Source organism: Danio rerio, chromosome 25 (assembly GCF_049306965.1).
Source record: "Danio rerio strain Tuebingen ecotype United States chromosome 25, GRCz12tu, whole genome shotgun sequence".
Taxonomy (NCBI): domain Eukaryota; kingdom Metazoa; phylum Chordata; class Actinopteri; order Cypriniformes; family Danionidae; genus Danio; species Danio rerio.
In genome coordinates this window covers 12,532,920-12,605,008 of record NC_133200.1, presented here as the reverse complement: position 1 = coordinate 12,605,008, position 72,089 = coordinate 12,532,920, and the positions used below count along the sequence as shown (strand labels likewise).

Sequence of the window (72,089 nt, the reverse complement as noted above, 5' to 3'; positions counted from 1 at the left end):
ACTGCCACTTACTCACTGCTGTTGTGTTGTTAGGCTTTCTTGTGTTTCACATGTGAGAGCATCTTCCCCTTATCAGAAGTGACGAGAAAGAGAGATGCTGGAGTCCCCCAGGGGGAGGCAGCAGGCTCGTCTGAGTGCCGTGATCAATATGGGCCCTCCTCGCTTTTATATCAGGAAAATAATACAGCAGCACCATAATGCATTTGGTTATGGCCCCCTGGCATACGCTTAGGGAGGCTGCTGTTTCTCATCTACTATAAAGCAGTCCCTTTTCAGAATGTCCCTAGAGGCCCGTGGCACATGGTATCAACGGGAAAACAAAGCACTTTTCACTGTTGGCGATGGCGCAGTCAAACCTTCCCACAATGGATTTACACCACCTAGAATATGAGACGATGCTTATAGTAAACTTGTGTAATGCCAAACTGTGTTTGTTTACACTTAATTTACAGCTCATACAAAGAAAAAAATAATGACCTGATTTGTTAATTACTGTACATATACACCCCATGACCCCTTTATTAAGAACACATTACTAATATTAAGGTTGGACCCACTTTTGCCTGTATCCTTTGTGCATAGATTCAACAAGGTACTGGAAATATACCTCAGAGTTTTTGGTCCATGTTGACATGATAGCATCACTCAGTTGCTGCAGATTTGTTGGCAGCACATCTACTGTATGATGTGAATCTCCTGTTCCACCACATCTCAAAATGATCTATTGGATTGACATCTGGTGATTGTGGAGGCCATTTGAGTACAGTGAACTCATGTTCAAGAATCCAGTCTCAGATGAATCTCGCTCTATAACATGGCACATTATCCTGCTGGAAGAAGCCATAAGAAGATGGGTACACTGTGGTCATAAAGAGATGAACACAAAAGATGGGCAACAATACTCAGGTAGGCTGTGGCATTGACACGGTGCTCAATTTGTACAAATGGGCCCAATGTGTGCCAAGAAAATATCCCCCACATCATTACACCACCAAGACCAGCCTAAACTGTTGATACAAGGCAGGATGGATCCATGCTTTCATGTTGTTGACACCAAACCCTGAATGTACCATCCGAATGTCACAGAAGAAATCGTAACTCATTATACCAGGCAATGCTTTTCCAATCTTCTATAGTACACCTTTAGTGAGCCTATGTGAATAGTTGCCTCAGTTTCCTACCTACTTTTGCTGCTGTAGCCCATCTGCCTCAAAGCTTGGCTTTTTGTGCATTCAGAGATTACTGTTGCCCTTCTATCAGCTCGAACCAGTCTGGCCATTCTCAACTGACCTCTGGCCTCAACAAGGCAATTGCGCCCACAGAACTGCTGCTCACTGGATATTTTCTCTTTTTATGACCATTCTCTCTCTCCTATAGATGGTTGTGCGTAAAAGTCCCAGTAGATAAGCAGTTTCTGAAATACTCAGACCAGTCCATCTGGCACCAACAACCATGCCACGTTCAAAGTTTCTTAAATCACCCTTTTTTCCCCATTCTGATGTTCGGTTTGAACTGCAGCAGATTGTCTTGATCATGTCTACATGCCTCGAGTTGCTGCCATGTGATTGGCTGATTAGAAACTTGCGTTAACAAGCAGTTGGACAAGTGTACCTAATAAAGTGGCCAGTGAGTGAACATTTCTTTAACCAGGTAAAAACCACATTGAGATCAAGATCTCATTTACAAGGGTGATCTGGCCAAGAGGTCTGCAGCACACAACTTACAGTATAAAAAAGGAAAATAAAAGTAAAATAAAATATATATATTATATATTTTTTTTTCCAACCATATCACATTACAATATGTTTAAAACACATGCATTGAGAAATTGAGAATTTTTATAAAGGACAAAGCGAAATTATTTAATCAGAATAAGCTCATTTTCAATTCAGACTGAAGAGTATTCCAGGATCAGAGGGTGGCATGACTAAAAGCTTGCTTCTCTATTTCAGTTCGAATCCAGGGAACAGACAAATGATAAATATCACTTGAATGTAGGACATAATGGATTTTTGGTCTATGAAGAAAGGAGCATGGGTATAAAGGCGCCAGACCGAGAAGAGCCTTGTAGACCAGAGGTATCCAGTGGGTGTACCTTCTTGCACTCAAAGAAGGCCACTCAGCTTTGGCATACAATGGTGAGTTAGTCTATGACAGGCCCGTAACAAGCCTTAAAGGGCTATGATAAACAGAGTTTAAAGGCTGAAGACATTTGGTTCAGGTTTTCATTTATAAAACATCCTCATAGTCAAGATTATAATTGGGTTTCCATTGAAAATATCTAAACATCCTTAGAGCAATTCCGCAAATATTGAAAATGCTCCCATCATTTATTTAACCGGGGAGACTGAGAATGTTCTTTATCATATGCAACACAACAGAAAATATTTAAGACTGTCAGTGGGGCCCTAAACTGCAATGACCCGCTTGACATTCATTGTTCATTATTCCTTATTATATTTCTTAACAAGAGCTTTCCTCTTCAAGGATTGCTGTGTATACTGAATATAACTCATTTAAAATCTCCCGACAAAAAAGACAAATACACTTACGTTAAAGATGCCTAAAGCGGGTATTATTTAGACAAGAATGGATTGTGCTTTCAGCCACAAAAAGTTTCTTAGAGAAACAGGGCTGCATCTTAGGAATGCAAGTGCGATCTTTGAATATCAAGGAGGTACTGAGGAAAAAATATGATATAAGACGCAAACCACCCTTCACTCTATTAATTTAAATTCCCAGAGGCCACTTCAAACAGCATAAATCTAATAACAGGGTTCTAGTGATGTGCATCATGGGTAATATATAAACTCCACTTTATGGCCCAGAAGGGCAGGAGGGGGATCTGATGAAATATAGATAGAGAAAGGAAACTCAAACCTCGGCTGTGTAATGCAGCAGGAAAACGTGGATGATAGCAGATTTGAATAGTGATTAAAATGTGCATACAACGATAAACTCCCACCCTCAGAATGTGTTTACTTTTTCGTTTCTCATCAGCAAGGCTGGTTACACTTGTCTATACAGAGCACGTCTGCAAAACTGTAAGACGCTACCCTCACACCTACAGTATAAAACAAAAAGAATGGAAAATGACTGTTCTTGAGGTCCCGCAACATCTATATGCCATAGTCGCTTTGCACTAGCAGCTTGCCTGAAACAACCCTGAAGATTGCAGACTAGTGACTTCAGAGCAGACCTCTCATCTCGGATCTCTGCTTTTGATCTGGATGTCTCTTGATATGACACAAGTGTATGTCGGCTTCACTCCAACGTGACCTCATCAGACGGCAGAGCCCCTCTGTTCTCCTCCAGCCCCATTAGAGAAGATGGTTGGAGAGGTTTCTCGGTAGTTATTTTTCAAGGAGCTCTCAGAAATCTTGAGCTGTCACTGTGTCTGGTTTCATCGCCGGAATGGACGGGCGAACCTGGCGAGTGCAAGATGATGTAAGGACAGCTCATAAGAGGTCAGCGTGGGTGGCCTCAATACCTCCTGTATCGACAACCCAATGGAAGGACGGCGCCAGCTTGTTAAACTCATGTCTGTTGGCTAAGGGAACTTTTCTTTTTATCCCCGAGAGGGTGCTTGATGCTTCAACCTCTCTACATTGGTAATCTATATTGATTTTTTCTTAAAGAAATTTACACTGCACTGTTAAAATGGACGTAATTTGAACAGTAATAAGGAAAGAGCAAAAATATTTTACCAGGTTAATAGTATGTTTCCTAAAAATATATGGTGAATATCTGTAAATTGTTTATCCTGGAATTCCCTGCATGACACTTCACTTTTTATTGGCATTATTATGGTTCTGTTTCTCTCTTTGTATCTCATCAGTGATGTACATTATGATATTTCTAAAAAAAAATAATAAAAAATAATGTTTATTCCATTATTTAATCGGATCTGTTACCATGATGTTTACTAGTAGTTTGAATGACACCGATCACTTTCTATATGTTAGTATAATTCAATGCTCATGGGAAACGTTTGTGATGAGTATTGTATTGGTTAGGGCTGGGCTACAAAACGGTAACAGTATTTATTGACAGAACACTATTGCCAATAACGATAAAAAAAAAAAGTTCTGTATGAAGTTTAGTATGAAGCACTATAGCTTCATTAAAATTTGGCTGCTGAGCACCTTGGAAGGATTGTTAATAAGCTAACGGGTTATTTCCAATCGAGGCGCATGTGACATGATCACGTGTTTCTAGTTGAAAACATCTCAACTTTCCAGAATTATCCATGCGCACTGCAATTCATAAAACAACACTTTATATGGAATATACACATTTTGGTAATAATTGCAGGTTCGGATTACCCAGATCACCCAAACACTGCAATGCTTTTTCATCCTCTTCATCAATACAAACAAGTATCGGAACCACAGCAATGGTTTGTCTGTTTGTCATCCTCTAAAAAAATGGTTGATAGTCGCTTATATGAGACACACCAAAGGAGTGTGAGTGCAAATCGCATTGAAAATGGTAAAGGAAACCAATTCCACATACTCACACTTTTTAGTTTTAGACGCAACATGTGGATGGACTCTGGCTGAGTTTCGCCACCTCAGGTCAGAATAACAAGACACGCCTTTTTGGTTTCTTTTCTTGTGCATCCTAGCCACTAGCAACCCATCTATCATAGGGGTAATGCAGTCATTCAGCTTCACAATTTGTAATGTTGCATTATGTATTTGAATAATGATGATTGGCTCCTTTACTTGAAAGCTCAGATATGTTTATCATAATTTTTTTTTGTTAATAAAGTTTGTGGTTTACTGTGTTTATTATAGACACCTTAAAGATGTTGATCAACCATAAAGTTAGCTTAGCTTGTTCAGCATTTACGCTTATTGCACACACTTCGTAACATTTTATTGATTTAGTTTGAGTCTTTAGCACTTCTTCTTATAATATTACAAGACATGAGACAAGATATTTGTTTATTTTTTTGTTTGTTTTTGTTTTGACTATTAAAATTATTTGCCTTAGTAATGTTGCCCTAGTATTTATTTATTTTTTTCTCATCTCCTGCTCATGGATGTGTTTTGTGGTAGGATGTGTAGATGTTAGTACTTCAAGACACAAGTGTATAATATTATAAATTAATGAAAAACAGTAGTTTACGGTACATTTTTCAAATCTTTTACAGATTCTATTGTAGTTAGTATTCTATTGTATTAACTGTAAGATTCTGGCAACCTCACTGAAGTTTGTTTTAACATTAATGTTATGCCATTTTTCTTTCTACAATGTATATACAAAGTAGATTCATATTAATTTAATTCTAGTTGTATATTTGAGGAGCAAACAGGTGCACAGCTTGTTTGCTACGATAGCAATACAAATGCCTTCCAGCAGAAACAAGAGCTGATGACACAAAACAGCAAATATCTGACATTTTCCCATAAAGAAACTGATCTTCTTAATCCTTGCTTGTATTAGCTTGCTGTTTACTCTCCTTGAGCTGTTGATGCCTCACACCTGAGTTCACCGATCTTTAATTAAGACTCCCAGCAAGACCTCCATGCTGCTCTCCCAAGACTCTGATTCCCATGAACTCTCCTAATGTTCATTTAACTTTACGCTGCCCTGGAGGTCCCTTTAATATCAGGCAGTGGAGGAACTTGCAATATTTAGAAGGAAATTCAATACTTGTATTATTAATCCCAAAATGAATAAATCAACTTGCCTTTAGAATCTTTGGCCATGTTATTAGGTATGCCTTATTAGAACTGGATTAGACCCCCTTTTGGCTGTCAAAATGCATTCATTTTTTTTTTCTTTTTTTTTAGATTTAAAAAGATGCTGGAAACATTCCTAAGAGATTTTGTCAATTTGCACATCCCAAAGATTTCCAAAAGACCATATCTCACCAGCTGTTATTAATAAAAATAGTTCTGTTAATGTAAAAAAAAAAAACATCTAGGTCATTAATGGGTGTATAATTAAATAACAAGAATAAATAATGCTTTGCTACTATATGTTTTGCTGATTTTGTTTATTTGCTGATTGGTTTGAAGTACATGGTCAAAAATCACAATGTTTATTTTGTTTGGTCACATTGTCATTATTAAAGTGAATAATTAATTCATGCTAGTTAATCCAGTGTAAAAAAAAAAAAAATAGTTTTTAGTCATTTTCAAACGAAGTCTAACCATTTGGAGTGGCGGTTCGTCTGTTGACATCAACTTTAGGGCTTCCATAGCAACTGTGTTACGGCCCAAAACCCAAAACTGGCTCAATTTGTAAAATAAAAGTTTGAGCCGAACATATGAAAGACACAGACTCTTGAGAATGACAAATTGACGTCCCATCAATAATTTTTTTTATCTGATTAAATCCACTTGCAAAACTAGGCCAGATTGGCACAAAATGGAAAGGTTAACCAAACAAAATCATTCGGTCTGATAGTCGAAATCGGCTTTATCCATACATTCAACTCATCCAACCTTGAATCAGGAGAGTTACAGCCGCAGGAAAAAAGTGTGCCAGTGTCATTCCTGTAAGCTAACAACGAAATGTAGCACCGAAAACTTGCTTCACAGACATAAAAAAATGTCCAAATAAAGCCTGAAATCAATACTATTTAAAAAACCAACTACACTTGAAAACAAAAGTTTTTTAATTTTGTAATCTGTATAAAACAAACGCTAGGTACAGTCCGCCCTGTCAAATGCACATCACATGACAGGAACTACTAAAAACCCCCACAAACTTGTAAACAAAGAGTCGCTGTCATTTCTGCAGAAGATTTGCCATCAAGACCAAGTTGTGGATTACTTCAGAAGACCAGCATGATCCAACGAAGCATTATTTAATAAATGATAATGTGTAGAACTGCCATAAATGAGGTTGGTGTCGTGATCTTGTTGCTTTCCATTGTGCATGCACATTAGCTGAGGCAAACTGAAAAAAAATGCTGATTTTGTTTGATTTGAACATTTAAAAAACAAAACTTGTGAGACAGTTGTTTAATTTTGTTGATGATTTCAAATTTGTAAGGTAATCGTAAGCTTGGTAAAATTTGATGTTGTTCCCATTTATACAAAACGCCCAAGCATACTGCCCAAGAGGCATATTAAAGATGGCTGCCTAGTGAAATGACTTGTCTTAAAGGGACTTTGAATATACCTGGTATAATCAGACTACATTAAGTTAAATACAGGGTTTTTGCAGGTTTCATCATTAAATTTAAGAATTTTTAGAGCTTTTAAACAAGTATGAATGAAATTTTTGACTTAAACAGACCTAAACAATGCCCAATGGAAAAAAAAAAAAAAAAAAAAAATATATATATATATATATATATATATATATATATATATATATATATATATATATATATATATTTGTATGAAATACAAAAAGTGTATATCAAAAAAAGTTGTTTGTTAGCAACTTATTTTAAACATTGTGTCAAAACAAGCAAACCCATTTGTATACATATATATTTTTCTCAACATAACGTTCCTTTTTTTTAAAAAATTGATAAGCTTTAAAAACTATAATAAACTAAACGTCTGTCAAAGTCATTGTCCTCAACATATATACTCCATCAATACACTGAGGTTTTTTTTATTATACTTTAAACAGGTTAATTAAGTAATATTGGAAAATTGAGTTTTGTTAAATGTTTTGTACATTTTTTTAAAGGTTTTATCGAGAAGTACTGTTGATGATTGAATGAGTGTTTGTCCAATTGTACAGCTTTAAATGGACAAGGAAAAGACCTGTTTAAAAAGATTTAAAACTTACAACACAAGGAGTTTAAGTGAATCATTGAATTTAAGAATTTAGGGCCTAAAAATTTGTTTTTGAAATTTAAGATCTTATAACAGGTGTCACCAACCTCGGTCCTGGAAGGCCGGTGTCCCTGCAGGGTTTAGCTCCAACTTGCCTCAACAAACCTGCCTGGATATTTCAAGTATACCTAATAAGACCTTGATTAGCATGTTCAGCTGTGTTTGATTAGCGTTGGAGCTAAAATCTGCAAGACACCGGCCCTCCAGGAAAAGTTTGGTGACCCCTGCCTTATAAGATAAGATGTTTATAGTTGCAGAGACCCTGTAAATAATTTATTTAACAATAAAACACGATGAAAAGACATTTAAATTGACGTGTCGTGAGGGAACTGCAGTTAAGCACTGAGCAAAGTCATTGAGTAAGATGGTTGTGAGTGAAAATCCCACTAGATCGCCACGTTCTGAAATACTTAGACCAGCCTGTCTGGCACCAGCAACCACCCCACATCCAAAGCCATATAAATCATCTTTCTTCTCCATTCTGTCACTCAGTTTGAACTATAGCAGACTGTCTTGACATAAACATGTCTGCCTAAATGCAGAAGGCAGCTGTTATAGTGTGATTGACTGATTAGATATCTCTGTTAATGGGAAGTGAGCAAATTTAGAGCATAAATTAAGAAAAAAAAAAACATTTCCGCAATAGTTCATGAAACCGTAAAAAAAAAAATAGATATAGCACCTCTAAAGGTCTTTTGATGTGGTAAAGTATGAAGAAAAAAAAAACGGATCATACTATCTTCAACAAATCCTCAACTCACCTCAGCACGCTAACACATGAGAAATCTTTTATGAGATTCAGTGTTTTTTGTTTTGTTTTTTTTTTACTGAAGATTTTAGCCAAGGACATGAAATGAATGTAAACCTCCCTGTTCCTCAGCAGCAAGGTCTCTGAGTGAGACAGTAAAAGAAGGTTATTCACCGCAACATACAGGGCGGAGCTTTTACATCACTCATTTATGATAAGTGACTTTGAATAATGAGAAAAAAATGCCTGAGTAAAAACTGATTGATTTAGCTTGCTTCAAATTCAGATCAGGTAATTTCATTTATTTGTCCATTCTTCCATTTGGAAGATAACAGAGAACTGATTTCTCAAAGTGACCATTCCCATTTTCTATTCAATACATCGTTTTTTTTTCACCCTTTCTTTTCTTTGCGTCCCTTCCCTCCTTTGTTATTTTCTTCCTTCATTAATTCATCCATCTTACATTGTGTTCTTTCTAACTTTTTCTTTCCCTTCTTACACCATGAGTTCTGCCTGTTTTTCTTTAAATTGTCTTCCTTGTATTTGCATTATTTCCTTCTGCTTCTTGCCTACGTCTGACTTCCTTCCATTATTCTTTCTTCCTTCACTGTAAAAATGCTGGGTTGTAAACAATTCCTTCATGTTGTCCCAACACATATCGATTAAGTTAACTTAATAGTTTTTAAAAATTAAAGTGGATATAACATTAAAAATTAAGTTGTCCCAAAGAAAACGTGAGAATTGTTTTGTTTCAACTCATTTTAAATAAGTAGTTTAAACAAGCAGACAAACTTTCCCATTTTAAAGTTAACAGAGAACTGATTTCTCAGTGACCATTCCCATTTTCAATTCAATTTGTTTGTTTCCTCTCTTTTATTTGTGTCCTTCCTTCCTTGCTTGTTATTCTCTTCCTTCATTAATTCATCTATCTTCCATTGTGTTCTTTCTAACTTTTTCTTTCCCTTCCTCCACAAGTTCTCCCCGTTTTTTCTTCAAATTGTCTTCCTTGTATTTGTATTCTTTCCTTTATTTCTACTTCTTTCCCTTGTGTTTCCATCCATTATTATTTCATCCTCCACTGTAAAAGTGCTGAGTTGTACACAATTCCTTTATGTTGTCCCAACACAAATCAATTAAGTCAACTTAATAGTTTTATAAATAAAATAAGTTGTCCTTAAGAAAATGTAAAAGGTGTGTTGTTTCAACTCGTTTCGAATAAGTAGCTTGAACAAGCAGCCAAATTCTTCAATTTGGAAGATATCAGAGAACTGATTTCTCAAAGTGACTATTCCTATTTTCTATTCAAAACATCATTTTTTCCTCCCTTTCTTTTCTTTGTGTCCCTCCATCCTTTGTTATTCTCCCTTCATTCATTTATCCATCTTACATTGTGTTCTTTCAACCTTTTCTTTCCCTTCCTCCACCATGAGTATTTTTTTATCCCCAACCGTAAAAATGCTGAGTTGCACACAATTCCTTCATGTTGTCCCAACACAAATCGGTTAAGTCAACTTTTTTTTACAAATTTGAGTGGATTGAGTATAAAAAAGAAGAAAGAAAACATAAGAATGATGTTGTTTCAGCTCATTTTTAAAAAGTAGTGTTATCAACTAGACAAATTAATTTTTGGAATGTTCCCTCCCCCGTTCAATTCTGTGTTTGACCTTTATTTCCTCATTCCTTCCTGCTATCTCTCTTCTTTTTTGCATTTTATTCTGGTTTTATTATTCCCACTATGTGTTTTCATTCTTTTCATGTTTCCTTCCACCTTCTTTTTCCCTGAGTTCCCCATTATTTTATTTCCTACCTTCTATTTGCTCTCACAAACACACAATACTTTCACTTGAGAGCATTTTAGCTGCAGTTCTGTTGTGCTTAAGATGACTTGACAAACCACTAGTAAAGAACACTTATATGTCAAAGCTCAACAAAAGTGCTGCTTTCTTTTCATATGAAGTGGTAAATGCTCTAAACATACCAGAGATCAATAAAAATACCCACAATGAAGAATGCAGTAAAAAAGGACACTATGAAGCAACTGAACAGCACTTTTATATCATAGTCCACGATTAGAGTGGCAATGCTACTTAATAGAGGAGCAAAATTAATAGATATTTGTGTAATTAAAACACAAGTACCTTCCCTTGCCATTATCTTACACTATACATACAAAAACACTATCATTATTAAAGCCTGCGTGTGTTTTTTAAAGCTGTAATATTATGATAACAGTTCACCCGTAATTTCTCCATGAGATATAGTCAATATTGAACCAATATGCTTTCTAAAAAAGATGTGTTCATATTAGCACAATGTACTAATAATAAAGTTAGGGTTACATGAACGCTATTAAAGGATGCGAGAACGGACACCCACACTATGTTCTTAGGAAAGAAACAAACCTCTTTCACGCTTGCAAGGGCATCTCTAGCATTCAAAAGACTGGATACAAATCAATTTCTTGAGGACTTACTTGAATTTCTGTAAAAAAAATAAATAAATAAAAAAGACCTTACTACTAGCATAGTACAGTTAAATATATATAGTTTGTATTTAAACAATATATACATGTGTACTGTGTATAGGTATGTATGCAAGTATAAAATTAAGAGACATACTGTACATAAAATGTGTGTTTTCTGTACATAAATGACATTTGGAATTACATAGGAAAAATATATGTTTAATGAGGCTTTCCTTGACACTAAGCACAGCTTGAATTGTTTTAATCTAATTGTCCTGACATTTTATGAAATAATGTGCTGTGTAAAACCAGGCTTCTTTTAGCACTTTCCAGAGTTTTTCTTTAGGTTTAGAGTGTTTGATCTCATAGTCTCTATAATAATCTGGTCTGGACCGCGTGGAGGCCATTTCATGTCTGTCCGTGTTACATCTGCAGTTTTCTTTCTCCAAATAGGATTATACTGCAATTAGCAGATCATTCTCATGCTGAAAATGAAACCTACTACCTCTTAAGTCCTTTCCTGACAGAATAACATAATGGGATAATATCTATCTGTGCTTTTCAACATTCACAATTCCATTTGTGGTATTTGTACAAATTCAGAATTTGTAGTAATTGCAGTAAAATGTTAAACCTGTTTTAATTGTTGTTCAAATTGAGCTTGCTTTATTATCCACTATTTTAAATGTTTGTTTTTTCCTCCCCCGAGGGTGCACAGATTGTGGAAGAGAATGTACCTTTCTCCATGTCTGACCTTTTCCATAGCCTCAAATTTCTGTTGTAATTGTTTTCTTTCTTTTTTCCCATCAGACCGTGTAGCCTTTTGGCCCATGTTTTGAGTTTGCTTCAAAACTGTAAAGACAAACTCAAAACATGGGCCAAATGACTACACAGTCTGATGGGGAAAATGAAAGAAAACAATTACATAATGTTAAGGTAATAGACTGCAACCCCCTCTAAAAAAAAAAAAAAAAAAAAAAAAATTAAATAAATAAAAAAGACCCTGATGTGTCACATTAGAAATATCTGAATTAATATAATACTTTAAGGACAGAAACTTTGTAGATCCCTTTAGGCTGTGCTGTCAATTTAAAAAGAACATCTGCCACAATTTATTTATTTATTTTGTATAAAAAAGTATTATTGTTACTTGTCAAGTTAAAATCCTCTGATCATTTAGAAAGGTAAAAATGTAAAAAGGTCCAAGATTTTAGAAATCAACTAATGTGCAAAAATGGTTCTGGATGAGTTATGTAATAATAATAATAATAATAATAATAATAATAATAATAATAATAATAATAATAATAATATCATTATTATTACTATAAAACTATCTATAAATAACTAACAATTACTGAATAAAGTTAAATTAAAAGTAATATATCCATAATTGTTTTGGGATAAAGGATTATATATTAAGCTTAAATAATAATAAAAACACAAAAATAATTAAAGCTGCAAGCAGCGATGAAAGGGACCTCGCACACAGGCTCGCTGCCACCCAGTGGCCTAATGCTGCGTTTACACCAGACGTTGATCAAGCGTCAAGCGTGGGTGATTTACAGTACATTTAGTCAATCCAAAGACAAAAATAGACATCCTGTGGTGCGAATGATGCGGTTTGCGTAAATGACATGTTTCGTGCGATTGAAATGGCATAATTGACGCGCTTAACGTGTGTATCGCACGTTTCGTGCAAATCAGCGTTACCAATCAGGAGCTGTCTCTTGTGTCTGTTGTTGGTGTCCCGGGGGTAAAATCTTCCTGCCAACACCGGACAACAACTCATCAAACTGAGCTCGGTTCAGTCAGCACCGCTAAAAGCCTCGATCATCCAGGTATAGTTTCTGGAGAAGTTTATGAACTCACAGAGCTGGGTACACTCTGAATGGATCTAGTGGACTCAGACATGGTTCAAAGTGAAGCAACGCTGTTTTTCTTTTCTGAGAAATCCTGAGAACTCACATTTATGCCAAATTTTCTTCTGTCTTAAAGTGGCACAATGATTGTAATTGTGTATTGCCATGCAGATCTCTTCAGGAGAGGAATCTCGAACTTGAAGAAGAAATTTAAAACCTGTAACTAAGAAACTTAAAATTTAAATAGCCATAAATAACCTGTTTAAAACACTCACATCTGTGTTCTAACCTGCTGACATTAACACAATGTTATCCACCACAGCAAGGTCAATAAAGTGCGTTATATCTGATGAGAATTCTCTTGCAAAAAGGCTTCAAACGATCACTTGTGCCAATTAACTAGATACCTGAACCCGTTGTATCTGTTATTCCTGCTGTTATTTCCTTCTCCTAATTCAAAGAAGACAAAGCCGCGGCCTTATCAACTTTACGTCTGAACAATCATTATTGCTTTGTTTTTCTGCAGCTAATGTTTCGTGAAACCACTGAGAAATGACTTTGTGTCTTTTATGCGTGCGGAAGCAGCAAAACAGAGGCTCGCCAATCAAAGTGAATCAAGTCAGCAGACCTCATCTAATTCTGCTTCATTGCATCTGAAGCTGTCCAGACAAATGCAATTCACAGCTGAACTAAGTCAAGCACTGGCTTTTCACACACACACACACATATGTGATGACAGTACCGGTGTGGTAATCGGAGTGCAATGTCGACCATTTGATCCGTCTCAGGTCTGGCCGAGCAGCTGGCGTGAGGCTATGGGCACATCTAAGCTGTCAGGCTTATCAGAAATGGTGGTACATTGGGGACGAAGACACTGATAAGGCATCAATTATGCATGAAAATAGGTACTCTACATTGCTCTCAGGGTTGTCATCGCCTTTCTTTTCCAACCATTTTTATCCAGAGGCATTCCGAATGCATGACCGCTGGACGCGTAATTCATCCTGCAACCCGTTTCGTCCAACAGACACACTCAATTTTCCCATTCGTGACCATCCCGTCTTGGTCTTAATTTTCTAGTTGGAAGGCCAGATAAGGCCTTGAAAGTTTTATGAGGACAAATAAGATCCCATCTCTCGTCTAAAGACCGGTGTCATGATGTCACCGCCGACTGCATACGAGCAGACCTCCGATGAAAAACCCGATACCTCAAAAGTGAGACTTTTCGAGCAGGGAAGGAGAAGAGAGAGAGAGGGAGAGAAAGAAGGATTACTTTGAGCCCTTAATCTTATATATCAGATGTTCTCTTATTTCTATATTTTTTCAATAGCTCTCTCCAGGGTTTCAAAGTGGTCTGATATTGCTGGAACGAAAGGAGCTGAAAGAGTAGGGCGTAGTAATTCCCAGCTGCAATACGATCCCTATTTATTACGTCTGTTTGGTACACTGAATGGCAAAGCTTAACAGCGCTCTTCAGCCCCATATAACTTATTTAGAGGTAAGTTTTAAAAGTCTGACTCATAAGATAAACCAAGCTTTTCTTTTTGTACACTAAAAGAAATTATTGCTCTAATTGAGAGTTTAGGCAGTGATGCCATAGATGAAACATTTTTCTTGTTGTTGTTATTGTATGTTTCCCTTAAAGAAGTTTTAGAAAAAAAAAACTGCTATTAAGTGTGAAAAATCTAAAGAAACGTTTTCACTTTCACCTGTGGCCAAGATTCCCTGGAAGGTGAGATGTCTGTCAATATCGATGGGACCATTTTTGTATAAAAAGGATTTATAGTTGTTAAAGAAAAAAATTACTTTTACTGTCAGAAAAGTGGCTAATTAGTACAAATTCATTCTTATGAAAATGTATGATTTTTAATGGGAAAAGTGCCCCCAAATCCTAATCCCTTTGCCTTATTGGGGGATGGATTGGAAATGTACAGTTCTACAATGTACAATTGAGATTAGACAAATATGAATAATCATCTAAATCAAAAAGTTACTAACTACTGTGAGCTTGCGTTAGTTTTTTCACAAAAACAAACAACAACTTGGTTCTTTTAAGAACACTTTGCTGAAAGTTGCATAATTGAAATGAAAACACAGTTTAAGATGATTTTAGGCTGCCCAAAGATCCTTAAAAAAATAATAATAATTTCTAGCCATATAAAAATAAATCGTCTTGGTATGACATTTTTAAAAATCTAAAAAGGAGTCCATTTAATATTCCAGAAATCTAAAGAGCCTATACGTCATAGATAATATCTGGAAAGGTTATGTGGATTTTAAAAATCTAAGGGTGTTTTCACACCTGTACACCTTCACACCAACCTTGCTTTGGTCCAAACCATAGTTAAAATTCTTCCAGCCTTTTCAGTCGTTTTGGTTCTACTTCACATGAGACAAACTGCTCTGAATCAAATTAGTTAAAACAAACCAAAAAAGCAATCCCGTTATAACATCCACACCAGTCATTGGTTACACAAACTTCCTAAACTGCATTTTAATTGGTCAGAATTACACAGAAGTAAAAAAAGAGTGCATAAAAGTTCAGCAAGCAGTACAGACCTCCACACAACTGTAAATGTCCGAGACTTGCCATAATTGTGAAAAAATAAAAAGTAACAAAAAATAAGTAAAAATTACTCATCCCAGAATGCACATCACAATTGACTACAGCAGCTGGTTTAGTCCAAAAAAAGAGAAGTGCTTTTACCATTTGCCTCAGTGGGTTCACATTGTAAGTGTGTATTCAATTCAATTCAGCTTTATTTGTATAGCGCTTTTACAATGTAGATTGTGTCAAAGCAGCTTCACATAAATGGTCATAGTAACTGGAACAGTGTGGTTCAGTAACTGGAACAGTGTGGTTCAGGTTTTAGTGTTTAAGTTCAGTTCAGTTCAGTTTAGCTCAGTTCAGTGTGATTTAATCATTACTGAGAGTTCTAACACTGAAGAGCAAATTCATCGATGCGTAGCTCTACCAATCCTGAACCATGCGAGGCAGTGGCGACAGCGGAGAGGGAAAAAAAACTTCACCTGATGGGAGTGAAGAAAAAAAACCTTGAGAGAACCAGACTCAGTTGGGCACGACCATTTTAATTTCTCCGCTGGCCAAAGTCTTGTGCAGAACTTCATTCGTCGTGGTTTAGGCTGGAAGATGGCCTCAGAATCTGTGTAGAAATATTTCTCACATGGGCACCAGGAAAGCAGAAAGTACGTACTTTATTACCTTTTGAGGAGGCGGCACGGACGTGACGAACGATCGAGTCACCGATGATGGCCACATCGGGACCCGACTCGCGGAGAGGGGAGAAGCAGTTCTCCGTGGAGATCTCGAACACAGGAGGAGACGTTCTGCCCCAGGATCTGGGAAGCACCTTGCGCGGCTGCACCCAGGCGCCGTGGTAGCCGGGTGTCGGCGTGAACGACGCCTGGCTGAGCCGCGCCCCGGGTGCGCTGGGCCTGGACAGAGAAGGACGCGGGATTGAGGTAGAGGGAATGATGTGGTTGTAATTTCCACGTACCTTAGGTGATGAGACAGCCTTAGCATTAGGTACAACACAAAGTTGTTCCCGTAGCCGCGACCTTCTCACCACCAGCGCTCGGATCTGGGACTCCACTTCTTCCAGCTCCAGCTCCAATGCCTCCATCGATGCTTCTCCTGCACACAAGGACAGAGACGGAAGCGACATTTTACGGGGTAAAGAGCAAAGCCAGTAAGTCAAAAGTGTATGAGAAAAGAGGTCGGTAGCTTTAGCTGACCAGCGGCGCTAGCAGGCTAAAGCTACAAACAACAGGCGGATGCTCGAGGGACAGACCGTTTTTAAAGCAGTTTTGTTTGTATAAATGTATTAAGGGTTTGGTCACCCTAAGTAGGAGAGACAAATACTTAGCGAATGAGGTATATACACACACATGTTCCACGTCATCTGATTTACATAACCACATTACCTTAAGCAATGATAACCCAAATAATGACAGAACGCTTTAATTTTATTACTTTCAAACTAAATTAGCACGAACAAAAATAAAGCAACGTTTAAATATTGCAGTCATTAATTGCCAGACTCCAGTGCAATCTGTCTGACAGTACAATGGGTACGTGGTGAGTCTTCTTGCCTCAGTAACATGTCTTTGTCAGGGTGATATTTTCAACAGTACGAGCAGTGCGTGGACGACCACTCCCCACCACACGACACTGATCCAATGCGATCAATTTTCACCAACAAGTAATCCAATCTACCTTTTGTCCAGTTTTTAGCTGTAAATTCATGTAAAAAATGAAGCACTGTAGCCTTTTAGTTCTCATAAACCTTTCATCAAACTCTTATCTTCATTTAAAAACACAATTTTCATTTAAGCCTGACGCAGCTAAAAATAGGTCATCATTACATCACCAAGGAAAGTAAATAAAAGGATTATTCTAATACACAGATTGTTTTTTTGAGACACGTTATAATATATTTATAAATATAAAATTATTATTATTAAACCTACACACTATAATCAATTACTATGACATATTTAAAAAATGAAAAATAAATGCATAAAGTTAAGTCTATTTTTAAATTTTCTACTTAGCTTTGGGTTCTTTATTTTTCTTGTAGCCACAGATACAAATAATGAAACCATTATTTTTAAGAACACGTCTCGCAAAACTGTAGATGTGAAAAACTGGGCCACTGAAATTGGATGAAAAAAATTAAGCTGACAGGTAATCAGAGTGACAGTCAAAAAAAATAAATCTCCCCGAGGTGCCGAACCCACGTGGGAAGAAACCCACAGGTGCAGCGTCTATCATCTCGCTTTTCGCCGTCTGCCACTGCAGGAAATCCACCAATAGGCAGCACTGAGAGCTTTGAAGAGGCCTAAGAAATCCTGCGCTTTTCTGGAGGGCTTACTGGCACACGTGGAATGTCAATTTAAGAGCATTTGTGCCCATTTCCGCTTGGATTAGTAGAACCCAGGGCAGCGAGTGACTGTGGGAAGAGATATTGTATTTTTGTCCTGTTTCCATTCATCTCTCTCTTGGGCTCTTTTGAAATCAGAACTCAGAGTTTTCTTGCTATTTAGTTCTGGTAATGAATGTTACAGCCACGCAGGTAGAAAATTGTGAATTTAACTTTATCTGCATGTTGCTTTGCGCTGCTGGTGCTCAGTTTTGGAGAGTCACATAGTAAAATCGACAATGCTAATAATGTGCAGTAACTTTTTAGGTAACAGGGTGTTTTTTAATAATAAAAAGATTTCCTGAGCGTTTTTTCTAGGAAAACATTACTTCATCACTGTAAGTTAATGTCCTGAATACAGTTCCTTTTTTAATATTTGTGAAATGCATTACTCATTCCTTATTTTAAAAAACGAAAAAGAAAGGTAAATGTTTGTGTTTTATTCAATGCATTTATTTTAAAAATATTTTTTCTATCCAAAGTTAAATAATGAAAAAAAAAATTTCAAAGAAAAGATATTCCCTATTAAACATATTCAATTTAGTCAAGGCAGCTACTTTTTATAATTTTATAAGTTTACACTGTAAAAATCATGTATATAAAAAGTCATGACAACATATATTTTTATATTTTTAAGTTAATTTACAAAGTTAATCAGGTTAACTTTTTTTTAGTTAAACTAATTTTAACTTAATATTTTAGGTCAGCCTCATTGATGCAAGACAAAATGATTTGTAAATTTAAATTGGTTCAACTTAAAAATTTAAGTGTGCGTCATATTTTTTTTAGTGTACACTACATGACAAAAGTATTGTCATATATCCCAGTTGTAAGAGCAACAAATAATAACTTGACTTCTAGTTGATCATTTGGAAAAGTGGCAGAAGGTAGATTTTTCCCATTAATCATCTGTTGAACTGCATCCCAATCATCACAAATACTGCAGAAGACCTTTTGGAACCCGCATGGACCCACAATTCTTACAGAAATCAGTCAGTCTTGAAGGAAAAAACATGATTTGGGTTACATTCAGTATGGTGGCGTGTAAGAGATCTGCAAAGTGGATAGCAACTTCAACAGCCTGAGGTATCAAGGCATTTGTGCTGCACATTACATTACAAACCACAAGAGAGGGCAAAATCTTTAGCAAGATAGTGTTCCTTCTCATACTTCAGCCTCCATATCAAAGTTCCTGAAAGCAAAGAAGGTCAAGGTGCTCCAGGATTGGCCAGCCCAGTCACCAGGAATGAACATTATTGAGCATGCCTAGGGTAAGATAAATGAGGCATTGAAAATGAATCCAAAGAATCTTGATGAACTCAGGGAGTCCTGCAAGGCTTTCTTTTCCATTCCAGATGACTTTATTAATACATTATTTGAATCATTGCAGAGATGTATGGATGCAGTCCTCCAAGCTCATGGGAGTCATACACAATATTAATTATTTTTCCACTGCACCATGACTTTATATTCTATACTGTACATTATTCGTCTAAAGTGACAAAGTCAAACCTTACTGTCCTAATTAAATTATTAAAAATCAAGACATAATCATGTTTTATTTTGGTAAAATAAGTGTAATATAGAGGCCTTAGCCTTTCATATAAGCCACATCTGACGCCAAATGATCACCTAGAAGTAACTTTATTATTTGTTGTACCTAAAATACATAGGTGACAAGACTTTTCTCCGATAGTGTATATTCTTATAATCGCAATAGTCACTATTTTCTTTTAATAACAATAACACAAAGTACTGTACAAGGTACTGTTTTTCCCCATGATTAGATCCTGCAAATAATTTACATAAATGAGCTATAGAACAATGACAAATAACCGTATTTAACTAAATACTTCAGTAGGACAATTATGCACAATTCTGTTCATGAGAGCCAAATACATTATATTCAAAGATTTTTATTACTTTTTATTTTTTACATTTAAAACATTTAACATGAATCAGCTTCCCAAGGCTACATACAAAACACTGGGATGTTGATGACTCAATTATTTAAAACACTGTACTTTGTATTTATGAACAACATCCCTGTGTAACATGTTTATCATGTATTTATGCATTGTGCAACTTCATTGTAGCTTGCATTTATTTCTGAAACGTTTTGAGCATAGGTGACTAGTCAAGACCGCTACTTTTATTATGAAAATTCCAAGGTTACTGCATGGTATATATATCAAGCATGCGAAATAAATGCAGGCCATAAGGTTGCAATCCTCAATCTTACCTCCTTAAAGAACTGTAATTGAAAATGAAAAAACCAAAGACATTTGTTTTCCATCAATCATGTCGCCATAAAAAAGGCTTCAGGGGCCAATTTGTCAATTCAAAGAGATTCAACATCAGCAAACAGTGCTTAAAGCCAGGAAAAATGAATACGCTGCTTGCCACCTCTGACAAATCTCTGCCGGAAAATCTGCGCTGGCAACCGCAGGAATGGTATATATCAAGATACCATCTCAGCGATCTGAGTGAGTTATCTATATAATACATCACATTCCTTATTTTAACGGTGTGTCTTTATCCAAATCATATTTGCTGAGAAACAGGAGAAGGCTCTGGGCTATTCAATTATTTGAAAAGGGATTTTATCAGCGTCACAGAGTTGCTGTCAGAAGACACTGCAGTCTGCTGTACTCAGCAGTTCAATCATCTGTGAATAAAGCGATCACTCCCGCAGCACAGGTTACAAATGTGATGAAATCCAATGTGATGTCATAAAGAGAGCAACACTGAATCACTTAATAGTAACTTGGTAGGGATGGGAATCGTAATGATTCAATTATCATTCCAGTTCAGGTTTAGGTTCAACTTAGGCCCTCTTCAAAGAAACGTAGGTATTTTTAGTTTGGCCGTTTATATACACAAAACTACGAAAACAAAATGAAAAAAATTGGCAGAAATTAAGATTACAGTCTGAAACTGCAATTATAGTGTAAATTTTTGCCACATGAAATCAAAGTACACTCTTAGGGCTGGGCAATTCAGCCTAAAATCTAAATCTTTAATTGAATTTTTTTATTTGATCATAATTAATAAACTGTTGTTTTATTTATTTATTTAATTTTTATTTGCCTTCATAATTCACTGACAAGTTTTACATGCCATTTAAAAGCATCTCTGGCGTAGCTTCCAAATAGTCAATGTAGTACAAAGTAAAGCTCCGGTCATACTAGAGCTTGAGCTTGCTAACTTCTGTAGTACGGCGCTGCGAAAAGAGGCAGGGATAAAAAAGATTATTAGTCATTTTAAAAAGCCAGAGATTGGTTAATAATTTAAATTTCTGTCCAAGAGGTCATATTTTGATCTTTGATTGGTCTCACGTAGTCACCTGATGGGATTTCGCAGGTCAGAGTTCAGCAAGCTTGAACTTTGCAATGCAGTGAACTGTGAAACTTGTCGCACAAGCTTGCATTTCCAGTCTGATGTGTCCACGTGCATATGAATGGAAGTCTATGGGGAGAAAAGTCCAGTGTGACCGCAGCTTTAGGCTCAAGAATGACTCCATCATCCTACTTGACCAGAGATCAGATGTGGCTGCAAAGTGGGCACAGAAGTAAAAATCAGCCACAGTCTTTAACAGAGAAGGGTCACGTGACACGTAAGGAAAGTATTTTAAAAAATCGTCCTTGAAAAATTCAATCGATTATAGGTTCTGAATTGCCAATTCTGATTACTTTTCGATTAATCGCCCAGCCCTATGCACTCTGTTTTCTCCTTTCGGATTGGCCAACATGGTTGGTGTAACGTTCGCTTGCAGAACGTATTTTGGATAAATGTGTGCGTTCGTTTGTATGTGGGTGTGTCGTTTCATGCATGTGTTACAGGTACGAACGGCATTGGAGGATCCGCATTTCGTGCTGATGACGTTGGCCGCTGACGCTGGGTTTGCGCCACCAATCGCTGGTTGGCGTAGCGTTTAAAAGCCGAGCCCAAACTGCAATGGCGATCTCTCTCTCTCTCTCTCTCTCTCTCTCTGTCTCTTTCTTTCTCGCCACTTCTCGCTCTTAATCTTTCTGTGGGTCTCTGTGAGGACAGTCTCTCTTGCGAGGGCTAGTCTGAGAGAATGTGTTTTGCTTGTTTAATGCTCTTGTCTAAAGTTTGCAATTTAACAATGCTTGTGAAATTGTCCAGTTAACTGACATGTTTGAGTGATACCTCGGAGAGGTGTAGGAGTGAGTAAGTCGCGCGATATACATATACAACACTCAGATTGATATTTTGTATTAGTTCATTAGGTTCAGGAGAATGTGCTGTTTTCTGTATGTTTTGTTTTTAGTTAGAGCAGTTTAGTTAAGACGTTTGGTACGTTGAAGATGTTTCTTTTCATGCTTTTCTTTTCATATTTAGTTTAGTTTGGTGAAAACAGTTACTGAGTTTTGTTATATTTATTTCTTTGATTTAAGCACATTTAACTACTTCCTCTCCCCCCAGGTAATTCATTATTTAATCATTGTAAATATTTTTCTTTCACTGTATAATATATTTTCACTGGTTTTCATTGGATATATGGGCAATAAATAATTGCAGTGATTATTTGATTCAGTTTATTTCTTTCTCCATCCGCTTGTCACACACATTAAACTAATGTATGTTACGTCATCTACTCCTAGTTTAATATTAACATCTAAAAGGACGTAACAGTTGGGTTTAAACCAAACATGACAGATGAGATACAAACGAATTATGCGTGTACGCACATTCCGAGTCATTTGCACCACATTATCTGCCTTTGCTCTCACGTTTGCAATGACTTACATGCAATTTACTCGCACAAATACCTAATTACGAATGTTTTTGCATTACTTAATTCAGAAAGTCATTCAGGTTTCAACTTTTTTTTTTAATTAGTTCCACTAATGTCACCTTGATCTTTTAAGTCAGCTTAATTGATGCAAGTTAAAATGACTTGCCCCTTTAATTGTAATAACAACATATTTTTATATTCTTAATCACTATTTTCTTTTAATAACTATAACAACACTACAAAAATGGAGAAACTCAAAGCACAACAAGGAACCTTTTTTTTCTTCTCATAATTAGATTCTGCAAATAATTTTCATAAAATAATAATAAATAACTGTTTAACTACACATTTAAAATGATATCATATGATATTATAATATTGTAATATGAATGCGATATTATAAAATGATATAAAAATAATTGTTTAATTTTGTCCATGCGGGAGCCAAATGAATCAGATTCAGAAATGTTTTTACATAGTTCATTTACACATAACAAAATGAATCCGCTTCCCAAGGCTACATACAAAACCCTGGGATGCTGATGACTCAATTATTTGTGTGCACTTTGTTTTTTGTTTAAACGAAACATAAAAGATGAGATCACAAATTGCAATCACAAATGAGAAACAAATTCTGTCCGTTTGCACATTCCGAGTCATTTGCTCCACGTAATCTGCCTTTGTTGTCACATTTGCAATGACTTACATGCTATTTACTCGCACAAATATTTAATTACTTATGTTTTTTGCATAATTCAAAAGTTAATTAGGCTTCAACTTTTTTTATTAGTTAAACTAATTTCAACTTGATCTTAAGTAAGCGTAACAGATGCAAGTTAATTGGTTCAAGTTAAAAATTTAAGAACAAAATATTTTTTATAGTGTATATTCTCATTATAGCTATAGTCACTATTTTCTTTTAATAATAATACAACCAAACAGGAGAAACTCAAAGTAGGTACTGTTTTTTTTTCATCTCATAATTAGATTCTACAAATAATTTACATGAATGAGTTATAAAACGATGACAAATAACCACACGTAACTAAATATTTCAATTGAATAAATATGTAAACTTTTGTCCATGGGAGCCAAATCAGATTCAAATAATACTTTTTACATGGTTCATTTATATTTAACAACATGAATCAGCTTTGCAAGGTTACATACAAAACAATGGGATACTGAGGACTCTATGACTTGAGTGCGCTCAGTTTTCTCCTTTCTGACTGGCTAAAGCAGCTGGGTTTAAACCAAACATGAAAGATTCTTGTACATGCTGTACAAATAAATTATGCAGTGCTTTTTTTATTATTTTCTAAATGCTGTTTAGCTATATTCAGAATCAGATAAACAAATTTATTAACTAAATGTAAAACAACACTGTATTCAATTATTCATCGAATATATACATAAATACAATTCATTTTTCTTAAAGTTAGACATCGTTTCTTATACCTGGATGCTTGAAACTGACTTTAAAAGAAGGCTCACAGCTCTAAAAATACAAATCCTATGAATAACAAAAGTCTAGGTACAGTAACTGTATGGTTAAATATTGCAATGACAAATCATGCTTGTTTTAAAATATAGCTCCTGGTTAATAATAATATCAGTTTAACATTGCAGATACTTCGATGTGACTATTGCAGATGTGCATATTGCTATATCAATGCTGAAACTATATTGTGCAGCCCTAATAAGTACTGCATCTTAATCAAGGCGCAAATGTTTAATCCCCCTCTATTCCTCAGTTGAATTGAAATCGTTTGTACTCTGTTGTCATTGTTCAGCTAGTATTAATATTGTACACTAAGTCTCTTGATTGGTGGATTTATAGGGTACTGAGAATGCAATTTCAAACTGCATCTAAAGCTTCAGGGTGGTCCAGCCCAGTTGATCATTTCATCGTAATTAATTTGTTTGTTGGCACTGACCGGGTCTTGGGCGCATATGAGCAGGAAGTTAATTAAATGAGATGTAACTCCTTCTTAGTAGAGTCAGAAATAAATAAACAAACAACACTGCCTACTTTATAAAGCCCAGCAAAATGAAAATTGACTAAGGAGGTATGTTCGCTAGAGGTAAGGATGAGAAGTAATGGTGAGGTTTGCATCAATAATTAATTTCACATAATTACCTGTTAGCATAAATGCTCCTCTGGGGTAATTTCACTGTAATCTTCTTTATGCGCATCATTCCTTTGACACTGGGACATGGAGAGGCATTGGTTTCTATTACCAATGTCATAGGCATTAGCAGACTCGTGTGTTTTCACCGTAGGTACATTGTAAGCCTTGTTCAAGGTGAATGAGTCAAATGCGGGTAACCAGCTCTGTAGCACTTCAGCGTTTTCCATTTCAGGGTCACCTGCGGTAGATCAGGGAACCAGCAAAGGCCTCTCATCTTGTTATGTTTGCAGATTGTATCTGTAGACCACAGGGGGAAAAAAGAAGCACATTGTTGACTTCCAGTTTGTTGGAGGACACACATATTTATCTCTTGGGTGGTTGTTTTGAATTACACAGTCCTATTAAACTACATCTGTATGATAAAGTCTTATTTAAAGTAAGAAAGTCATATAAACACTGTCATAATCTCACACGCAGTGCTGGATAATGTTACACTGAAAGTTAACAATTTACAATATTGAAGTACATAAATACTTTAAGTGAGGTAAAGTTAGTTTTATATTCGCACATTCAGACTTTCTCCTTAATAATATAATATCAGAAAAGTATTCTTTGCAAATTCTAAATAGGGGAATCATATTAGCACCCATTGACTTTAAAAATACATGTTTACAGTCAATCAAATCATGCTAATGCTGTTTTCAAGTCATAATTACATGTGATGTCAGACTGAATATTCATAAGTACCATGGTAAACAACATAGGGAGTGTGTCACAAATTGTTAATGAACGAATATGCGAATATAAAACCAACTTTACCTCAATAATACTTTAGCATTTGTTTCTTACACAACATAGCGACATGTGTTGGCATTCCATCGTTTTTGCATACATGCCATGAATGTAACGTTACTGTACAACGCTCATTTTAACACAAGAATGGAGTGTTTATAACTCTACAAAGCTGTACAAAGCTTGTCGTGCTTTTAAATATTACAAACTGATGTTTATCATATTAATCAAATTAATCATCGTAGTTAAACAGTCTCCATTGTTTGTGCCGTGTATCAGTTTGACGTTCATTATTGCATCTTTTGTAGTGAATTCTTGCTGTTTTGTCAGCGTCTACGCACCTTTGTTTCTTAGAAACGGCATTTCACTCTCCTGCGTACAGTATACGTGAAAAAAAATGTACATAAAACAACGTTTTTTTTATCATTTAGCGAGAACAGTTTTGTTGACACCTCGTGGACAAACTTCAAATGCCGCAAAGCGTGTGTTTGCGCCCTGCGTCCTCAGAACGCGCATGTGTACCTATTTGAGGACGCCTGATTCATCAAAACATTTGTACTGAAATTGCGTCTAAAATTAATAATAATGATAATAATAGGAAAAATAATAATATAAACAGCTGAAATCATACTTAGTTAACTTAAAAAAAAAGCTTTTCAATAATTTTTATTCAATTTCAATTATATTTAATCTTAAATATTGCATTTTTTGCAATGAAAGATTACGAAAAGCTGATAAATTATTTTTAAATAACAACACAGACATAAAGCGTTTATTGATTCGTGTATTTATTGTTTATTTTTATAATTGTCTTCTTTTTATTATTATTAATATTATTTCTACTTTGCTGCTTACAAAATAATCATCCAAAAGTTACAGTTCACTTTCACCAATATGTATCATTTATTTATTTATTTATTTATTTATTTATTTATGGCACATGCGTACCTTTACACCTGTTGTGTGCTAGCCCACTTGTTCATAAAAATGTCGCAGTATGTCACATATGTAGCTATAATAAAACCATAATTGCAATTAAAAACCAACTCCAGCTCCGGTTTCCCCCAAAGACATGCCATGCGGTACAGGTGTATTGGGTCGGCTAAATTGTCCATAGTGTGTGTGTGTTTGTGTGTGTGTGAATGGTTCCCAGAGATGGGTTGCGGCTGGAAGGGCATCCGCTGTAGTTGGCAGTTCATTCCACTGCGGCGACCCCGGATTAATAAAGGGACTAAGCCGACAAGAAAATGAATGAATGAATAATCTTATTGACATTGATGATGTAGGCTCTTGAACATAGGTATAATAGAATATTGAAGACGAAAGAAGAAGAAAGTCTATGCCTTTTTTTATTATTGGAACGTTTACCAAAATATAAAAATAAACAGAAAATGTTTAAATCCTATAACAACAAAAAATAGACAACAGAACAAAACAAAAAGACAAATTAAAGATTATGTCAGGTTAATACAAATTACAAAATAACTTTAAATCTATCTTAAAGCAAGGTCACAGTGATAAAAGGTCACATAAAATACAGTACGTTGTGCATAATAGAAAAGAGACAATATTGTAAGATTCACATAGTGTTAATGATTTTAAAGCTTTAGCATTGCTGGAGGTGGAGATTGTATTCAAATAATATTTCAAATCTTTACAAAAAATAAGAAAAAGGGGCTTTAAAGACAAAAAAATTGCATTTGTGTATTACAAATTTTGCTAGTAAAATAATTAGATTTATTAGAAAATATTTAAATTTTACTTTGAAAGTCTATGCCTCTTGCTGATGTAGACTACCCTAAATTGTCATCATCGATGCAACAGGACAACACGGATATAAAAAAGGCTATAATTCCTGTTCTGGTCTGTAACAACGAGGCCTTGGAGGTGCTCAACAACACACTTCGGAGCACCGCTCTTTGCTCTCAAACAGACCCCCACCGCCTGCATTCCCCAGGTTCCCTTTAATCATTTTAATGGACATTTCTGGGATTGCAAGAGATCTGGCAGCTTTTAATGAGATGGACTTTTTACCTCATATACCTGCTGTGGGGTTTTATAGTTTTGGTATAAGACTGCTCTTTGTTGTGACCAGCTTGTTTACTTTCTTGCTGCTGTCCCTTACAGAGTCGCCTTTTAAAACACTTATATAATCCTTTGGGCGAGGAAAATGGCAATCGGTTTTCTGTACATGCATTCAATCTATGGGCTGTGAAACATTCTCAAAATACACAGATAAATACGTGTGACCTTGTGAACCTTGGAAAAAATTTTGAAGGCACTGGTGGAGTGCCTAAGTCGACTAAATTGCTATGTAACAGATTTTTACAGTGACTTTTTTTCAGAGTAAAAAGATAGTGCACCTAAAAATGCAAATTACATCATCATTTACTCTCAGTCATGTGGTTTAAACCTTTATGAGTTTTTTTCTTCTGTTGAACGCAAAAGAAGGTATTTAGAAGAATGCTGGTTGCTGCTGGGATCCATTGACTTATAGTAAAAACATAAAGGTCAATAGGTCCCAGTAACCAGCACTTTTTACCAAATACGAACAAGTAAAGGGCAAGTAAATTATGATAAATTACATTTTTCAGTGCACAATCTCAAACATAAAGGTACACAAGCTGTCACTTGAGCGGTACCTTTTAAAAAGGTATGCATTTGTACTTAAAGGGTCCATATTGGTTCCGCAAAAGTGTATATTAGTAAATTAAAAAATGAAGAGGAACACTTTTGTACTTTTAGGCACTAATATGTACCCTTGAGGTAATAATATGGATCTTTTAGGTACAAATTTGTACCTTTTGAAAAGCTACCACCCCAGTGACAGCTCTCGTACCTTTATTTCTGAGAGTGTAACTTGGAAAATGTCTTTTGTGGTTGGGACAAAGATGATTTATAGGAATTTGGGGAAAGGGGGGTGCGCAACGTACTTGAATAGCTAGGGGTGTGTGTGACGTATTCAAAGAACTGGGTGTGGTATCCGGGAGTCTATGCATATGCAGGAGACTTGGGATGTCTGCTATTCCTTTAAGCCAGTAGGTGCAAACATGCAAACTCCACACAGAAACCAACCAGCCAAGGGTCAAACCTGCGACCCAGCGACCTTCTTGCTGTGAGGCGACAGCACTATACTGCGCCACTGCGTCACCGACAAATGGTTAGTAATTAAATATTTTTTGTTCAAAATCACTCAGATTGGCAGAGTAAAATGCTACTAATCATTCTTGTTTATTGAACTATACACGTCATATATATTGAAAAATAAATGAGGATACATACAGCAAATGTTCGCTTTTGTGTCATCTGTGCTTATAGCTGTAAAGATCTTTTCATTGAACATGTATCGATCAAGTCGAATGATTTTGGTATGACTGTATTGAGCGACATTGTCCAAAAAAATATTTTGCAGTATATTTTGTATTCTTACCTTTGCTAAAATGCTGTTGGCTGGTCTTAAGTCATTGTCTTAATGAACAACACATTTAATGATTTATTCAAACTAATAATTTCATTAAAAATGAACAATTTATTTAGAAAATAAGTAAGTTACTTTTTTTTACAAATGGATAATTTTATCAATGGCTAAGTTGATTTGTTCAAAAATATTAAACTAAACAAACTTAATATTAACGTATTGTTTGTTGAACTGATTTAATAAATTAATGAAAACTATTTACTTATTCCCAGGGCTATTTATATATCGAATTTGATATTCAGCTGCACAAAATTGATGTTTCGTAACATCTAGGTTTTATGAGGTGGGTTGTTAGCCCAATGCTCAACCCCCAACCTGGAGGACTAGGACATACACACATACGCTATGGACAATTTAGTTTATCCAATTCACCTAGCGCATGTCTTTGGACTGTAGGGAAAACGTAGCACCCAAAGGAAACCCACACCAACATGGGAGAACATGGAAACTCCACACCGAAATGCCAACTGACCCAGGTGACCAATGACCTTCTTGCTGTAAGGCAACAGCGCTAATGAGAACTATATAACTATATCATAAATTTATGAGAACTATATGAGAACCATATCACATATTCTGAAAACAAAACCACATCAAGGGATAATTTCTCTTCTCATAACTTGATTTAATAGATTCTAACTGCATTTTAATTGTGCTTTTTGACTCAAAAAAGTGGTTTTGCTTGTTTTTTTGCACACTGAATGTCTCTCGATAACTTCAGCTCATAAAAACAACAATTATATTATTCTAGGTGATACATTTTGCCTTGCTCTGTATGTTAAACCTTCTGATGATGATAAATATGGTGGATCAGCAAAAAAAAGTGACTTAAATCAATGAATACACACACAAGCAGTGTATGGATGGGAGCAATTCATCGCATTAAAGTCAAATCACTTGAAAAATGTATAAATTTGCCGGTGACTTATGGCTATATGAAGATCTTTCAGTAGTGGTAGCTTTTTCTTAATAGAACATCAAACGGTATAAGCTTGCATCTCGTAAAATTAGATCCCACAAAAGGAAGAAATGAAATGAAGCAGATCAAAGGTAGCTCATGCAAAGTCAACAAGATGGCTTTGGCAAACTCACGGAAAAAAAATAATCTGAATGCATCTTGAGTAAATACTTGTTATGATATTCTTCTTGTGCTCTTTCTACCAATTTCTTATTTATTTCTGGAATATCCATTACCAAACACTACATTTTCTCTGCATGATGTACACTCAAAAAATAATGCTTGCTGTTTGCTCAAAATATTTAGTTTAACCCTCTATGGCAGGGCTGCCCAAACTCAGTCCTGGAGGGCCAGTGTCCTGCATATTGTAGTTTCAACCGCAATTAAACACACCTAATCAAGCTAATCAAGCTCTTTCTTTGTATACTAAAACTTCCAGTCAAGTGTGTTGACGGAGGTTGGTGCTATGCTGGACAGTTTGGACACCCCTTCTCTATAGCATAAATTTTTGTTTTAGGAGGAAAAATTATTTCACCCAATTTTTGGGGGTTATTTATAATAAGTCAATCATAAAATGTGCTTCCCCTAGCTCACAGGTGTCAAATCCAGTTCATGGAGGGCCGCAGGGCACACAGTTTAGTTCCAACCCTGCTTCAACACACTTACCTGTGGGTTGCAAACAAAACTGAAGGACTTAATTGTTGCATTATAGGGCAACATGCTTTTAGGGGACTAAAACACCAAGGTTTTCTGTATATTACTATATGTGAAATGAGAAATAAACAAGCCATAAATGCATGGTGTCCTGCAGAGTATAGCTCTAAACCCAATAAGTCACCCTTTAACCAGTCAACTATACTTCGGAACTTAACTCTGTAGGACACCAGCCCAACAGGGCAGAGTTTTGCCCACCTCCCTTTTTTCGATGAACTTTTTCATCCTGGTACTCTGTATCTCCCTTTCTGTGTATGATCATATAGTGGGCTCAATTCAGATGCACATCAAACTCAGTTCCTGGAGGGCTGCAGCCCTGTGGAGTTTAGTTCCAACCCTGCTTCAACACACTTACCTGTAGGTTTGAAACAAGCCTGAAGAACTAAACTAGTTTGATCAAGTTTGTTTAATCAGGGTTAAAGACAAAATGTGCAGGAACGTTTTTATGCATCGTTCAATGCCTCAAACAGGCTATGGTCTTAAAAGTGACTTATTTGCCCCCAAAAGAAAGATCTAACCCACACCACCTCAAATTTTATTGGTCACCAACTTATTATTAGACTTTTTTTTTGTGATATTTAACTTTAAAAAAATGTAAGGGGTGTTTTGTGGGCCAAAAAAAAAACATTGCCTTGTTTATTGCCTGAGGGCAACACCATGCATGAGCTGAAACAATGCAATTCTTGAGATTTTTTTGGACAACTTAATGGTTTTATGTTCAATCCACTTGAATTTGTAAAAACTAATCACTGAACTTAATATTATCATATTGCCCGACACAAATTGATTGTGTGGAACCCAGCATTTTTACAGGGTACGAGCTGCTCTCTTCTATTCTGTTCCATTCTATGATGTGGTAGTCATGGTCTGGAAAAAACATACAAACTTGTAAATAATGCTATTTTGTTTATTTATTTTTTTACACTGACTGATCGTTTTACTTCATTCATATCATGAGGAGCCACAGATATTAATTTGTTTTGTCTGTATGTTTTGTTGTTGATTCTCAGAGTGCCAATAGTTGTTCATTTACATTATATGATTCACCAAGAACCAAAGTTTCACATTTGTGTTTTAAAGTTCTCCTGAAGGAAAAAAAAAAGTTGCCCAGATTTTGAATGGCATTAGGAAGACTAAATTAACACAAGTTGTTCATTTTTGGGTGAACTATCCCTTTAAGAAAATTGTGCCTCAAAGGCCAGCCAGAAGTTATTTTAAATAGGATTTTAGGCGGTTATGAAAACTGCATGCTCAGAGGGTGGGGGGAGAAGCAAAAATGGAGAATATGTCCATCAGCAATCATCTTCCTCATGAAAAATGACGAGACGCATCAGGATTTATGATAACAGAGCTATAATGTTACACAGTCATGATGGCGAGAGGTAACATCTGAAAACACCTGTCCATCAACTGCTGTAAATGTGCCAAGAGCCAAAAATGTAATAATAATCTGTGTGCAAGGTAGTTTTGTCAGAACGTTTTTTCATAATTTAGTGTGTGTGTGTGTATATATATATATATATATATATATATATATATATATATATATATATATATATATATATATATATATATATATATATATATATATATATATATATACCCTGTATACACACACACACACAAACACACACACAAACAGCTCTGTCTGGTTCTTGAATCTGACTGGCTGACAGTCGTGTGGTATTCTGCAAGTAACAGCACTCATCTGGCTGCTTCACCCTTCACCCTTGTGTCTTACTCCACCCACATACAGCAATAAACAGAGGTCACTACAGTTTGACAAATATTGCAGCTGTTGAACAACATAATGTTCTTTTGAAGCTTTTTTAGTTGAGAATGTAGTTGATTAGATTGCAACTATGCAGTTTATTTTTAAGAATAGTACCAATTTCAAAATATTTATGAGTCTAAGAGACACCACCTTAGCGGCCATCAGTCTGTCTTCGAGCAGACCAAAGACGGTTGACGTTGTCCATCCACAAGATGGTAACAGAGAAAAAAACCCAGTGTAATTTTAAACTACAGCTGATAAAATCATCATAAAACTGGTAAGTGACTTTCTAAGTCGATCTCTCTCTTTTGTATGTTGTAGTGCTGTATTTATACCACAGTAATTGTAGTGTGTTGAGTATGAGATGGGACTCATCCTAAAGTCTTAAAACCGGAGATGGGCATCTGTTTCTAACGAGTCTCCTGTTTTAGCTACTGCAGACTAGTTCAATCAACAGAAAGAAGGAAGAAATGCCCGCATGTGTTTAGCGTTTTTCCCTAATGCAAACACAACAGTAATCTGGTAGTGATTGAGTTGCATTGGCTTTTTTGGCGGGTAATTATTGTGATTTCCCAATTGCAACGGAGAAATACTTGGAAAACTCTGTAGACATTTCATGCTTTTCACCTTTATACCCTGAAAGTGTCAGCAAAATCACCTGTTTTGTTAGCACTTTAAACATTACGCAAGAGAACCATTCAAACACTAGCTCTAAAGTGATGTTTGTGAAGTAACAATGGTTCTTGCTGTACTGACGTCAGTTGCAGAAGTGAATGAATGGCGGAAGAAAGTAGTTCCTCTTACAAAAGGATTTTGAGAGTCTCTGTGTTTGATTGTGTTTTCTATATACACAATTATGCTATTGAACTGTTATATAAACGCAATTTCACACTCAAGCAGTGCAATATGGCTGTTTAGCATCACTGATAGGACAACGCACGCCTCCGACCAGTGCCAATATACAGCCACATCGCACTGCTACTCGTGATATATATATATATATATATATATATATATATATATATATATATATATATATATATATATATATATATATATATACTAGAGGCAGGGAAGCTTCTACTTGGTGACAGTGGATTTTGCGATGGTTAGATGGACACGACTAGAGGCCACACCACAAGGGACAACTGGAGTCTGAGTGGAGACATAATGGAGAGATAAGGTCCAACAGCCAGGGGAGATTAAATGACAAGACACTAAGTGGCTTTAAAGATTACAAAGGGGAAGCAAATGGAGACACACACACACCGTTTTACAAACTGCTTGGAACTGATATTATAGTATCAGTGCAACTAAGGCCGGGAGATGCATAATATATTCTCAAAAATATGCTACACTGAGAATTTGGTTATGTAAATTTAATTAGGAATTTATTTGGATTTAATTTGGCCACTAAATGGTCAGCTCAGTGAAGGAAAGAATGATGATTTTCTCATTCTCATTACAAATATACAGCTGATCAAAAATCAAAAAAGCAAACTTTACAAAATGTATAGTAAAAACTGCGTTATTTTTTTAAAAATATGTTAAATATGTTAATCTCAAACGATACTTAAAAGAATTTACAACCCAAACCTTCTAGTGTATGTTTTTTTATGTTCTTTTGAAAAAGTTAGGAATGCATGGATTAGAAAAGGTAAGAGAAATCTAAATTGGGCATATTCACTTTGACAAATGATGTGCTAACCATATTAAATGTTGAGATATTACATGTTTGATATTATATCTGATGAGTAAATCTATCAATACTAAAACATATCAGCTATGTGCTAAAACATGTTAAAACATAGCGGCATGCTAATCAGTGTTAAAACATGCCAAATCATCCTGGAAGTCTAACCAAATTCTAATTAATATTAGCTAAAAGCAAAAAAAAAAAAAAAAATGCCCTGTGCTAACATGCTATAACACTCATATTGTAAAACATATTTGAAACATGCTAGCTACAGATTAATTCATGCTAGCAACATGTGTCAAACATACTACCAATGTGCTAAAACAATAAAGCATTAGAAGCATGCTAACAACATATCCAATAATGCTAGCAATGCATGAACAGAAACACATACAAAAGCTAGAAAGGAGCTGTGTTAACAATCATAAGACATATTATGAGACACGATAGCAATGTGCTAAAATTAAAATTAGCTAAATTTAGCTATGCAAGTAAAAAATATATATATTTATACTAACATCTTTAACTTTCTAAAAACATGCTAGTAACGAGCCAATTCTTGCTAGCAACATGGTAAGCATGAAAGATGCTAGCATATAGCAATGTGTTAACTATGGAAAATAACTGCTGGAACAGACACGTTAACATTTGGCCTGATCTAAGGTTAGAAGGATTTCTTGCTGCATTAAACATACCAAAAAATGTAAATGAGCTCTTGTTTGCTGCAGATTACAACATCAGCACTCTGCTTTATTTTAAGCTTTCCACCAGTGCGTCATACTATCGAAAGCAATGTGTTCAGCAGTCTTGCTGTTGTTTAATTAGAACCATCTACCATATAATTACACAAACGGCAACACTGGAAGCTGTGTGCTACTATTTTATCCAATCTGTATCAAAACAAGAGGAAGGGGACAGAGTTATTTTCTGACTATGAGCATAACATAGAATTGGATTATTATGGCCTTTTGCTCAAAGAAGATAAAGGAGCAGTATAAACTCTTATAATACATCTTATAAACATGGCCACTAAAGCTGACAGTAAGAGCTGATGTACTCAGGATTATGCTGATCCATAGCTCACGCTGTTCTTTTTCACCCTCTGGACTTAGAAAATAAACTCCATTAAAATGCACTTTTCAAGTTGTTGCAAGTTTGATTTGTTCACTAACAAATCATCAACGCATTTAAAATGGGGTGTTTGGAATAGAAATTGCTTTTGTATTATTGCAAAAAACGGTATGTAGTTACTTGATTGATTGATTGATTAATTTATATGTTTTTGTAGTATTTATCTTATTTTAGAAGTAACAACAAATGTTAACAAGTAATATTAAAAATTAAAGGTAAAACGTGAATAGAAAAAAACAAACAAGAAAATAAAATGCGGGTCTGACAAAGTGTTAGGTAAATAAATTGGGTGAAGTGAGTGAGTGAGTAAATGAATGAATGAATGGATGAATGAATGAATGAATGAATGAATGAATGAATGTCACTGAAGTGAATGAGTGTAAGTGAAGTAAGTGAAGAAATTAATGAATGCATCAATAAATGATTGGATGAATTAATGAATGAGTGAGTGAGTGAGTGAGTGAGTGAGTGAGTGAGTGAGTGAGTGAGTGAGTTTATACAGCTAATGAATGCATGGCTGAATAAATGAGTAAATGAATGAATAAATAAGTGAGCATGTGAGTGAATGGATGAATAAAGTGTATAATTGAGTATGTGAATTAGTGAAGTATGTGTGTGAATGAGGAAACTAATAATTAGGAGAGAGAGTGAGTGGATGAATGAAGTGAGTGAGAAGATGAGTAAGACTGAATTAATCAAGTGATTAAACGATTGAATGAAGTGAGTGAGTGAAGAAATTAATGAACAAGTAAGTGAATGAGTGAATAAATTGGTGGATGTATGATTAAGCGAGTGAGTGAATGAATGAGTAAATGAATGAATGAAAAGAGTAAATGAACTAATCAAAAAACAAGTGTGCAAGTGTGTGTATGAATGAATTAGTGAGTGAATAGTTAAATAAAGTAAGTAAACAAATTAATGGATGCATCAATAAATGATTGGATGATTTAAGTGAGTGAGTTAGTGAGTAAGTGTGTGAAAAGATGAATAAAGCTAATGAATGCATGAATTAATTGATGGATGAAATGAGTTAGTGAGTGAGGGATCGATTGACTAAATGGATGAGTAAATTAATGGAATGAATGAATAAATAAATAATTGAGCAAGTGAGTGAATGGATGAATGAACAAAATAAATTAGTATTTGAATTAATGAATTTGTGTAGTGTGCAAGTGAATGAGAAAATTAATGATTAAGAGAGAGAGAGAGAGAGAGAATGGATGAATGACGTGAGTGAGCAGGTGAGTGAGACTGAATTGATGCAATAAGTGAGTGAGTGAGGAAAAGAATGAACAAGTTTGTGAGCGAATGAATGAGTGATTGAATGAAATGACTGATAGTGACTTAAAAAATGAAAAAGTAATGAATGAATACATACACGAGCAAGTAAATGAGTGAATGGATTGATAGAAAAAAGTGAATGAGTGCATAAATTGATGAATAAAATGAGATAGCAGCAGTGAATGAATGAATGATTACATGAATGAATGAATAAATGATGCGCAAGTGAGTTAATGAGCATGCGGAATAATTAATAAATAAAGTGAGTGAGTAAGTGAGTCAATGAATGAGGAAATTGATGACTAAGTGAGAGAGTGAATGTATGACTTAAGTGAGTGGGTGAATGGTTGAATATGACTTAATGGATTAACAAAGTAAGTGAGGAAATTTTAGTCTTTGAGTGAGTGGGTGAATGAGTGAATGAAGTAAGTGAAAAAAAGTATAAATCAATATATGAGTGAGTAAGGGAGTGAATGAATTAACTGATTAATAGAGTGAGTAAGTGAGAGTGTTTGAATGAATGACCATATGAATTAATTAAGTGAGTGAATGAGGGGGTTAATAATTAGGAGAGTGACTGAATAAATAAAGTGAGTGATTGGATTAATGAATGAATGACTATGACTTTATGGGTTAACAAAATGAGTGAGTGAATGAAGTGAGTGAGTGAGTGAGTGAGTGAGTGAGTGAGTGAGTGAGTGAGTTAGTGAGTGAGTGAGGAAATTATAGAAGAATGAATGGATGAATGAATGAATGAATGAATTGGTAAGTAAGTGAGTTAATGAGTATGTGAATTATTGAAGTGAGTGAGGGAATTAATGATTAAATGAGAGATTCAATGGATAAATAAAGTAAGTGAGTTATTAAATAAAGTGAGTGGGTGAATGAATGAATGTGACTTAATGGATTAACAAAATGAGTGGGTGAATTAAGTGAGTAAGTGAGGAAATTATTGAAAAGTAATTGAATGGATGAGTAAATGAATTAATGAATTGGTGAGCAAGTGAGTTAATGAGTATGTGAACTAATGAAGTGAGTGAGTGAGGGAGGGAATTAATAATTAATTGAGAAAGTGAATGGATGAATGAAGTGAGTGAGTGATTGAAAGAAGCGAATGGGTGAATGAATGAATGTGCCTTAATGGCTTAACAGAATGAGTGGGTGAGGAAATCATTGAAGAGTAATGGAAGAAATTATTAGATAAATGAATGAATAAGTGAATAGGTAAGTGAGTTAATGAAGTGAGTGAAGGAATTTATGATTAAGTGAGAGAGTAAATGGTTAAATTAAGTAAGTGAGTGATTGAATGAAGTGAGTGGGTGAATGGATTAATGTGATTTAATGGGTTCACAAAATGAGTGGGTGAATGAAGTGAGTGACTAGAAGAATGTGACTTAATGGGTAAACAAAATGAGTGGATGATTGAAGTGAGCGAATGATTGAATGAAGTGAGTGGGTGAATGGATGAATGTGTCTTAATGGCTTAACAAATTGAGTGGGTAAATGAAGTGAATGAGTGAGTAAATGAGGAAGTTATTGAATGAAGGCTTGATTGAGTGACTGATTGACTGACTGACTGACTGACTGACAGAATGAATGAATGAATAAATGAATGAATGGGGTTAATGACTTAAGCGTGTAAGTAAATGAAAAAGTGTGAATTAATTGAATTAGAGAATGAATGAATGAATGAATGAATGAATGAATGAATGAATGAATGAATGAATGAATGAAATGACTTTAATAACTTGCAACTTGCAGATGTAAGTCAACAAATATCAAGCATGAGTAAATAAATCACAATACACACGGACAAACACCGAGGTTCTCAACCAGATAATCCTGTTCACCTCCATCAATCTGGATCTGCTGCATATCTTATGAAGAAAAGAACACCTGAAAGCCAAATTAGGAAGCAGATGAGTTTGGGCTTAGTTGAGCTGAGCATCAAAGCTTTTTCGAAGTGTGTGGCTGGTTCCCATCATGCACCTCATCTGTCACACCGGCATCTATCAAACTGACAGCCTTTCATTCTCCTCGCATGTTGAAAAAAGAGGAAAATAACACACTAAACAAGTGACAGTGATGAAGAGCAGTCTTCCACAACTGACTCCAGCGCTCCCTACTTCATATCAAACAATCCCTGCCACTAACAGGCTTGATGGAAGAGACTCCATGACTCAAATGACACGTTCTTCTTAATACAAAGAGGAAAAAAAAGTGTGATGGCCTCCACTATCATTTAACATCAACCGTGGTCCTGTGAGAGCGTAAATGTATTTATATCAGCGGGACATCTGAGAAAGGACATGCTCAAATATCCCCGAGCACTTTTTCTGATCCTCTCCACTACTGGGACTAAATGAAAATGGCAGGACTAATAGTGATTTCTGGGTCATGGAGGAGAGAAGGGCTGGAAGCGGTAGAGATATTTACTAAAGCACATTTCAAAGCGAGTCGCTGGAGTTCACTTTTTTTAGTCCATTCTTGGCTTATTTGTTATAATGCGAGCAGTACAGCAGTAGCTACATGCGACAAGCTGATGTTCAAGCAGGGGTTGATGTTCATGAAAAGTTTTTGGAACATGACTATCATGACAATTACTTTTACAACATTAATATTTAAATTCATGAATGAATGTATCAATAATTGAACAAGTAAACAAATGAAAAACAAACACAATAACTGTTGAATGCATGAATGAATTAATGAATGAAAAAGAAACAAGCAGTGAATGAATGAATACATGATTAAGTGAGTGTATGGATGAACAAATCAAATGAGTGCATGAATTGATGAATGAAATGAGTTTGTGAGAGTGACTAAATGAATGAATGAATGAATTAATGAAATGAGTAAATCAGTGAATGAATGAATAGGGTAGCAAGGGAGTTTATGCAAATCAATTAATAAATAAAGTGGGTGAGTAAGTGAGTGACTGAGTGAGTGAGTGAGTAAGTGAGTGAATGAGTGAGTGAGTGAGTGAGTGAGTGAGTGAGTGATTGAGTGAATGAGTGAGTGAGTGGGTGAGTGAGTGAGTGACTGAGTGAGTGAGTGAGTGAGTGAGTGAGTGAGTGACTGAGTGAGTGAATAAGTAAGTGGGTAAGTGGATACGTGTGACTATAGATTAGCAAAATGTGTGGGTGAGTGAGTGAGTGTGGAAATAATTGAATGAAGGTTTTGGGTGAGTATACAAATAAGTAAATGAAGTGAGTGAATGAATGAATGAATAAATGAATGAATGAATGAATGAATGTAGACGTTAAGTGAATGGAGTGAGTGAGTGAGTGAGTGAGTAAAGAAGTCAGTGAGTAAATCACTTAATCAAGTGAATGAATGAAAAAGTAAGTAAATAAATTGAATGAATGAATGAACTAAATTAATTAATAATTAATTAATTAACTATACAAGGTGAATGTTATGTTATTGCAAAAAAATGCAATGTAACAACTTAGCAGTTGTGAATTAGGAGTGAGTGAGGAGGTAATGACTGACTAAATAAATGAATGAACGAACGAATGAATGAATGAATGAATGAATGAATGAATAAATCAATGAATGAATCAATGAATGAACAACCTAATAAATAAATAAATAAATAAATAAATAAATGGACAGAAAAAACACATCTTAACCATTTTACAACAAAAACAAACCTAGCATGTTCCAAAATCTCTAACTAAAGCACTTGCTACATATAAATGACTAAAAGAACAAACAAATGAACAATGAATGAACAAGCACTTAAATGAACAATTGGACAAAAAACAAATCCCACAACCTAAAAAACAAACCATTTGCTACAACAACAACAAAAAAGAATGAAGATTCAAACAATGCATAAATAAACAAGTGAGCAAACAAATCTCATTTACTACACAACCTTAATCCAAGGAATGTGATACAAACAAACAAACAATAAATAAATAAATAAATACACTACTTACTTAAATACTGTACTTGCTACAATAAAGGCTTATTTAATTGAAAAACAATAGACAAAAACAAACAATTTCTAACCGTTAAGGCATTTACAAATGAACAAATTAATAAACAACCCAGCGAACAAATGATAAACAAACCAACAAACAAACACAGCATGCACAGGGCATCAACATGACATCAGATTGACGTTGTGCCCCAACGTCGTAAGACGTTGCATTTTGTTTGGAAATGAAAATCAGGTTGATGTCAAAACCCAATGTCAAGCCGATGTCACTAGCCCCTTTCACACAGTGATACCGGGAAATATCTGGAAAATTTCCGGAACGACTTTACTGGTATATTCAAAAAAGCGCTGTTCACACAGGCGAGGACGTTACAGAAATTTTCCGGAAAAGAGCATTCACATATCCATTCCAACATACCGGTAAATTCTGACATCATTCATCACAAATGAGCTTTAAACGGCTGCGTTTGTATTTGTAAACATTTGACTACATTACAAACTCTGTGGATGATCAATATTGTGAACAACTTTCGCAGGATCACTTTCGCATGTCGAGATGTTCATAATATGTGCGTGTGCAGGCGCTCACAGGCTGTTTTACAGGCACACGCAAAGCTTGAAGGTAAACAAACAACGGCTTATCATAAGCATCTCATCGATGATTATTTACACAGTTGGCATTAAGAAGAACATATAAACGTGATCTGACTAACTTCTAGCAGCTAAATGTGTCTGGAAAAATATTCAAAGGCTTTTATTCTCACAAACCGCGCGGACGTAAATGCGTCTGACTGTTGTGATTGGCTAAAGCAGACGTCTCACGTCAGCACGTTCTAGACGTGCACACGCTTATTACGGCAATCTTCCTTCTGCATTCACACAGCGCAGCATTCCGGCAAATTGTCGGTAATAGCCCATTTAGCCCCTTTCACACAGTGATACCGGTAAATATCTGGAAAATTTACGGAACGACTTTACCGGTATATTGAAAAAAGCGCTGTTCACACAGGCGAGGACGTTACGGAAATTTTCCGGAAAAGAGCATTCACACATCCATTCCAAAATACCCTTAAATTCTGACATCATTCATCACAAATGAGCTTTAAACGGCTGCGCTTGTATTTGTAAACATTTGACTAAATTACAAACTCTGTGGATGATCAATATTGTGAACAACTTTCGCAGGATCACTTTCGCATGTCGAGATGTTCATAATATGTGCGTGTGCAGGCGCTCACAGGCTGTATCACAGGCACACGCAAAGCTTGAAGGTAAACAAACAACGGCTTATCATAAGCATCTCATCGATGATTATTTACACAGGTGGCATTAAGAAGAACATATAAACGTGATCTGACTAACTTCTAGCAGCTAAATTTGTCTGGAAAAATATTCAAAGGCTTTTATCCTCACAAACCGCGCGGACGTAAATGCGTCTGACTGTTGTGATTGGCTAAAGCAGACGTCTCACGTCAGCACGTTCTAGACGTGCACGCGCTTATTACGGGAATCTTCCTTCTGCATTCACACAGCGCAGCATTCCGGCAAATTGCCGGCAATTTTCCGGAAAGGTTGTATGTGTGAACAGGTCCTTTTTGAAAATACCGGTAAATTCGTTCCGGCTCTTTTCCGGAAAGAGAAGTTGTAACATTACCGGCAATTTGCAAATGAAAATAAGCAAATGAACAAACAAACTAACGAATGAATGAACGAATAAAAACGTGACTGAATGTCAAAAAAATAAAATAAATCCAGCATATTCCACAACCTTAAACCAAAGCACTTGCTACAAATAAATAATTTAAACAACATGCAAATAAAAAGGCTGACCTAAAAACCAAAAAAGAGTTGATAAAGATGTTAAAATGTGAATTGGATGTTAAAGACATTATTTTCACCACTGAATGCAGTGAAAATGACTCAATGTCCTCAGGGTCAAAAGGCACTCTTATATTTATGACAGCTTTACTTTGTTGTGGCGACACTTTCAGTTTCCTCTCTATTTGTCAAGACGAGCAGTGATGCTTGGACTTTGCCGCTTTACTGGTTTAGTATTTCAGGATGTTGTGACACAATTATGACTCTTCAGAGAAGTTTTGTTGGGTAACATTTTAAAGTTCTTCTAGTCACATACACATACAACGCTGCTTCTGTCTAAAATGTAGGAGTAATTCATGCATTCATGCACAATGAAATCTTGATGTGTTTCAGTCTTTTCTGATGTGTTCTAGACAGCCGAAGAGTACTGGACTTTCCCTTTCTGCTTTTTAAAGGATTAGTTTTACCCTTCACTTATCACAAACCTCTTTCTTTTTTCTATCGAACATTAAATGAAGATATTTTGAAAAATGTTTGATATCACCAGCCATTGACTTAATAGAAAAAACGAATACAATGGAAATCGATGGCTACCAATTTACAACATTCTTCAAAATGCATGCTGTTGTGGTTTTCTTAATAAAGAAACTCAAACAGGTCTGGAACAAGTGAAGCATGAGTAAAGGATGACAGAATTATTTTTTGGGGGGGTGAACTATCCAAGTGCAATGTATTTGTGTGTTTGATTGCTGTCCGTGGTGCTGAATAAGCAAATGCATGCATGGCATATTGTGTTTGCTGTCCATGGTTACTTAATTTATACTGTTGCTGTATTTGATCACTGTCCATGGTACTGAACGAGGGGTCCATGCATGAGCGCTGTCCTTGGTGCTGAATTGACTTTACACTGGACTGAAGGGCTCTCTTTGTTTGCATGCAAGTCAGTTGGCATTATACATAAAGCACAACGTCCACCTGAAATCAAACATTACACTTTTTATTTTGCTAGCTGATATTTGTTATTATTAAGGTAAATAATTAATCTGTGTCAGTTAATCCAATGAAATTAAAAAAAAAGTTTGTTTTGGTAGTCTTATATCAGATCCGACCATGAATAGAGTGGCAGTTCTTCTGTTGACATCAACCAGAGGGTTTCTATAATAACTGCATATTAAAAATCTTAACACACTTGTTAGTTTGCTATGAGGTAATGATAGGAAGCCCCGCCCCCCAATATTACATTTCAGTTGGAAGTACATCCCATAATGAAATAAAAGTCTCTGCAACTTCCAGTTCACACGGATTTTAAATGTTAATGTGCTTTCTATGCAGGAAAAAAATATAGTTCATTTCCTGCATGATTTATCAGAACTGTTGAATAATTGCTGATCAAAACTGGAGATATTTGTGGGCTTGTTACGGGAAAGATGTTGTTTGCAGTGTATTGTTGTATGATTTGCAGCAGATGTTGAGTTCAGTTGTTTTTTTTTTTTTGTCTAAAATGTGAAGAAAAAGAACATATTATAAATGTGTTGATATTTTATTATTGAAATAAATGTTTTATTGGTGACTCAATGGTCAGCACTGTTGCCTCACAGCAAAATGGTTGCTGATTTGAGTCCCAACTGGGTCAGTTTGCATTTCTGTGTGGAGTTTGCATGTTCTCCCTGTGTTCCCGTGGGTTTCGCCTGGGTGCTCCAGATTCCCCCATAGTCTAAAGACATGCGCTTTTGGGGAATTGAATGGGCTTAATTGAACATAGTTTATGTGTGTGAATACAAGAGTGTATGGGTGTTTTCCATGTGCTGGATAAGATGGGGGTTCATTCTTCTGTGGTGACCCCTGATGAATAAAGGGACTGCCGAAGGAAAATGAATGCATAAATGTTTTTTTTTTTTTTTTTTTAGTAAATTTCAAAACAGCAAACTTCATATATTACAGAACTGATTTATTACAATATTCATTCATTCATTTTCTTTTTGGCTTAGTCCCTTTATTAATCTGGTGTCGCCACAGCGGAATGAACTGCCAACTTATCCAGCATATGTTTTATGAAGCGGATGCCCTTCCAGCTGCAACCCATTCACACTCATACACTACGAACAATTTAGCTTACCCAATTCACCTGTACCGCATGTCTTTGGACTATGGGGAAAACCGAAGCACCCGGAGGAAACTCACGCAAACCCTTAAACCAGTGACCTTCTTGCTGTGAGGCGACTGCACTACCTACTGCGCCACCCTATAATAATATTCTACACTGTAAATTTGTTTAGTTGAATCAAATTAACTTTTCTTGTCATCCAGATTGTTTGATTTAAAAATAATGCAACCCAAAAAACAAAGAAAAAACTACACTGTAAAAAAAGTAATGAAAACAAATATTTCAATAAGTTAATCAGGTATAATGTAATATTTTTGGCTGAGATGACTAAAAAAGGTCATTTGATTTAACTAAAAAAATAGGCAGCACAGATTTCTTATGGTGTATTTGGTGAAATGCAATAAAAGAAAAAGTTTTCCTGCAGGAGCAACTCCATGGCTTCAATTAGTCATGAACAGCAGATTAACTGTGCCACCATCCTTCTATTCTTGTGAGTCTTTGAAATGTCGACTTTTTTGTATGATTGGGCGGGAAAAAAAATCACCTGAGACTCTGCCACTCTAATTAAAGAGGATCGGAAGTGGTTTCCTCTTCAGCGCTTCCTCTCACGGACTTCCCTTTGTTCCTTTCATTCCTGGTAGAGTTAATACTCTTTCCCTTTGTAAATCTCCGTCTGTCACTTGTGAAACCTGACCAAAATGAAAGATGGAGCAGAAAAATAAAAAAATATGTGAAAGGAATATGCCAGTTTTCATGGTTGTGACTCATGAAACACTGCAAAAAAATGCATTTCTAACTTAAAGGTTTTATCACGTTTCTAGTCCAGAAAAGATTTATATCAAAAAGTAGCTAGTAATAATTTGCCAAAATATTTTTTTTTTAAAATAATTTGCCAAAATTAAATAAGTTTTTTCCTTAAAACAAGCAAAATTATCTGCCAATGAATCTTCCTTCAAAGATAATATATTTATATATATAAACTAGGCATTGGCATCTACAGGCGATGTTAAATTGTGAACACATTTCCATGCCAATATCCAGTTACAGACAGTCATAGCGCCACCTATTGACAACAGGAAATGACATGTTTTACAGTGTAACAAACTCCTCCTACAAATGTTATCGTATTAGCACCAAATTGGGGTGGTGTTATCTAAAAACTCTAGCGTTTTGGTCAAAAGGCATGTCTGTGGCAGCCTGACAAACCTCAGTGTTTCGCCTGTAACGCCGGGGTGGAGTGACACCAACAACAGAAGGTAAGATCCAATATGCAGGTTTATTCAGCGTCAGGCAAGCAGTGATCAAATAAGGTTCAAACAAGTATATTAAGGCAGCCCAGAATCATTAACGGTAAACAGGCAAAAGGTCGAAGGCAGGCAGCTAAACAGGATAACTAGGATACAAGGCTAGGTTCAAACACGGAGAAACAAGACAGGGAAACACGTTGTAATCTCACTGGAGTAGTAAACAAGACTCGGCAAACTGGAAGGGTGAATGAGTGGTTTATGTATGGTGTGTTATCAGTCTGTGACAGGGTTCAGCTGGTGAGTGCAATCATGTTAGATGAATGAGCATGGGTGTCTGGGAGCAGTGCATGTATGAAAATGTAGTCCTGGAAAATGCGGAAGTGTAGTCTTGGTGTTCGTGTGAGAACCAGCCATCTCTGGAAAGCGATCGCTGGTTGTGTGACATCGCCATGGAAAAGCAAGATGTTATAACTCAGGCTTACTATCTCCAGTCTGCCCCAAATTCTACAACTTTGGTTTTAGTACTATACTAAAAATCTATATGTGAATATTCATTTACAGTCATAGCGCCACCTGCTGACAGAAATATAAATGACACAAATAGCCAACATTGTCCGTTTTTTTTTTAAATATATTTATCAGTTAAAATTATTATTGTCCAGGCCCGGATTGGCTAATCTGGAGGACCAGGAGAATTGCTGGTGGGCCGGTTCGTTTTTTGGCGGTCCTTAACTGCTTGCACTTTCAAAAGTCACACTTTTTTAATTTATTTATTTTTTGACCATAGCCTCACTATTTTTATTTAATATTTTGCCGCAGCTTTGCTCTTTTTATTTATTTTCTCTCAGCCCGTGAGCAAAATTCAGCCTGCAGGTTAATGATGACAGCAGCATCTTAGTGAATATAAGAATTCGAATAATTAATATTAATGAATATTACACCTGCTGAAAGAAAATCAGATGATTCTCTACATTGATATATCTGACATTACTTGATAAAATATCCAATTCATTTCCTTTGTGGTCCAGTGGTCAGCACGTTTCATTACAATGCCGCTGGCCCGAGTTTTCACCTAAACAATATATAAATATATATATAAATATATATATATATATATATATATATATATATATATATATATATATATATATATATATATATATATTCCATAGTGTTAGGACATATAATACTGTTTGGGTTACTTATGCAGGTGTTCATATATATATATATTTTTTTTTTGTGTGACCACCGTTATATATTCAGATATTGCAGGAAAGGACAAAGAAAAGTGTTGGAGATTTAGCTACCCTTTAATGTTCTCATTTTTATGAAAATCATTTCACGTTCTAAAGCAGCTGTTTCCTTAAAAAAGACGTGATAGTGTCATTAGAAACTGAATTGGAAATGACGTTATTTTAATATAGTCAGATGTGAACTGAAGTGAGCTGGACTAAGGCTTAAAACTCCAGGGCTGAAAAGGAGGCCCATTCTGGCTCTGTTATTGTCCATTGTGCTCAGTCATCCTAAGGCCACCGGGCGGTGGTGAGCCCAGGTGCAAGGTCCCTTTCAACGGTGCTTGCAGCTTCAAGTATTATTTTGATTACCTCATTGGCAGATTGTCTAGCTTTTTTAATGAAATACTCACTTAATTTTAATAAATTATTTCTAAAATCAAGACAATGTATTTCAACCCAGGCTCATTCTATAAACCTACCGCTATATACACTTCTGGAGAGCGGCAAATATGTACCAGGAGCTACATTATTAATATTATTATTATTATTTATTATTATTATATTTTTTTGTTGCAGTTTTTGTATTTGTGAATCCATTAGAGGCTGTTGTTTACACATTTTGGGATCTCAAATATCTCTCGTGTCATTTACACCTGCTGTTCTCTCGTAAATCCACTAGAGGCTGCTGTCGACTGACTGACCAACCGACCAATACCAACACCCACCCCCTTCCCTACACCTATACTATAGTTTTTTTAAAAAGCACAGACTGACCAGCGCCCATCCATTTTCTTAAACCCCCTGATTTTTACCACGTTTTTAGATTTTACCACATTCTTACTCTGTTATTTACTTGTTTATTTTAGATCCGTTTTTTGTCTTACCCGCTTTCTGGAATGGTTCTTTGCCAGACACAAACTCCATTGTTGTGGTCAACTCATCTCTGCATCTTAAGTCCACTGGCATACGCTGCAAGCCACTGGACAAACTGGTAACAGTGTATAAGCCGTCCATACAGAGGTAATATGTCAGCTGGTAAGCATGAAAAGGAACGGGGTCATACCAACTCGTTGCATTTGTTCTAAAGACAAAATGTAGCCATACATACTTCTGGCTACATAATTCACAATCTCCATAAATGTATAGAGGGCTACGTTTTAAGGATGAGTGCCTATGTTGAAGCTCTAAGTATTATTTTTTAAAGTATTTTTTTGCTGTCCTCATTTGCAGATTATTTATATTTTTTTTAATGAAAAATTCACTTAATTTTGACAGATTATTTCTAAAATCAAGACAATGTTTTTACTTCTTTAGGAAATGCTTCTTCATTTAAGATTATTTAGATTTTTAGACTAGAAAGAAGACAGAAACTCTAAGTAAAAAAGCATTTTTTTGCGGTAATAAGAGGAAAAGTACTGATTTAAAGCTCAGAATCAACATGAAGATAACATTTTAGCTAACATTTTGACAGCTACAATACAAGTAGTATAAATGAACCGTGATTTTTTTATTGTATGTCAGAATAATCTGTCAGCGTGATTATAAAACTCTTCAAAAACAAGTCTTTTCTTTTTCTCTTTCATGTTCTTAGCAAATGAAGTGCTGAATTTAATATGCATTTTTTTTTTTTTTTGCTGTCGAGGCTGTGTTCATTTCAAAGGCGGCTGAGCTTATCTGAGCTTTTTATCACCAGATGCTGAATAGATTCAGTCAATAACAGCGAAGCTCTTAAATCCTCAGGAGTTTGTCCATGGCAGATAGAAGTCATCTTCACAAGAGACAGAAAACCATGAAAACCTTCTGTACTGATAGCTATCGTTACTAAAAGCTGCACTTTCATAGTGATGGTCAAACTACATGACCACAAAAAAAAAAAAAAAAAAAAGAGAGTGTTGGCTTTTATTGCATAGATTGGAGGATTATGATGTTTTTTCTCTCTGTAGAGGCTACTTACATCTGACTTTCACAGGATTTCTATTTGAATAAAACATAATTTTTGTTACAATTAAAAAATCAATAAATTTATTCTCTCATTTTGGTTTATTTATTTTGGCGGTTGACGCGGTGGCGCAGTAGGTAGTGCTGTCACCTCACAGCAAGATGGTCATTGGTTTGAGCCTCAGCTGGGTCAGTTAGCGTTTCTGTGTAGAGTTTGCGTGTTCTTCCCGTGTTCGCGTGGGTTTCCTCCGGGTGCTCCAGTTTCCCCCACAGTCCAAAGACATGTGGTACAGGTGAATTGGGTAGGCTAAGATTGTCCAAAGTGCATGCATGTGAATGAGCGTGTATGGATGTTTCCCAGAGATGGGTTGCAGCTGGAAGGACATCCGCTGCGAAAACATGTGCTGGATAAGTTGGTGGTTCATTCAGCTGTGGCGACCTCGGATTAATAAAGGGACAAAGCCTAAAAAAATGAATGAATAAATGTTTTTATTTTGGTTTATTTATTTTGTTTATGTATTTATGTATTTATTTGGATTAATTGATTAATTAATTTATTTATTGATTTGTTCGTTTACTTTGATTTATTTATTTTGGTATATTTATTTTGGTATATTTATTTTGTTTATGTATTTATTTGGGTATATTTATTTATTTATTTGTTAATTTGTTTTTTTATTTTGTTTATGTATTTATGTATTTATTTATTTTGTTTTTTAATTTATTTGTTTGTTTTGGTTTATTTGTTTATTTTGGTTCATTTATTTATTTGTTTTTTTTTGTTTATTTTGGTTTATTATTTTGTTTATGTATTTATGTATTTTTTATTTTTAAATTTATTTTGCTTTAATTATTCAGTTTGTTTATGTATTTTTTATTTTGGTTTATTTATTTAAATATTTATTCATTTTGATTTATTTATTTATTTTGCTTTAATTATTCAGTTTGTTTATGTATTGATGTATTTATTTATTTTGGTTTATGTATTTAATTTTTTATTTATTTTGTTTTATTTAATTATTTTGCTTTATTTATTTATTTATTTATTTATTTATTTATTTATTTATTTATATATATATATATATATATATATATATATATATATATATATATATATATATATATATATATATATATATATATATATATATATATATATATATATATATATATATATATATATATATATATATATATATATATGTATTTTGGTTCATTTATGTAAGGTGTTTCATGTTGTCCCGTCTTATATTTTGTAATTTAGTCTTTTCATCTTGTTTCATGCCTTGTTTCCCACATTGTTTTCCTTTGTGGATATTTATATAAATTGCTCTTTTTGTTCTTTGCATTTGGAAACTGTACCCCACATCTTTTGACATTGTAGTTATGATAAAAAGCTTTGGTATTTATAAAAAAAGGTACTCCTTAATTTTAATTTACATTTTTGAAAACCTACTTTTTGGATATTTATGATAATTATAATAATTGAAATAACTAAATTTTTGCTATTAACCTATGTATTTTTATTTTTATTTTTTAATTTTTTGATCAAGTGACACAAGTACACAAAAGTGTACATTTTTCAACAAAAAACCCTGTTTTATAAGGAACTGAAAAAAATACTTTTGTACTACTCAGCATAGTGCTGTCTATTTGTGCTCTATTTTCAAAATATTTTATTAATGTAAAGGTCCTGCTTGTTTGTAATTGTAAGAATTGTATTTAATTATTTATACTCTTGTTTTTGTTTTTGTGTTTGTTTTACTTTTATTTTTGATTTTTTGTGCTGTTATTATTATTTACCTTCTATCTCCCTGACATTTTTTGTTTGCTATTGTCATGTATGTATGTGTTGTTTAAAGTATAATAAAAAACAAAAAACCTTGTTCTCTTTTGTATGTGAGTCATGTTTTCATTGGGTCGTTGTAATGTGTTTAGTTTCTCATTGGTTCTTTCATGTCATGTGATCCCTTGTGTTTGGTATATATACACCCTCATGTTTACTTGTTCTAGTTTTGCTTGTTGTAACCTGCTGTTGGTGAGTCGTTTGTTTCATTATTTTTGCCATGTTTTTGTTTCAACTCATGTTATGTTTTGAGTTTAATGTTAAGTTTTGTTTTGTTTGTAGTGCACTTTGGATAAATAAACTGCACTTGGGTTCAGAACACTTACCTCCAGTGGACCTAAGCATTACTACTAACTAACTAAGTAACTATTTATTTATGTATTTATATGTTTGTTTGTTTATTTATTTAGCATACATTACAAAAAAAAATGTGTGTCCAGACATGTTCAAATTCACTTTACTCAAAAAGACCAGTGTTTTTCCTTCAGAAAAGGAAATAAATCCATATTTAGTTTAACCAATATTTGTTTAATCAATTTATTTAATATTTATACATTTTAAATGTTCCTGAGATTTGTGTTAAAGTGAAATTATAGTTTTTTTTTTTTTTTTTTTTTTGATATACTTGTAATTTTATAGAGGTAAAGTTGGTTTTATATTCACACATTCTTTCATTTAAAAGTCTCTATATTGTTTACCATGTTACTTTGAATATTCGGTCGGAATTAGCATGCAAGTATGACTTGAAAACAACATCAACCCTGTTCGACTGTGATCAATGTTGTACTTTCATAGTCATTGGCTGCTAATATGATTTCGCTATTTAGAGTTTACAAATAATACTTTTATGAAATTCTATTATTAAGGGGAAAAGTCCAAATGTGGGAATATAAAACCAAATTTACCTCTTGTAATTTGTGGAGCATTTATTATTACATTTACATGTATTATTTTTTCTAATCATTTTATTTTATTTATTAATTTTATTTATTTATCATACAATATAACACATTACAGGCTTAATAATTAATTACTTTTACTCAACAATACTGATATTTTAACAAAAAAAAAAATCTATATATAATTTAGCAACTCAGATAGCTTGTTATTTTGACCATTTGTAATTTAACCCAATATTTACTTCTGAAAAGCTGAAATATTTTAGTGTTTTTTTATTTGGTCATTTATTACATATATTTCTGATAATTTTTTAAAAAATGTTATGCTCCAAAATGCTATATTAAAATAAAATACAATTAAATTAAATTAAATTAAATTAAATTAAATATATTGTAGTATTATAAAATTATAAAGCAAATCTACACAACCAATAAAAACTTCATAGTGGTATGTATGTCAGTTGTTCCTTGGGGGAAAAATAAATAAATAAATGAAGCAGATCGATGTGTAGACTTCAAGACACCTAGTCTTATAGACTTATGTGAAGTAGATTAAAAAAAGTATTTTTTATTTTTTTTAAAGAAATGAGATATTTCTTGTAACCTGATTTTGTTTTTATTTATTTATTTATTTATTTTCTGCTTGTTTATCCAATGTGGATAATATTTCAAAAATGAGGATTGTTTTCATTTATTGTAATCTTTAGGATAGAGTTAAAGTTAGTTTTATATTTGCACATTTGGACTTTCCCCCTTAATAATAGAATTTCAGAAAAGTATTATTTGTACACTCTAAAGAGCGAAATCATATTAGCCGCCAATGACTATCAAAGTACAACACTGTTCACAGTCAAATAAACAGTGTTGATGTTGTTTTCAAGTCATACTTGCATGCTAATTCCGATTGCATATTCAAAGTAACATGGTAAACAATATAGAGACTTCGAAACGAACGAATGTGCGAATATAAAACCAACTTTACCCCTATCCTCTACCTCTATCTTTAAGGTGTTATACAGTTTTTTGGTAAAAAAAAAAAATGTAGATAGATAGATAGATATAATGAAGTTGAATAAAATACAATTAAATATAATATAATTAAATTGTAAAGCAAATCTAGACAACTGATAAGAACTTCATAGTGCTATGCCAATTGTTCACTGAAAAAAAAAAGCTTAAACAAGCGACTAATTCATCATTGTCTAGATGCCCATTTCATTTATTGTACATTTATACACATTTCTGATAGGGGGTGATTAGCGTTTATGCATATCAGTTTAAAGGGAATGACAGAAAAGGACACAGTTAATGAGAAATTGTGCAGGCTTTTAATTACTGCAGCCAATGACCTAGAACATTCTCAGGTCTTGCTAGACATCAGCTGATTTATATTAGCACCTTCCATTCTATAAAAAAAAAGGGTTTCTGTGTAGCCAAGCATAAGCGTCACAACATTAGAATAGCTATACTTAGCTTAATATATATATATATATATATATATATATATATATATATATATATATATATATATATATATATATATATATATATATATATATATATATATATATATATATATATATATATATATATATATATATATATAATCAAATAGCAATCTAATCAGCCAATCACATGCCAACTAAACATGACCAGATCCAAGTCAAACAGAGTATCAAGAAAAGGGGAATTCGAGGAATTGTTCACCAAAAAATTTAAATGAAGCCATTATTTATTTATCCTCTAGCCATCCTCTGTTTTCTCAGACAAACACACTCGGAATAGTTTTAAAGTTTAATCCTGGCTCTTCTGTGCTTTATAATGGTGTTGGATACATTGTAAAAAATCACATGACAAAGTTATGACAACAAATGTTTTTGTTACTTTAACTTGTTTTACAGATTTTCTCAGTTGCTCTGGTACATTTCTCACATCAGTACTGAAATTTACAAAACATTTAGTGCATTTCTTAAAACATGGGTACAATTAGTTAGTCTTATGCTCAATATCCTTAGTTTATCTCTCAAAAATACACTTCTGTGGAGATTAAACCGGTTTTGAGAGTTTTAGTTCTGTTGTGAGAAATGTACCAAAGTGACTAAACTGTAACTAGTTTACCTTGATATGTTTAGTCAGTTTAACTAATGTACGTAAATTGAGATGACTACAACATTTCAGTTGATTCAACTAACCAATTTGAAGCTGTAAGATTTATTTATTATTATTATTTTATTTGGATTTTTGTACAGCTTAGTGGCTTTTATTTTGCTTCAAAAAGCGCATAAATTTGTTGTAAAACCAACCAGTAAGCCACCAGGGGTTTAAGACATGGCTTATAAAGCAGATCAATGTGTAGACTTTAGCAAGACACCTATATACTCTTGAGTTCTTATGTGAAGTAGATTACTCCAGGTAATTCACTTAGATGAACTGATAAGATACTGGTTTATTTTTTTGAGGAAATATTGAGATCTTTCTTGTTGCTTGATGTATTTTGCTCCCTGTTTATCCAATGTGGGTATTATGTATAAAAAAATTACAAAGATTACATTTGTTTATTATAATCATTATGCTGTCATTCAATTAGACAGACAGACAGACAGAGTCAGATAAATAGACTGTCATACATACAGACAGACAGACAGATAGATGGATAAATATAGTCGGATTGATGGATGGATGGATAGATAGGTGGACAGATGGACAGATGAACATACAGATAGACAAATGGATAGACAAACTGATTGACATATACACTCAGACAAGCAGATGGATAAATAGATGGATAGATAGATATATAGTCAGATAGACAGAAAAATGGATAGACAAACTGATTGATAGATATATACTCAGACAGACAGATGGATGGATGGGTAGATAGATAGACAGACAGACAAAAAGATAGACAATGGATAGACAGACTGATATCTATCTATCTATCTATCTATCCATCCATCCATCTGTTTGTCTGACTTATATACACGCGCACACACACACACACACACAGGCAGACAGACACAGACAGACAGACAGACAGACAGACAGACAGACAGACAGACAGACAGACAGACAGACAGACAGACAGACAGACAGACAGACAGACAGACAGACAGACAGACAGACAGACAGACAGACAGACAGATAGATAGATAGATAGATAGATAGATAGATAGATAGATAGATAGATAGATAGATAGATAGATAGATAGATAGATAGATAGATAGATAGATAGATAGATAACATTTGGCAGCTGCCAGTTTTCCTAAATTCCATGGAAAATATGTACATTTTCATTATTTCATTAAATATGCAGTAATTTGCATAAATTTGTGGAACTTTTTTTCTTTTTTGTAATATTTTTTGTATAAATGGAAAATGTACTTTTTCATCATGCTATGAACTAATTCTTTGGTTGAAAAGAAAATCCTTTAGAATATGGATCTGAATAAAAGTGTGAAGTTTGGTCAGTGAAAGCACTGCTGAAGTGGAGATTTATGCAGGAGAAAAACTAATCTTGAAAAAAAAATGCCTTTAAAAATACTGTATGTACTGCATCTGAAAGCAGACAAATCAATAAAGAACAACACAAAAAGTGTATCTGGATGTTTTCTTTACCTCAGACTGAATTCATTTTTTAAACCCTAATAAAAAGTCTCACCTTGAGTGTTTGAGCATTTCAGAAACTGCTGTGACTTTCACGCACAAACATATCCAGGTTTAGAAAAGGAGAACCATTCAAAAAGTCAGCGTTCACATTCCTCAACACAAACACACATTTGATCAGTCTCATAAAAAAATCTCAATCATCCTCATAATTCTGCTGCTTTAAGTTACATTGAAAGCATTATAGATGAGTGCCAAGAGCCTGGCCGTCCCGACAGAGCAGATGGGACGAGAGGGTTCACAGCTGGCCATGTTTACCCAGCATTTACTTTCCTAATGGGAGGAAAGAGAGAAGGAGAAGAAAAACAAAGACATTGAGTTGGCAGCAAGCGGCGCGCAGCTCTGTCAAAGAGGCTTTTGGCAGAAACAATGAGGCGATGTAGAGGATATTCAGGGCTTTTAGGCAATAGGATGCGGAATTAGTTAATTAAAAATATTAATCAAGCTGAGAAGGAATAATAGACAGTGACCTCTCGAATTCAAGTTATTTAGAACTGGTTATAGTGCTATTGGTCAAACTTTACAATAAGCCTCCATTAGTTCACTTTAGTTAATGTATTTACTAACATGAGCTAAGAATGAACAATATTAATGAATGAATGGTTATTTATTGTACTTTATTAATATTATTCCGAGTAATAGTATTAATAATTTCAAGTAATTTCAAGATATTAATGTATAGTAAAAGAATACATTTGAGGAGCTTAATTTAGCTGTTTCCTGATGTGATGAGTTGTGCATATGTTTTATTAAAAATATAAGTCTTTAATCTAGCTTTAAAATGAGAAAGTGGCTATCAGGAAGGCTATTACAGAGTTGAGGAACCATATATGAAAACAGTTGACCTCCTTTAGTGGACTTTGCTATTGTGTGTGCTCCCAGAAGCCCCCTTTTTAATACCAGTAGCCCGTAACTTGCTTCAGCACACATGCAGGAAGTTTCCAGTATATCTAGTAAGAGCTTTATTAGCTGCTTCAGGTGTGTTTGAATTGGGTTGGAGCTAAATTCTCCAGAACACTGGCACTCCAGGAACAAGTTTGGACATCCCCGATTAACTTATAGGTAAGAAACAATATTTTAATCAATATAGAACTCATTATTATTATTATTATTATTATTATTATTATTAATATTAATCAATAAATTATTATTGATCAATACATAAATCACATTCTTCAAAGTGCACCAGACAGGACTAATGCTTTATTTTTTTATTTTTTTTAATAAAATCGCATAAAGTCTTATTTTTTTGACAAAATAAATAAATTAATAAATGATAATGGAAAAAATATAAACTGAGCAATTTTTAGCTCAATATAGTGCAATAAAGTCTGGTCCCAAATAAAAAGACTGGTAGTTTTAAAGTACATTTTATTGAAAAAAATGCAAAAAAATTACAGATTGTTATTATTATTTAAATTATTTGATTATTAAATTTTTGGGGGTTTTAATAATATAAACCACAAACTGACCATGTACACCACTCTAATCCAGCATAAAAGCAGGACGTGTTACCTCTGCCCTCTACCTGCCTGTGTCTACCAGTGAATCCAGCATTAAACATTTATAGTGCCCATCCTGAGCAAGACTCCATTATTTATTTACAGGAACGGATTCGTCCCAATCCCTTGATGGAATACAAATGAAACATGGTTATTTGTATTCCAGATCACCTTCATAAAAGCACATTTCTTCATATTATTTTTTTTTAAAAAAGCTCTTGCTGTTGTTTACGAGAGCTGGGGTTGTTTTGTGGTTGATTTAACCGTGTAATGAGTGTCGCAATTGTGTTAATGTATTCACAGGGTGAAATCATTTTAGTTAAATCTGATGTGGCATGATTATGGACCAAATATGATCACAGAACAATCTGTTCGAAGTCATAATGCAACAATCAATTCTCAACAAGCAATAATTCCAGGTATATTCAAGGTGAATGGAAATTTGGGATGCCCGGGCGCAGCTGGAGAGCAAGGTGGCAAACTTATGATTGCCGTTTGAAAAAAGTTCTGAAGGAATATTATCATGGACTTCTGAGGAAGCACATTTCTAACCTCAGGGAACAATGTTGACCTTGAATTTAGCCTTTTCTTTACTTTTCCAGGTCAAATATTGAGCTTTCAAAAATGATTTTTCTTTTTTGTCAGAAAGACAAATGTGCGTTTGAGTCAAATGCTAGGATTACCGGGTAGATTCATAGAATTTTGAACATATGCAGCTTTAAAAATATATAGAAATGTAAATTAATTATTATTATACATAATTATGTATGTGTATTAATACAAATGCTAACAAATACATAGAAATTTTGTGAGTTTTCTAATTGTATTTATTTTTTTTAGAAATACAAACACCTGTTTGCCTATAATGAAATATGATTTCTAAAGACATTTGTTTTTCTTAATTTTGAATCAAAGCATATTAAAAATACATGATTACTGACCAAATATGATCATGGTACCATCTGTTCGAAGTCATAATACAACAAACAACTCTCAGCAAGCAATAGATTCAGGTATATTCAAGGTAAATTGGAATTTGGGATGCCCAGGTGCTGATGGAGAGCAAGGTGGCAAACTTGCGTTTGGTTTCTCAAAACATTCTGAAGGAATTTTATCATGGGTTTCTGAGAAAGCACATTTCTAACCTCAGCAAAAGTTGCTGACCTTAAATTTAGCCTTTAATTTTCCAGGTCAAATATTAAGCTTTCAAAATGCGTTTACTTTTGTCAGAAAGAAAAAAAACACATTTGAGTCACAAGCTTGGATTTCTGAGAAGATTCATAGAATTTTGAACACATCTAGCTTTAAATATATTATGCAAAGTATTTAATGTTATTTAATATGGTGTATGTTCATAGACTATGCCTTTGAAATGTCTATATAACACACTGTGAATGTATTTTTCTAAATGTTCACGAATATTTTTTACGGTTTCTAGAATATAAAAAAAAAAATTCTTGATTTTTAACCCGAGTGTATTGAAATACATGATAATTACAGAATATTGGCATTTTGTCTTGGAGGTCAAGAGGAGTGTTGGAGTTGCGTCACTTATTTGATGATGGCCAAATAAGATCCTTTTAGCAGTTAAGGCAGGAATTTAGTCTTCCCAGTAAAGAATTTTATAAATTTCTTCAAAATCGACACTTTTTACAGCTGAAAGAAGGCAATATACAATTTGATCTTACTGAAATAGAAAAACAGCCTTTTTTTTCATGTACTCTTGAAAAAAAAAGATATCTGAATTATAAACATTACTGCCTAATACTGATCCTTTAACAACCTTTAATTCTTTAAGGGTAATATGGGAAAAGGATTTGGGGTATTTTTAGTGAGCAATCTGCCTGCTCAAATATCTATCCCAAAAGTACTTCAATTTCTGTTCACGAACAAAATTATAAATGTATTCACAGGATTTATCTAACTCCAGCCCACCTCCATAAAATACTGCCCGATTGTTCTCAGTTGTTTTAAATGTGATATTGGCAGTGATGCATGTATTTTGGGACTGTGACAAAATCAAAATGTACTGGAAAGAGATTCACAATATTATTTAAAAATAATTTAAAAACTTTTGCTTTGTCCTCAAAGGTATACCTTCTGATTTGTACATTGGAACTGTGTCTTGATTATGATTAAAAACTGCTCAGATAACTTCAGTCAATATGTGGCTGAGTCAGGCGACCACACTTTTACCACTGGAAAAAAAATAACCTACGAGGTTACATCAGAGATCTGAGGGGTTCTGGCTCATTTAGTTTTCCCTCTGGTATTTTTTGAGGGTACTCAGTGACTGTGTCTTTCTAAATTTGGTTTTATAATTTCATTTTATTTCTGTCTTTGCTTTCAAGCATTTGTATTTATTTGAATGTCGAACAAAAATAGCTGTATTTGTCATCACAAGATACCAATACCACTGTTATTCTGTTAAAAAAAAAAGTGTGTGTGTGTATATATATATATATATATATATATATATATATATATATATATATATATATATATATATATATATATATATATATATATATATGTATGTATAACTGATTATGGACCAAATACAATCACAGGACAATCTGTTCGAAATGCAACAATCAATTCCGAGCCAGCAATAATTCTTGCTATGTTCAAGGTAAATTGCAATTTAGGATGCCTGGGTGCAGATGGAGTGCAATGTGATCAACTTAACTTTCAAAAATGATTTATTATTCGTCAAAAAAAAAAAAAGTAAATTCTAGATTTAAGATTCATGCAATTTTGAACATATGCAACTTCTTTAATTGAGTCAACTTGAATTTACAAGCCGCTTTAACTTCAAATGACCTATTAAAACATAAAAAGGTGAGGGGTTAACAAGTTTAATTTATATGTAATTAGTCAAATTAACATAAAAACAGATTGTTGAGAATTCTTTTTTGGCCTTTTTTTAAAATAATCTTTTAAGGGTTCTAGATTTTTTTAACATACTCTTCCAGGTAAAATATTGAGCTTCCTAAATATATATATTTTTTGTCAAAAAGATAAGAATTTTCCACCCATGCAAGGTTTTCCACAAATATTTTTCTTGATTTTAAACCCAAGCATCTCGAAAAACACAAAGTCCAAAACTCTGCTCGGAGATCCAACCATTAGCTGGGCAGAGGCGAAAATGATCGCCAAGGGGGAAAGAGATGTTATTTTTGCAGCGTTACGAACAGGAAAGCAAACAAGAGACAGCCGATCATTCTTGTGTGGCTCTGTTGCCCACAAAACATATAGAGGCGCTAATTTAATTTCATGTTTCATTGGCTGCTGGTGCCACAGAAGGAGGGAGTTACAGTAGAATGCTGTCCCGAAGGTTGATGGTTGACTTTACAGACTGGAGGATGATCCTGATTTTTGGTGTTTGACATCGATGAGTCATTTTTGTCAGCTTAGTCCCTTTATTAATCCGGGGTCGCCACAGCGGAATGAACTGCCAACTTATCGAGCAAGTTTTTACGCAGCAGATGCCCTTCCAGCTGCAACCCATCTCTGGGAAACATACACACACACATTCACACACACACACTACGGACAATTTAGCCTACCCAATTCACCTGTACCACATGTCTTCGGACTGTGGGGGAAACCGGAGCACCCGGAGGAAACACACGCGATGCAGGGAGAACATGCAAACTCCACACAGAAACGCCAACTGAGCCAAGGTTCGAACCAGCGACCTTCCTGCTGTGAGGCGACAGCACTACCTACTGCACCACTGCCTCGCCACATTGATGAGTCTTTCAAGCTATTTTACAATTAAACATAGAGGCTCAGTTTGAATCAATAGCTAGTGACATCATATGTTAAGTGGGGTATATTTCTAATACACTGACTGGCTATATGCTAGAGAGGTGTGTATGGACATATCTGCATACATTTAGGTTAATCAAATCAAATTTAATAATTTATGTGTACAGACTGATGTATGCTATACATATGCACAGTTATTTTAGTTAGTTGCAGCCAAATGCTCTCTATATTAACAGGTTTATTTGCATTTTAACATGTCAATGTCACATAGCAATGTCTATAAAATATTAATATTTAAAGTTATTAAATTATATTTTAATTTATAAACAAAAATCGATAATCAATTATGAACACACAGAAAACATAAAATAATAGTATTTATTATGATATACTATTATTTTTTGTTTTTTTGTGTTTAAAATAAAAGTATATATATATATATATATATATATATATATATATATATATATATATATATATATATATATATATATATATATATATATATATATATATAATTTGTTTCAAATTATAGTATTTAAATAAGTGTTTGTGCTGCAAACTATAATTTTAAACAAAGAATATACAAACTTTTATTTAAAAAGGAATCACTAATGTGTGAATATTACGTAAAATTATACAAATTTAATATATAATATAATCTAATGTTGTATAATATATGCAAATGATATTAGACTACAAATGCAAATAAAGTTAAAAGGCCTAAAAGGTAAAAATATTATTGATTGTCCCCTCAAGAATGAATAAGTAAAATAACAATAAACTATTAAAGAAATGATGTTGAAATGTATAAAACTTGCCAATCTAACTGACCGGCCTGATTTTAAGATACAGGAACGACATTTTATCCTCTTATCAATTGACAGATGCATGTTCAAATTCCATGAATTCTAGTATGTTCTTTTCTGACGTTCGTAAAAGTACAGTGAAATAAAGTAAAATTCAAAGTACAGTCAAATTTAGTACTTCGGGTAGCATAGATTATTACAGGAAGGAATGCATTTTAGTACAGGGTAGCACTCCTTTGAAATGAATGTGGGACCAAGGTGCTGTGGAGGACTGGCCATCCAGAGCCAGTGATACACACACACACACACATATATATGCATATATGTGTGTGTGTGTGTGTACATATATATAATTATGAAAATTATAATTTTACATCAATAGATAAGTTCACACGGGCATTGCTGACAAAGAGTGTGTTTGTGCATGGAAATGTATCATCCTCCCTCCCTGTTAAACTAGATCTAATTCCTGTCCTGAAACGCACCCCCTCTCCTGCTTTCACTTCTCATTCTAATGGAGGGAGCGATTCATTTGTGAACAAATCCCTGTTATGAACGACTCATTCACTTAGCCAACAATAGGCCTATTACACGTTTCTAGCACTTGTTGTCATATTTCATTTACAGTGTTTGCTTATTTTATTCAACAAAACTAGTATTTAATGCAAGTAGTATTTAAGCATAATATGCGAGTTGGTGCTACTTTGTCTTATGGTCAGTGCAGGAAGTGACTGTGTTATCATCCATAATGTTACTTGTTTAGCATAAAAGTTTGTAACATATAAAAACGTAAAAAACTAAATCTTACCTATGACATGTTTTGCCTTGGTGCTTTGTTTTCTTTGTTTGTTCGATACTACACCCGTACACAGCGCTAAAGTCCAGCATCTTCACATTGGCTTTGGTCTTGACTAGTGCGGTTGAATGACATCTATCCTGGGAGCACTGCACAAATGTGGCGGCGCTATTGGCGCATGGTTAGGGTCTGTATGCAATATCTAGTGTATATATTTATGCCAATGGCAGTTGATGGCAGAGCTCAAAAAAAAAAAAAAACAGCAATGAGGTGTTTTGACGGGAAAATTAAACCCGTTAACCAGAGTTCTTCAGGAAAATATGGTTGAAAAAGAACTGTAATAGCTTTATATCTGTTTAAAAAACTCTGTTTTTCCGTTTTGTTGCATTCTCTCTCTAAAGCGATTGTCTAATCAACGCCATAATGAAATTCCCCGCAGAGAAACATTATGTGTAGGAGGAAAGGCTTGAATGAAGGATATTTAAACAGCTTATGAGAGCAAGCAACTGCGTCACCTTTTTCATGAAGCAAAACTGATAGACCTGGACACTTAATAAAAGCTCAGATCATAATTAAACCACCTGTTAAAGTAGAAACTGCTCTTTGTCTTCGTGTTTTTCTCTCTCTCTCAGCAGACGTTATTGACGTTGAGCAGGATTAGCTGCGTTTTATTTATGGCCGATAATCTTGCCGAGTTCTTGTTAAGCGTGATGATCTGGAAATGTCACGTTGGAAAAAAACCAACATAAAAATGTTTGAAAAAACAGGCTGCGATCACGTAAGGACTAAACCAGCCATGAAATGTGTTTGTCTGGACGTGTTTGGATCGATCAGGCAATGGCTGAGGTCAATGTTCCAGACGTGCAGGTTAGAAATAACTCAAAGGGGCTGTTCAATACACAACTCTTATGTTTATTTATTTATTTATTTATATTTTAGTGTAACCTTTCAAGCACTCTATGATGTAAAAATACAGTTATTGTAGTCAAACTTCACAAAAATGTTCCTTTAGTTGATGTATTAACATAAACAAATAATGAACAAAATGTTGATACAGTATTAAAAAAAAAAAAGTACAGTATTGTTCATTGTAACTAACAGTAACTAATTAAACCTTATTCTATTAAAGTAAATCATTATGAGTATATCCAGTCAAACTAAGTGGCATTTCCTCTGCAGAAGGTTGAGATCATAATCTGAAATGAGTTTGAATTTACAGTGTGTCGCTTCCTTTTGTTTAGGTTAAAAACTATGGTGACCAAGAGTAGCAAAAACTATGCCCTATGGATACATGCTATAGTAGGTTGTGTTCAGTTAAACCAGTGGTCACCAAACTTGTTCCTGGAGGGCCGGTGTCCTGCAGATTTTAGCTCCAACTCTAATCAAACACACCTGAACAAGCTAATCAAGGTCTTACTGGGTATACTTGAAACATCCAGGCAGGTGTCTTGAGGCAAGTTGGAGCTAAACCCTGCATAAACACCGGCCCTCCAGGACCAGGATTGGTGACCCCTGAGTTAAATTAAAAAGCGTGCCAAGACTGACATTAAAAAAAAAAAAATGTACCTGTTGAGGGAGTGTTGACAGTGTGTGTAGTTGATGGTTGAGCTACAGAAAACTAGAAATAAAGCGTTTTGACAGTTGCAGACTTTAAAAAAAAAAGGTTAAAAAAAAGGTAAAAAATGAACTAGCACAAACCATTTGAGCAATAAAAGTTTTTTCAGAGCATTATGGTTCCAAATAGAAATGTTGTGTGTAAAAAACCATCGGATATTTGAGCTCAAGAAAAAAAACAAAACAGCAAAGTGTTTTGAATGTTAAATAGCTTAAAAGAACCCCATTTAAGCATAAAAGGGTGTGTGAAGAACCATTTTTAGAGTGTAGTTGATGGCTGAGCAAAAAATAAAAATAAAAAATTGAGTAATGAGGTGTTTTGACAGTTACAAATTTGAAAAACAAAAAGGCGGGAAAATAAACCCTAAACTCTAGCATAACTCTAGCCTAAACTCTAAGCATAAAAGGGTTCTTCAGGGCAATGTGGTTATAGAAAGAAATGCTATTTTGTCTAAAGAACCATCTTTTGTAGAGTGTAGTTGGATATTTGAGCTCCAGAAAAACAGTAATGAGTTATTTTGACTCTTAAATAGTCTAAATGAACCAGGTATAAAAGACATAGAAGGGTTCTTCAGGATGATGTGATTCTACAAAGTACTGTTAATTTGTGTGAAGAACCATTTTTAGAGTAAACTAAATCAGTTATGAGGTGTTTTGACAGTTACAGATTTGAAAAACAAAAAGATAAGAACTTAACCCTGAAACTAAACCCTAAACTATTTATGCAAAAAAATGTTCTTTAGAATGACAGTATTCTATTAATATGTGTAAAGAACCCTTTTTAAAAGTGTAGTTAGATATTTGAGTTGTAGAAAACCAGTAACAAGGTGTTTTGACAGTTACAAATTTGAAAAACTAGAGGAATAAAAACCCTAAATTCTTACACAAAAAAAAAATTAAGCATGAAATATTTATTCAGGACGATTTTTATTAGAATGTAGTTAAATATATTTGAGCTCTAGAAAACCAGACATGAGGTATTTTGACAGTTACAGGTTTGAAAAACAAGAAAAAAGGCGGGAAATAAAGAACACTGAACTCTGACACAAACCTATTCAGCATGAAAGGTTTTCAGTGTGATAATTTGGGATGATGAGGTTCTAAATAGAACTGTTAATATGTGTTAAGAACCATCCTTTTTTTTAAAGTGTAGAAGAGCTCCAGAATATCAGCAATAACAGTTACTGATTTGAAAAACAAAAAAGGCAGAAAATAAAGAACTCTAAACTCTGATACAAACCTATTCAGCATGAAATGTTTGTTTGAGATCATGAAGTTCTAAATGAAACTGTTAATATGTGTAAACAACTATCCTTTTTTAGAATGTAGTAGAGCTCAAGAAAACCAGCAATAAGGTGTTTTGACAGTTAAAGATTTGAAAAAACAAAACAAAAAGGCAGGTAACAAAGAACTCTAAACTCTGACACAAACCATTTCAACATGAAAGGATTCTTTAAGATGACACAGTTCTAAATTGAACTGTTAATATATGTAAAGAATAATGCTTTTTTTAGTGCAGTAGAGCTCCAAAAAACCAGCAATAAGGCATTTTGTTGGTTACAGATTTGAAAACAAAAAGGTGGGGAAAAAGGACTCTAAACTCTGACACAAACCATTTCAGCATGAAAGGGTTCTTCAGCATAATGCGGTTCTAAATTGAACTGGTATGTAAACAATCAGATTTTTTTTTAGTGTAGTAGAACTGTGGGAAACTAGCAATAAGGCATTTTGACGGTTACAGATTTTAAAAACAAAAAGGCGGGAAACAGAGGACACTAATAAATTTAGAACAAAAGAGCTCTTCAAAATGATCCAGTTCTAAATAAAATGGTTACTATGTGCAAAGAACCTTTTAAGAACTGTCTAATTTTAGAGTGTAGCTGCTAGAAAATAAACTTTTTAGACTCCTCTCTGAAAATGATAGTTAAATGAGTAGTCATTTAGGAGACTATTGAACGGCACCCGTATCAAGCCTCTGAAAATGGTCATCTTTCTGGGCTTGTCAATAGAGCAGCAGCTTTCCTGACATTAATTGTCAGTGGTGCAACACATTTCAAAAGTTGTGCTTTAGAGAAGTGCATTAAATCCCTCTCGCAAGAGCAGAGAAAGTGCTCAATTATCCACTACAGACAAATTTAACACAGGTAATTTAGTGTCACACTCTTTTCACAACTCTTATCTGCTATGACAGCCAAACCCGAGGCCAAAACAGACTTGAAAGCAAAGAGTACAGGGGCTTTAAAGACGATAGGAACATTCGCCAAAAAAACGACTGATATTTACTTCTTGTTTTTAACATTTATTTTTAAAACGCGAGAAAGTTCTGATCCGTAAAGAATAAGCTTTTAGGTTTCATAACTACATATGTGTTCATCATTTTCTGTATTTTACAAAGTTTAGAATAATACAGAAGTCATCCAAACTTGTGAACTATATTGAAAAAAAAAATAGGAAGAAAAATATTAAATGAATCAATAGAACAGTATTTACCAACCCTGTTCCTGAAGCCACACCGGCAGTACATATCTGAGTATCTGACCTACTTCAGGTTTTGGAGTCTCTTATAATGTTCTGATGAGTTGATTGGAGAGAGGTTGAAAATGTGTACTGTTGATGTGCCTTCGGGAACAGGGTTGGGAAACAGCAATATAATGCTCTGTAAACCATAAATGTAAAATAATTTAGCATTTTGTTTTATTTTAGTGAAAATGCTGATAGTCTTTATCCATTTCAATTACATGATATGACATATAACATATTGTATAATAACGTTAGTAATGTAATGTGAACTAGCAAGATCTACAAATGAATACTTCATTTCCATTAACTAACATCAGTAAAGATGAATAAACACTGATGATACTGTTCAGTTTGTTCATGTTAGCGAATTCATGAACAAATGGAACTTTTATTGTAAAGTGTTAACAATATTTTTTTGATAAAATTGTGGAGTTAATTTAACATACTGTATTGGTATTTGTTTATGGTTTATACCAAGGGGCAACATCCCACTCTCCTTCGTGAAGCGAGTTACGGAAGTAACTGAAACTGCAATTCATTGAAATTCCACTAGTGCTGGCTCCATAATAGAGCACATTTCTATTGACCCCAATGTTAAAATGTCCAACTTTACAGCAGTATAAAAGGGTGTTTACAGCCTGGTACAAAGAAAAAAAAAAGTAGTTTATATAGCTAATATTAACCTACAAGACAACTGTGAGGGGGTGAATGTTTTTATAACTCATCCGTTTTGATTATATTACAGTTTTTCTTGTTTGCTTTGACCTGGTTAAAGAAACTAGGTTCCTCTTCAATTTCATTATCACTATCCCAGCAGAGCAGAAGACAGGTCTTGCAAATGTGTAAACCCTTTCTCATTGGGTTACCACATTTTCCCCACCATTTTTCAAAACGGTTAACACAGATGTCATTCAAGCAGTCCAAACTCCATTGTTTTAGTTATGGTAACCAAACAGAAACCATCTATTCCTATTAAAAACTACCAACATCAGTATGAAATCACTGAAGCACCGGCTTGACACTCCTTCACACAAATCTTCAATTAGCAATCAGCCTGCAAACCTTATAAAAATGATGGAAGGTCTGTGTTGTTCTGTGCCAGCATGGATGGAGGAGGACAATAGTGGCTATGTCCTATACTCCGAATAGATTTGACTGTATATTAGTTTACATGCGTTTTTTCTTTTATTTACAGTATTTTATTACTTTTGTCTGTTTTTTTATATACAGTATTTCAGTTTTCAGCCACAGTTTGAAAAATGCCATGAATTCAATATATATTTAATCAAAGCATATCTTATTCTGGATCCAATTCTTTGCAAAAATGCAAATTTGACAGCCCAAATAGAAAGACAACAAAAGCCATTGGCAATAAGCTACAATGGCAAGCAATGGTGGTGCACTGAGTTCTGTATTTTGTATTTTGTTGTCTATTGTGTAATGATTAATTGAAAGAGCTCATATACTTGTTTGCAAGTTGTGTTGTTTGAAGGTAAAACTAGCTTTTGTTTCATATTTTAAATGTTTTGACACAATATGTGCCTTTTGCAAGCAAAATGTGTCATTTTGACCATGAGTGCCACTGTTTAGGGCTGTGTGTAAACTATTTTGAAAATGTGGAGTTTCAGTTGACAACTGCATCAAAGCAATCGAGAAAAACTGTAACTTATATTAAGTCTGCATAATTAAGGGCGTAGCCACTTGAGTTACCGATAGGTCCCGCTGGTCACGTCAGCTCAGCTGATTCTAGCTGATTAGCCACTAAACTCAGCATACACATCGTAATTTTGTTTTATGTGCCTTTACAAAGTCAATTGCCTTTTGGGATTATTTCTTACAATTATCAAATAATATGGCATGCTGTGCGCACTTAATTGTGCTTGCAAAGCATTCAAGTGGCCTCCAATATGTATATATGTGTATATCTCTGGCTCTGATTGGCCACAGTCCTCCACTGCACCTTGGTCCCACACTCAATTCAAAGGAGCGCTACCCTGTACTAAAATGGCGGCTCTATTGACGCATTCCTTCTATGTTCTAGGGAAAATCTAATGTAAATATCTATGGGTTATCACCAGTTGGTGCAATAAAGAGCAAACAAAATGGTGGCGGTTGGCCATGCCCACTTGTAACTTTGTTTGCATTCTTCATAAACCTATGGGTGACATCACAAATACTACATCCATACAGTCTATGATTCATACAGTAGAAAACCTGCTGTTAATGTTAATCCAAAGTCATATTAAAAGTTTGAGCACAGGTGACTTTCAAAGTTTTTTTCAAACATCATTAAAAAAAAATAAAAAATCTCATATGTTATAATTTCCAAACCTGTATAGCATTTACAGTGCAAGGTAGCATGACGATACAAGTGCCACGTGGCTCAGGAAAGCTTTTTTACATCAGAGCGAACCATAAATCAAAAAGCTGACACACAATATCCAGATGGGCCAGTTTGACAAGACAAACAAACGGCGGAGTTAATGATCAATGTAAACAGGTTTCAGTCCAGAGGAAGATGAAGCACAACAAACATCCAGCTAAATCTAATCAAGCTAAAAGCGAATGATGCTCATTATAAACACAGCCTCTCAGCAATGTTTTATTCATAACACTCGCATGCTTTTCACTTCTGTCATCTTTTAGCCATTTCAGACAGTATTGATTTACAGATACAAATGATTCTCTCTGAAAGTGATCACACTGTTCGAAGAGCCTGTGCTTTACATGTATGTTTACGAAAAAATAAAAAATAAAATGATACACAGTTTTGAAACCGAATGAACTGAAATATTTATGCATAACATTCATATTTAATGACAAATTTAAATGGTTTGCACTGACCTGTAAGTATATCATGAGGAACCAGACAGAAAGACAGACAGACAGACAGACAGACAGACAGACAGACAGACAGATAGATAGATAGATAGATAGATATAGATAGATAGATATAGATAGATAGATAGATAGATAGATAGATAGATAGATAGATAGATAGATAGATAGATAGATAGATAGATAGATAGATAGATAGATAGATAGATAGATAGATAGATAGATAGATAGATAGATAGATAGGCACATACAGGCAAAAAGATGTACAGATAGAACAGACAGAAAGGTGAGAAAGACAGACAGTGACTGACAGACAAACAGAAATACAGAGAGACAGAAAGATGGACAGACAGACAGACAGACAGACAGACAGAAATAGAAAAACATAAATACAGTCAAAATTGCATACATTCAGCCAGACAGAAAAAAATATGGACAGAAATAAAGGCAAAAATTTAGGCAGACAGAAATACAGACAGACAGAAAGATGGACAGATGGACATGAAAAGAAAGAAATAAAGACAGACAGACTGAGTAATTGATGCACAGACAGAAATACAGACAGATAAAAACATGGACAAGCAGACAGAAATATAAACAGACAGACGGAAAAAGAGACATACAAAAATACAGACAGACCGAAATAAAGACAGACATAAATGCAGACAGTCAATAAATGGGCATACAGACAGACAGACCGACAGAAATAGAGACAGACATAAATACAGACAGTCAGACAAAAATATAGACAGAATACAGACAGACAGATACAGACAGAAAGATGCACAGATGGATGGAAAAAAGTATAAAAAAGGAACAAAGACAGACAGAAATTCCTAAATAGAGACAGAGTGATTGACAGAAATACAGACAGACAGACAGATCGACAGACAGACAGAGAAAATTTTTTAAAGAAAAACAGACAAAAAGAAATAGAGAGAGACAGACAGAAATACAGACAGTCAGAAAGATGGGCATACAGACAGACATTAGACAGACAAACAAACAAAAATATGGACAGAGATACAGACAGACAGAAAGATATACGGACGGACAGACAGGAATACAGACAGAGACAGAAAAAAATGACAGAAAGGAAGAGTGCCTGACAGACAGAGTTACAAACAGACAGACAGGCACAAATATAGACAAACAAAAAGTTGGACAGGCAGACAGAAAAAGAGACAGACGGGCATACAGACATACATTAGAAAGACAGACAAAAAGATGGACAGAGATACAGACAGACAGACAGACAGACAGACAGACAGACAACAAATGTGAACAGAGATAGAGACAGACAGACAAAAAATGTGGACATAGATACAGACATACAGACAGACAAAAATGTGGACAGAGATAGAGACAGACAGACAAAAATGTGGACAGAGATACAGACATACAGACAGATAGTCAAAAAATGTGGACAGAGATATAGACAGACAGACAGACAGACAGACAAAAATGTGGACAGAGATACAGACAGATAGACAAAAATGTGGACAGAGATAGAGACATACAGACAGACAGACAAAAATGTTGACAGAGATAGAGACAGACAGACAGACAAAAATGTGGACAGAGATACAGACAGACAAAAAGATAGACAGACAAACAGACAGACAGACAGACAAAAATGTGGACAGAGATACAGACAGACAAACAGACAGACAGGCAGACAGACAAAAATGTGAACAGAGACACAGATAGACAGAAAGATGGATAGACAGACAAACAGAGACAAAAAAAAATTACAGACAGGCAGAGCGCCTGACAGACAGACAGAGTTACAAACAGACAGAGGCAAATATAGATAAACAAAAAGATGGACAGACAGAAATAGGACAGAGAAATAGAGACAGAAAGAAATAAAGATGGACATAAATACAGACAGACATAAAAGCAGACATACAGACAGAAAGATGGACATACAGACAGAAATCAGACAGACAAAAAGATGGAGAGATTAATTTATTTTAAAAAGAAAATACTACAATATATCAGCCAAAATTCTTCCAAAATAAAAACTTCCACATTTTTCTTTGTTTGTTAAATTCAGATTTTCCAAAAGTTCCAATTTGATATTTAGACAGATTGATTGATTGATTGATTGATTGATTGTTTTTCCAAGTCACTGTCCTTTCTGTTGTCCCTGTAGTCTCTGAAGTAAAATGGAAATGCCTGTAGCCATTAGCTGATCCTCCTGCTAGCAGAAGCTGTGCTGTGATAATATAATAATCACTATCAGAGCTTTAGGAGGCTCATCGGGCAGAAAGAGAAGCGTCGTCTTTCACACACCTGGAGAGACACACAATTAAGAAAAGCAGTGGTGTGTGTCATTCCTCGCACCCGCCGAATACCAATGAACACAGCGGACCATCACGGACCACCAGAGACTAATTCCAGCATCTCTGTGTGTCAATGAGGCTGAGATTACAGGACAGGACAAGCAGCCGCTCGCTGGAGGTCAAAGATCAGTAACTACCGGCCCTGAATGACAACACACTCATTACCGTCATTCAGACTAAAACACACTCACTTTACACTCCCTGGATATTATTCTGCTACTGCTGATGCTCTGTTTACTGACTTACATTCAGTGAATTCGATTTTTTTTGCTCCTCTGTGTAGAGAAACTGGTTGTTTTGAGTGGTGCATGTGTTTGTGTGCGTGCGTGCGTGCGCGTGTGTGTGTGTGTGTGCTTAAACCATTCAGGATTTTGATACAAGTTCTGCACAGTGGCTAGAGGGATTTTGAGCCATTCTTCTTGCAGAATAGAGGCCAGGTCACTACGTGATGCAGGTGGAGGAAAACGTTTCCTGACTCTGTCCTTCAAAACACCCCAAAGTGGCTCAATAATATGTAAATCTGGTGACTATGAAGGCCATGGGAGATTTTCAACTTTACTTTCATGGTAATCAAACCACTTTGTCACCTTGCTGTGTGTATTGGTGCATTATCATCCTGATGCCCGGCACTGCCATTTTTGA

General features: G+C 34.6%; 1 protein-coding gene across 7 annotated transcripts; it reads right to left on the bottom strand.

Annotated features, from left to right (window-relative positions):
• Positions 1-14,734: 14,734 nt before the first annotated feature.
• LOC141380910 (uncharacterized) lies at positions 14,735-45,106 on the bottom strand. Of its 7 annotated transcripts, none has more exons than XM_073942915.1 (5): positions 25,856-26,038; positions 24,731-25,019; positions 21,175-21,380; positions 16,109-16,540; positions 15,353-16,049 (listed from the first exon to the last, which is right to left on the bottom strand). In XM_073942915.1, exons 4-5 carry the CDS (start codon positions 16,527-16,529, stop codon positions 15,841-15,843), a joined length of 630 nt encoding a protein of 209 aa, XP_073799016.1. In that variant the 5' UTR covers positions 16,530-16,540; positions 21,175-21,380; positions 24,731-25,019; positions 25,856-26,038; the 3' UTR covers positions 15,353-15,840. The 7 variants fall into 7 exon arrangements, 6 of the variants coding, with proteins under 6 accessions (XP_073799013.1, XP_073799016.1, XP_073799015.1 ...); XM_073942917.1 differs by lacking the exon at positions 25,856-26,038 and adding an exon at positions 44,962-45,106 and having other exon boundaries at positions 15,357-16,049; XM_073942916.1 differs by lacking the exon at positions 25,856-26,038 and adding an exon at positions 25,572-25,823 and having other exon boundaries at positions 15,357-16,049.
• Positions 45,107-72,089: the final 26,983 nt, after the last annotated feature.

Excerpts from the sequence above, each read along its gene's own strand:
- LOC141380910 (XM_073942914.1), bottom strand. Across the intron at positions 16,050-16,108 it reads CCGTGCCGCCTCCTCAAAAG|ATTCTGAGGCCATCTTCCAG; the intron begins GTAATAAAGTAC and ends ATTTCTACACAG.